Below are 64872 nucleotides of genomic sequence, written 5' to 3' on the forward strand. Positions count from 1 at the left end.
GAGCTCAGTCTGCAGGTAGAGATGGAGGCGGCAAAGAAGACTACATGGGGAGCAACAGCGCTGTTTTTGGTAAAACATGATTTTGACGACTTCATTAAGTTTTGTTTTATAGAACACTCTTTTTAAAAGATTTTCGTTTTTGTATAAATTGTATCTTAATTTTGATCAATGTTTTATCAATCAGTTGCCCATATTTAATAAATAAGAAGCAAATTTATAGCCTAGCAGATAATGTAATAAGGCGCAGGCACGATCACTTGCATTGCATGTGAACTAAACTCAGCGTGTGCCTCACAGATTTGAGAAATATAGGATATATATTACAGAAAGCTTGAAATGTCTTCTTTTAAATGAAAATATTCAAACCAAAATAAATGGGCTACTCTCTGATGATGTAATCCATATGAAATGTGCATTTCTCTCTGGCGTTCATGGCGAGTCTGCATCGTCAACTTCATCTTTGAAGCAACACAGAAAACAACAGTTTATTACTAAACAATTAAATGACTCCTTATATATTATTTTCAAACCAGCAGGCCATTCTGGGTTGAGCGAGACCCCAAGGAATGAGCGAGCGGATCGGGATATTCAAAAATGCGCTCTCCGCTTACGAGCTCGGATCAGAACAAACCCGAGCCTCAATGTCTGCTGACCTTGCAGAAACATAAAAATAGACATAGCCAGACTAGACTATTTTAGTACAAATGATGAGCTTACTGACGATTTTTTATAATTCTTGACAAAATTATAATATATTATGTTTTGTTTGTGTTTTTTTTCTTTTTTTTCTTTTGGCCTAGTTAGTTTTGCCTATGTTCCTATGGCCCAATGACGCTACGATTGAGCATTTACCGCTATTTAAAAATGCGGGTCGGGTACAATATTTTATTTTAAATTTTTTGCGGTCCGAGTTGCGGGCGGGTTAGTTGAAAACGTTGGTCGGGTGTGGGTTATTAATATATCGACCCGCGCATCACTGCTGCTGAGTACAGGCATGTTTCAGCTCAGTAACATGAAAACACATCGTTCCTCACAGCAAAAAAACAGACCGAATTCATTTCAGCTGGAGGGGGTTGAGTTTTTTGGTTGTAGTTATGCATGTCTTGTGGGGATTGAGATAAAGGTGTGACTCTCTTTCATATGGACAGTGTCTTATGAGGCTTTCACTTGCTGAACTAGTTTATAAAAGACTGTTGTTTTGGTTATAGACAAAAAAATGGTCTGCCCCCACATAAGATTTTTCTAGTTCTAGTCCTTCATTTGTTATATTCAACTAATCAGAGGTTTACCGTATTTTTCATACTATAAGTGGCCTAGTGGTTAGCGAATCGGACTCACAATCAAAGGGTTGTGAGTTTGAGTCCCGGGCCGGCAGGAATTGTGGGTGGGGGGAGTGCATGTACAGTTCTCTCTCCACCCTCAGTAACACAACTTAGGTGCCCTTGAGCAAGGCATCGAACCCCCAACTGCTCCCCGGGCGCCGCAGCATAAATGGCTGCCCACTGCTCCGGGTGTGTGCTCACAGTGTGTGTGTGTGTGTTCACTGCTCTGTGTGTGTGCACTTCGGATGGGTTAAATGCAGAGTACAAATTCTGAGTATGGGTCACCATACTTGGCTGAATGTCACGTCACTTTTAAGCACATGCATTAAGTTTGCCACAAAGCACACACAGGAGTAGCCTAATAATTGTGAAAAATTTGACATTTTAATTATTTATTAATAAACAAATGTTTTCTTGTCGGCTGCCAGATGAAATTCACAGTACTGGCTATCACCGACGAGAGAAATGCAACAGTCACAGATTGTTGAATGTTGAATATTAATGCGCTCTGTCATTAATGCGCATTAATCATTTTTGCACAAACACTTGAATGTAAATATTAAAGACAGGGTAGGTAAAAGGTAGGTACTTTTTTTCCAAATTTGTTTAAACTTTATTTATATATCAATACATAATTAAAATGTAAGTACTCTGAAAAAGAAAGTATAAAAATCGAGTGTCTGTAGACCCCTCACGACCTCACGATTTCCATTCACTCCACCCCCTCCTTTCTGGGCTCCTATAGATTATTTATCGTCTCTACTACGGCTCGCTAAGTAATGTTATGTTAGCTATATTACGCAGCTACGTGTGCTAATGACACATGCTTCATGAAAAAAATATGTATGATCAAAATACAAAAAGAAAGATTTACCTGTCCAGCAGAAATAAAGCCATCAAGGAGTCACTTTTCAGCCCCTTGAGTTCCCTCAGTTCTCGCCATCGCTGGAAAACCACGCCGATATTAACTCGCGTTTTATTTCTTTGTTTATCCAAAGACTTTTTGTTCATTGCCTTTTCTTGTACTGTTACTGTCTTCCTTTTTTTGCCTGGTTTGCCTTCACTAACTGCATAGGCTGGTACTGTGAATTTTGCTTGCTGTTTCTCTGCCATTGTTTTGGTATTCCTAGGATCCGTGCCTCACCCCAAGTAATCTAACATTTTTCTCCAAGTAAAACAATGACAAAATTTAATAAAATCAATGTGTGTGTTTTTATAAATACATCAAATAACTTTTATTATTGAAATAATTTAAATTACTATTTATTTGATTAAATGCACAATATTTTTGCCTTCTGCTCTCCATTGTGTGACAACAAAAATAGTTTGGGTCACTCTGTATTTCACATTAATAAAAATAAAAATTTCTCTCTCAAACAAAGCTCTCTCCTCAGCCGTGTTTCCTGTGAACTCAAAACACTTTTTTACATGAGCAGCAAGTCAATAACCTTTAAAAGGATTTTTTTCATAGATTCATAACAAAATTAACAAAACTGTGAATAAATAAAAGTGTTTGAAAAAAAAGTGTGGCCTTCTCTCTCAAAACAAACAGTTGAAAGGGATATATTAGCTACAAAGTTTGCACACACATTCACACAATCTCATTCGTGCTCAACTTATGTAAAACAGCTATTTTTGCTCAAAATAGATATACTTTTTTTCACAAAACACGTTAAGGAGGAACAGATCTTTTAACCAGAGTGTCAGGACAGCTCGCCTCTCCTCAGCCACACTTCTTCTTCTGCTTCTAGCTTTTTATTGCGGTTGGCAAACAAACAAAAAGGTGCATTCCCACCACCTCCTGAGCTGGAGAGTGATTCACTGGTGAAACAGGAAGAAAAACTAAGCTGAGAGAAAAAAAAACTTATGGAAAGCACCGCAAATAATAAACTGGCTTCCAATTCCTCTTAAACAGGTGAACCTTTCTTAAATATTTTATTAATACTTTATATACTCTATAACTTTCCAAGCCATTATTCAGCAGTTTTTTAAGCGTAATATTTCCTATCCCCATTTCTTTTAACACTTTCACCAGTATTATCCTTTCATTTTGATAAGCAATATACTAATAGATGTTCTACAGTTACTGCTAATCCACATGGACTGCAATTCCCAGACTCATGTTTGTTCATTTTACACAGGGAATAATTAAGAGCTGTATGCCCATGTCAAAGTCTGGTATTAATTGTGTCTTTTCTTCTAGTGCCACAACTTCCTCTTTCACCACTAATTTTATTTTGAATCTGAAGATGTCTTCCACTTTCCTCTTCATTCCATTGTACTTGCCATTTGCCTTTTATAGCTGTTCTAATTATAGCCTTAACTTCTTTATAAAGATTCTTCTCAAGAATGCATAACCATTAAATCCTTATTTATCACCCTATATTTTATCATTAATATTTTTTTTGCATGAAATAGACTCCTGTCTACTAATGGTAAAGAGATAAGCCATGGTGACATACCAAACTTTACAGCAGAAAAAACATGTTTACTATAGGTAAAATTTTGCCAATGCCTCCCTTGTTGTACATAAAGTACATCAACATTTCATAATACAACATTTGGTTCACTGATGAGGGCTTCATATTAATCCGTCTCTGCTCCAGTATGTGACCACAAATACTGAAAGCCCTCTCGGATGGTGCAATGGAAGCTGTAATGAAAAGTACATTGTCACAGTGTCTGGGTTGTGTTCCCTGGGTTTCCACTAGGTGTCCTCCTTTTCCACGGTGTCTGTCACCTTATCACTTCCTGTTCCCTTATTTGGTCACCTTCCTCCTTGTTGAGTTAATTGATTGTTCCCCACCTGTCTCTAGTTCCCTCATCATCCTTCTGTGTATTTATACCCGGTCTGTCTGAGTCTGTGTCACGGAGTCCTTGTCTAATGTTATCCGTAGTCTCGATCTTCCCTTGTGTTCTGTCTGTTTCTCGTTGTTTGGATACTCTGGTTTTGACCCTGCCTGGACTGTTTACCCCTTTGGATTTGCCCTTTAATAAAATCTCATACCTGCATTTGGATCTCTCCTCGTTTCCTGCATCACCGTACGTGACATACATGGCGTGTTACTTTGCTTAATCTCGGAAATTCTTGGCATCGTCTTTTCCACCACTGGAGGACATCTTGACCTTTAAATATCTTGCTATTTCGGAATCGAACGATTTTTATTTTATTTTATTATAAATAAAGATTTATTTGTTTCTAGTTATTTTATTGTGTGAGTGCTGCAAATAATTTTATTTTCCCGCAACCCGCACATAATATTATCTTGCTGCTCACATCCGCATTTACCCATCCAATATTTTCCTGCAAATATTGTCCCGTGGGAGTGCAGGGGCCAGATTCACAAAACATTCTTAAGAATCAAATTCTTCTTAACTGACAATTTCTTCTTATTTTCTAACTTAAGAAAAAATAATAATATTTTGTATTCCCCAAAAAAATCTTCTTAAGAATGTTCTTATCTTTTTTCTTAAGATTGTTCTTAAGACAAAACCTAAGAAGAATTTAAACTCTTGAAAAGAATCTTAAAAATCATCGTAAATAATTAATAAATTTGGGACAGCCCCAGACTTGTCTTAAATTCCAAACAATGATAATGATTTAATGAATTTATTGGTCTCTAGTTTAGCATAACATGCATCGGCACCATCTCACTCTCTGTCCGGTACTAGTGAAATAATAATGCTGAAGGTGAGGTACAATTCATATTTCTTTATTAAATAAATGATAAAGTAATTTTAAGCATTTTTCCCGCTATTTTCGTTTTCCGGGTTTAAAATCTATATGGTGGCGATGTCACAGATTGTGACGTGGCAATGGAATATAGTACATTGATGAAGTGTCGGTGTCTCATAATTATTTATGAGAATGAGTTTTCTTATCCTATGAAAATACACTGCTCTTAATTATTCACAACAGCTGTCAAACTGTGAGACAGTGCAGAAGTTAGGAGTTCATAGTACAGGTCGCAAGTGTTTGTTTCCATTCTGTTTAAGTTCATTGTTGATAGTGATAGAGAATAAATCTTAGTATAAGAGTCTTATGACTGTAGCCTGAGAGCTGGAACAGTTTGTTTCTGGATACAGCAGTGTCACAGCGAGGGCCAAATCCTGAGTGGAGGGTGAGCATCTGAAACCGGATCTGAATTGACAGGGAGGGTTTCCTGCCCACTCTCATTCACCTCACAATGACTGTTTCTCTGTTTGTTCCACTGCTGTCGGTAAAGATGGAGCTGCATCTGGCCATTCTTACCCTCGCTGTTTGTCTCTCAGCTGATGCTCAATGTAAGTATAGAAAAATACATCCACAGATTTTTTAAATGTGAAAAGCCTCTACAATGATGTATGATTTAATGAAGCACACTGATACTTTGAGTAAGCTTTTTATACACTGTGATACGTTTACTTCTGGTGATGTATTTTGATCACCTTGTCTTTCAAACAGTTTATGACTAGTCGACTACGAGTGGTCATTATAAGTGGTCAGTGGATGTTAAAATCAGCTGTATAGGACATCCTTGCATTTAAAAAGAACTGGTATGTAGTAAATAAATGACAAACTTAGCATTTGTGTCAAAAACAAGTGAGTTCTTGCTCAAAACAAGGGGGAAAAAATGCCAAGGGGGTGAAAACAATAAAATAAAAGAATAATTTAGTAAATGCTTCTTGATTTAAGAATTTTCAAGTGTTTGGAATAGAAACATGATAAAGATACTAAGTAAGAAAAGCATGATTTGCAGTTCATCCTTTATTTCTCTCGGCTTCTGGATGTTTCTAATTTATCTTTTGTCTGTTGATGTTTGTTGTATTTCAGTCATACACAGGGATTTCAAAATTAATGGATGTTCTGAGACAGAGAAAGATTCCATGTGTGGATCTAATGGAGATGAGATATGGCACGCTGACTTTATTCAAAAGATGGGAGTAAATACATTACCAAATTTTGCAGATCCTTTGCTCTTCCCAGGATTTTATGAATCAAGCGTTGCAGAACAAGAAACATGCCAGCAAAACTTAGCTGTATGCATTAAAGCTTACAAGAGCCCTCCAGAGGAAATGGGTATGATGTGAATTTGCAAAGTAGCATATTTCTCAATGTTCAGTTCTTTACATTCAGTTATTCCATATTATGCATTCAGTGTCATCAAGAGAAGAAGATTGGTTTTCTTGTGTATAGATGTTTTTGAATGAGCTCAGATTCACTTCTGCCAAATTCAACCCTGTTTCGTGTGTTCCCAGACCCCCCCGAGACGTCCATCTATACGAAGAATGATGTTCAGCTGGGTGTTGAGAACTCCCTCGTCTGTCACGTTACGGGCTTCTTTCCTCCGCCGGTCAACATCTCGTGGACCAAGAACAATGTCATTGTGAAGGATAGAGTTAGTACGAGTCAGTACCGACCGAGGGATGATGGCACCTTCCACATCTTCTCCTCTATGGATATTGTTCCCAAAGAGAAAGACATTTACAGCTGTACGGTGAACCACAGAGCCCTGCAGGGCCAAACGCAGACCAAAATATGGGGTAAATAAGTCGAAATCAAATCAAAAGATACTTAATCATCCTATTTCCAGTTGTTTTCCATATACATGATCATTCTGTGACGAATGACATCAGCATTACAGCACTGACTAGTGTAACATTCACACCTCTTACAATGATCAACAGGTGTCCCAGAGATGGCTGCGGTCCCGGACCGTCTGGGTCCGGCCGTGTTCTGTGGAGCAGGGTTCACCTTGGCTCTGCTGGGAGCAGCCACGGGAATCTTCTTCTTTATTAAAGGAGCTGCAACCGACAACACAGACACGGCAAAAAAAGAAAAACTTTTCATGCAGTGGACCTACCGATAAAGAGAGTTGTTGGAGGATTCTGAATGCAATGATGCAATGTTTTGTGTGCCATTTCTGTGATGCTGCAAATGTAACATAAATCGTTGTTTGATTTTGAGTGACTTAAATCAAATAAGAAGCTTTTGCTACTTTCATACTTCTTGTTGTTACTTTTGTCGTGGACTGAAATGGTTATTTTTGCCGCACTATGTAAGTTTTTTGCTCTAGTGGTTAGTAAAGAAATCTACACGAGTCTTCTCAAGTTTGTTATTAAAAATGTACTTATACTAATCATTTTTCATATTTTGTGCAAAATATTTTTTACATTGTGCATCTTTAAATCTCTTCCATTAATATTTCAGATATATCTATGTCTATATATAATCAATATCTAATATATATTTATAAATTAGTCCTGTCAAGCCATTAATCGCATACAAAAAAAGGTTTTTGTGTAGTATATGTGTGAGTACTGTGTATATTTATTATGTCTATATAAATACACACACATACAGTATTTTTTTTTTATATTTACATGTATTTATACATATATTAATATAATTTATATTATATAAAAATATATTTAATACATAAACATAACATATTTTTCCTCAAATATTGACATGCATGTGTTTGTATTTAAATATACACAATAAATAAATATATAGGGGTGCATAAAATTTATAATACTATCATTTATAATAGTTAGAATATTATTGCACTTTATTTATCTAGTTTTTATAAATAAAAAAATAAACTAAATAATAATGTGTGATAATATTATTAAAAATAAAAAGGTAGGCCTAGTTTTAAATACAAATACAATTATTTTTATAGAAAACTTAAAATAACGTTTTTTTTATTTATTACTACTTTCTTTTTTTTGCATCTTTAAGAAAAATCGCTTTATGTATTCCCCAATTATAAGTCACTTTGGATAAAAGCATCTAAAAACAAATAAATAAAAGCGTTTTCATCATTTTTAGCAGGCTTTTATTTAGGCAGGTTGCCGGCAAGTAAGTATACGCTCCTGGATTTAGCGCTGCTGCTGATTAAAGAGCGTCAGTGAATCAATGTTAGTTTTGCTTGTTGTGCTTTGAAAATGGATAGCCTAGATTTATGATCTCAGTTTGAAAACAAATCTTATATAGTACAGTTTGTCAATCTAAAATGGTAATTGTGTATTAACAGCTATCTAACTCTGTATCATGCTTGAAGAAAATTATGGTTTCTGTTTGTGCTTTGATTTGAGTATTGAGAGAGTAGCCTACTTGATTATGGTCACACTTAATACAACGAATAACTTTTTTTATTTTTTATTTCAATGATCAATTTGTGAAAAAAAAACTCATAACCTGCAAGTACAATTCTATAGGTCTGAAGAGACTCATGAAATCATACAAAAGAGAACGCAGTTAGCAAAATCTTTACAGTGCTTGAGTATTGTCAGATACTGCATATTATAATTCGTACTCAAAATGCATTAGTCTTGTTGACATGACATGGCATTTTTACTGTCACACAAGATGAAAGGAAAATAATAATAATAATTAATATTGTCATTTTAAATCTATTTGTCTTACATGGACCCATTGTTATAAAAACTGCTTTGTTATTAGATTTTATTATTATTATTATTTAGAATTTTTGAGCTAAATCTGTCCTATGGTGTGACTGTCTCAAGGTTGTTCATTAAACTTTAATGAATTAAAAAGAAAAGCATACAATTGGTAATAAATACCTCAGACATAATTTTACAAGTGTCTGTTTTAGTAATTGGCAAATCATTAATTCATCCATATATTTCTAAAAGCATATGAACTTGATACATTATGTCACTTAAAACTTTGTCCTCCGGTGTGACATCATATCCTGTTTTTAAACTCCACTGACAACTTTAATTGCTTGCAGCCAGGAGTAATTTTTTCACTGCATATTTATCAGCTACCCAAACATATTTTCCTATCTGTACCTTGAAGTATAAATATATTGAGTAAAACAAAATGGTAAAACTTTTCAGTTAGGTGTCAGTGTAGGATATGTACATTGGGATGGGATGCGAGTTATTCGGTGAAACTGTAGGTATGGGGGCCCCTTTTAAAAATCTGCTTAGGGCCCCCGAAACGTGTGAGACATATGCCAACAAAAACACAACAACACAGAGACTGAAGAGACATGGAGACAGGCTAATGTTGCTTGGGCACTTTTCAATTGAGAATGAGCAACAAATATCTTTCTGGATATTTTAGATCGGTCGAGGGCCCTGTGTCTCACCTGGTTGCTAGTTGACTGCAACATTTCCCAAAGTTTCCTGGAACCATTGCTCAAAAAGTTGCCCCGTGTATCATCAGCCATACAGAAGGATATTTTACAGTGATTCAAGATTCTTCTGAAATAGACATATTGAGAAGAAATTAATAAAAAGGTCCTGATAAAGACAAATGATGGCCATCATAACTGAGAGAAACTAAGGGCTTATAAATAGTGTAAGGTAAATAACTGGAACAGAAACGGGGATGTGATAAATCAGAAACTATCGAAACTAATGACCTGGAGCGTAGGAAAAAGGGGAACAGTGGAAACAAAACCAAGAAAATGAAACCACACAAACTCAACATCAGTTCCAGTTCTGTTCCCATCAAACTAAAAATGGGACTAGCTTCATTTCAACTAACAGAATTTACATAATGCTCACTGAAACCATCAGAATACTTTAAAATAAATATGATTTTTACCATTTAGCTATTTACCATACAGTTTTTCTTAGTGTTTATACAGTATAAAACACTTGTTATTGATGTAAATATAAAATAAAGCAAAATAAAGCTGGTCCGCTTGTGGTAGATTTGTCAGTTATTTTTGATAAATAATCAGGATGAATACAACACCGTTGGTTTTGGGTCTTGTTTGTACTATCATGTCTTCTATTTTATTTGTTTCCGTATGGACACTTATTAACTTATTAGTCTTGTGTTAAAATTGCCCTCATGTTTCCATTGTCTCTCATCTAGCGTTGATGTTTGGGGAGTCCATGTTTGTGTTCATGTTCAGGTCTAGTCTTTGTCATGGTTTTGTATTTGTTTAATAAAGCTGCTCATAGGTTCGTCAAGCTCGATTATTACATTGACTGAACAGTAAGGGAAAGGGTTAACTGTAGGTATGTTACATTACTGGAAGTTCAATAAATAATTGAGAACGCTGTTAATATTTTTTTTTCAGGAATGTAATTTGAAGGGTCATTGTGTTTAATGTGGTACTGCAATCTAACCTTTATTTGAGCTGTGGTTTTAAAAGCAAGCAGGATATTGTGTAGCAACAGTTGACAGATGTGGAAGGAGCGTCTGATTGGACAGCTGTTTTAGACTCTGACCTCACAAGCATGAACTGTATTTGCTGCTCTCAGTTGTGAGTGAGAGAGAGAGGGAAAATGACACTGTTAAAGCTCTTGAATTTGCAACACATTCTTATGCTGTCTGTATTCACTGCAACAGGTGAGAGAAAAAGGCTTTACTAAGAGATGCTCAAGAAAAGCTCATTTTAGTAGTAAGAGAAGTAGTAGACATGCTGTGTTTTTTAACATTAACATTTTCTTAAACACTGTTAGTTATGATGGTTCTCTGGTAGTGGAGCATCTAGCATAGTAAAGTTGGTACTGGCTATATAGATACTTTCACAAAATAAATACATGAGCTGGACCACAAAACCAGTCATAAGGGTCAATTTTTCAAATTGAGATTTATACATCATGTGAAAGCTGAATAAATAGGCTTTCCATTGATGTATGATTTGTTATGATAGGACATATTTGGCTGAGATACAACTATTTGGAAATCTGGAATCTGAGGGTGCAAAAAAAAAATCTAAATATTGCGAAAATTGCCTTTAAGTTTCCAAATGAAGTTCTTAGTAATGCATTTTACTAATACAAAATTAAGTTTAATATATTTATAGTAGGACATTTCCAAAATATCTTCATGGAACATGATCTTTCCTAATGATTTTTGGCTAAAAAAAAAAAATCAGTAATTTTGACCCATACAATGTATTGTTTTGTGATCCATGGTCACATACGAGGTGATGTAACAGCTGCGACTGACTGATGTGCTCAAGTGCTTGTGTTTTTTATTGTTGAAATAAGCTCACACAGATCTTATTTTGCAGCTAATGGATATTATTTCCACACATGGAAACAGTGCATCTACAGCTCTCCTGATCTCAGTGACATGGAGTTCATTGAAGGCTTTTACTTCAATAAATATCCAGTCATTAAGTTCAACAGCACTGTGGGGATGTTCGAGGGGTTTTCAGATTTTGGAATACAAACTGCAGAATTGTGGAACAACAATACAGTAGTCTTACAGCAATTCAAGGCTGCAGTTGATACATACTGCAAGCCTAATGCTAAACCCTATGAAGCAGCTATCTATAGCAAAAAAGGTATGTGACGAGACTCATAACTCTTCTTTGGTAAAGCAGATTTAGAAAGTCTGTCATGTGACGACAGTACATACAGTAGGAAGTGATTTGGGATGTGGCTGTTGTTGTTTCAGAGCGGCCGACGGTGAAGCTCAGTTCAGTGATGCCAGGTGACAGCACACATCCAGCTCTGGTGAAGTGCAGCGCGTATGACTTCTACCCTCAACCAATCAAAGTCTACTGGCTGAAGGATGGTGTACAGGTGACTTCTGATGTGACCTCCACTGAGGAGCTCCCCAACGGAGACTGGTACTACCAGATCCACACCATGCTGGAATACACTCCCAAATCTGCTGAGAAGATCTCCTGCGTGGTGGAGCACGCCAGCTTCACCAGACCCATGATCTACGACTGGAGTAAGAGACAACACATGTCATGTTTACACTAATATAGCATCAGTTACACTTTGGTCTGAATACTCCATGCTGATTGGCTGGAAGTAAGGTCCCGCTTTGCGTTGTTCCACACATCATTTTCACCGTGTCCCTGACCTCACGTATTGAGAAAATGTTCCACATTTTCATCAGTCTGTTGGTTTTTAATTTTCATATTAAAAAAAGTGTGCATGCATTCTTTTGTCTTTTAATGCACAAGTAGTTCTAAGTCTGTTAAACCACCGTTTTATATCAATGTGGTGTTTATCAAAGCACTTACACACACATCACTCACAAAAAGAGATCAGAGATCACGACGCACACACAGAAACATTAAGGAGCACAGAAACTTGAAACGCGGCCCTGACTTGAATACATTTATTTAAATTATATCATTTTATACTCTACTTTATCTAAAATTCTGATTTAAAGCAGGTAGAATGCTACATCTAATAAGCTGAAATTGACAAAAATTACCACTGTTATCCTTCCAGTCAAATATGTCACTGTAAACATCAGTAGCAGCTTTAAGCTGTCAGTGCTGGTAAATGCCCATGGTATAAGCAGGATAATCCAAGGCTAGTGGTCCATTGTGTTAATAGAGTGATGTCTGTCCCTCACAGCCCCAGCGGCCCCTGAGTTTGAGTGGGATATTCAACTATTATTCATTATTGAATCTGCTGCACTGCTGCTGGGAATCATCATAGCTGCTTCTGGATACATTTACTTCAAGATAAAAACATCAGAACTGTAGAGGTGAGAGCAAGCCACTTATATAAATCTAGTCCAGTCATAGAAATTTAAACTATATACTTCTTATAGTAAAACTGTACTATAATATAATTAAATTATAAATATCATAGCACTTTTTAATTAATCACTCTTTTTATTTTGATAGAGAAGTTCCTAGTACTACGACAGTGATGGTAAGTTTGACATTTTACTCATATATTTGGATAACACCTTAGGATTTCTGTGCAATCAAACATTACCCCTACTTCATCTCTGTTGAACCATCAGCCTCAGTAACATGAATATAAATCACTTAAATGGCAGGTCCTCATACTGACTGAAAGGAGCCTCATCATGGAGAAGCACAAACATGACTATTACACATAGTCCAACTCTTCAATATAGCATTGTATCTGAGCCAATTCTCTAGCTAATATTTCAGCATCTTCAGGCAATATTGGCAGTAAATAATGTGATTGATTGAGGGACTCACACTCTTGAGTCTCGGGTCATGTTGTCTTAACAGTTTCTGCTCTTGCTCTTTCGACTATCTCAGTTCCCTCCATCGACCCTCTCTTCCCACTCTCCTTCTACATCTTAAACTCTTTCTGTCCTCATTCTTTTCTTCTCTGTGTTAGATAAATAAATGTATAAGTTTATAAATAGTGTTGTGTGTTTCACAATTATTGTCAAGTGTTCAGAAAATGGACTGCCTTGGGGAAGAAATTGTTCTTGTGCCTGGCTGTTCTGATGCTTAGTGCTCTGTAGCGTCAACCAGACTGTAACAGTTCAAAGAGAGAGTGGGCTGGGTCTAAGGGGTCCTAAGTAGAGCCCGAGCAATATGGGTTTTTGGGGGGCGATACCGATATTAGGGAGTAAAAAACGCTGATATCGCTATAATGGGTAATATTCTTTGGGCCCTATTTTAACGATCTAAATGCAAAGTGTAAAGCACATGGCGCAGGTGCACTCAGGGCATGTCCAAATCCACTTTTGCTATTTTAACGATTGAGAAATGGTTGGCACGCCCGGGTGCATGGTCTAAACAGGTTGTCCCTATTCACTTAATGAGTAATGGGTGTTTTTTGGGCTTAACGTGCAATAAACCAATCAGAGTCTCATCTTCCATTCCCCTATTTACATGGCGGAATTTGGCAAGCGTAAAGACAGAACGGGTCTCCGAGATGAAACAGAGCTGCTCGTGTGCAAGCAGATAGATACCCTAATTCTGATACATGCGATGACTATCCATTATGACATGTTGGCATATATATATATATATATATATATATATATATATATATATATATATATATATATGTATGTATTTAATGAGCCTACGAAAAATCCTTTAATTTTTAAAACCCTATCAAGTCGATTAACGCGGATACGCGTTTTGAGTCATTTTCTCCTGATAACCCCGAAAAGAAGTTAAATTACACTTTCAGTTTTAATCGTACAGATAAGAGCAATACATCAATCGAATCTGTAAAGGGTCTACTTTTTTTTGGATACAGACATAATAACAACAAAACTTTGTGCACTTATAAAATAAAGATAACAAACAAGGTGCGATGTCTGCAGCCTTTGTCTGCGCTGATCTTCTTTTACAAACACGTCATTTAAATGAACTGTAACTCTGTGAATACTCAACGAAAATACATGAGAGATATATCTATAGAAAGCTTGACATGTCCATTTTTAAACTAAACAAGTGCCGCCGAAAACAGATATTCTGTGATAAAGTAATCCATATGAAAACAACGCGATGTCTGTTTTTCACGTCTCCCTTCATTATATCTAATGTGACCACGCCCCCTCGTTGAACGCGCTATTCAGATTCAAACTGAAGCGCGCGGCTTGAATACGCCCATAACAGAAGAAAAAGCAGCAAGACTGTTCAAGTTCTTTTATTTTACTGTTTGCTTCGCGATGAGAGGAATAAGACATAAATCAACCCAAAAAGATGTGATGTGGTTGAGGATTTGAGAAATGGATTTCCTCAGAAAAAAAGAATGAAGCACTTTATTCAGCAGAGATCATAAACATGAGTAAGTCTCTTTTTATTTATTTATATACTTGTACTAGTTTTCACATAACGTGTAAACGTTTTACTAGTTAAACTTTTTCCAAACTATAATTCCTGACTAAATGTATAATCAAGTGAAACATTATGAAGTTTCAATAACAATATACAATACTATACCCTTCGAAAGCTTGATGTAAATAATATAAATGTAACAAATAGATAACTGTAACAAATGTTAAATCAATGCTTTTCTTTCAATTTATTCCCCCTAAAAACCCAGAAAAATATTCTCAGCTCTTTTCAACATTAATAATAATGATGATAATAATAACAACAAATGTTTTTTTTTTTTTTTTGTAGAAAATAAGATTGTTAAAAGGATTTCTGAAGGATTGTGTGACTGGAGTAAGCATGCCAAAAAATTTGTTTGAAAGTCAGCTTTGATTGTTTCTAATAAACTGTTTAACTGCTCCCCCAAGTGGATATTAAATTATGTTGTGGGATAATTAAATATATTCTTAATAAACTACAAACATAAAATTATATAGATTTATTTTGTTCTCACATTCTCTCTTGTAACTCCTTCCTCTCAGTGGCACAGATCACTGAATGGCTCATTATGAAGCTCATTATGCAGCTCATTATGTGGCTCATTATGTGGCTCATTATGCAGCCCTTTGTCTTCTCAGGTGTAAATCACAATGATATTCATGGTAGTTGACGCCTACTCGCATATGACTTTTACCAACAAAACGTGTCTTAGAAAATTTAAATCAATATATTGTTCTCTGTGAGTGAGTAAACAAGATGATTTTCACATCATTTAGAAAGAAAAATTCTAGGCTACAAGCTCCAGTTCTCAAAAGTCCCGGGAACCATTGTTCTTTATGTGTTTTTTTGCCTTATTCAAGCGTTTTAACATTTTTAGTTTTTCACTAACCACGCATAATATTTTTTTTCTCAAAAACACAATCATGTACATACATGCATTTCACATATTATTACAGCCCAGTTTGTGCTGATTACAGTGAGATTAGTCTTTACCCATTTAGATATTTATAAGAAACTGAAAAAAGCACAAATGTCAGGGCATGACAAAACTTCTCCAGGCCCCAAAAATACCCTTAGACTCCAGAGGGTTAATATTTGGCTTGTTTGTGTGCTGCTGTGCGTCCCTGTGTTTAATAAGCAGCGTGTAGGCGCGTTGTGGACCCGCCTATACTAACAAGTTCTTTAAATAACAAAGTAAAAACATTGCGCCAGACTTTAGACTAGGTCTGAGTTGGTCTATGGCACAGTCATAAAATAGCAATGTGCCAGCAATGCACCTGAACACACCTCTTTTTTAGACCAGCATGCCCATGGGTGCGAAAATGAGCACAAATGCATTTGCTAATTAAATGACGTGGCGCTGGATGGGAAAATGCAAACGGCGCCGGACTGAAACTAGCAAACACACTTGCGCTGTGCCTTGCGTTACATTGCGCCGGGTGAATTATAGGGCCCTAAGTGTATATTATAGTACAGTACCCGTCAAAAGTTTGGACACTTTTCCATTCATGTACAATCTTTTGACTGGTACTATATATAGAATACAGTATATACATAAACAGAATGTATATATTTAAAAGGCAATGATTTAAAGCTTAGGCTACAATATGTAACGAATGAATGGAATAAGCACAGCGCACTCACCAATCAAACAGCCTCAGCTCACACAGCGCATCTCAGTCTCTCAAAAACCAACCAGTTCTCTTTCAAGGGTAGACTAATAATCAGCTTAGATATGGATACATTTTCTACTTGGCCTACAATGTTTGCATCTTTATCTTTTGCTGGTTTGTGCGGCATAGCACATTTGTTTAGTGAAGTTCACTAAAACATTATAGACTCACTTAAAAAGTTCTGCGTAATAAAAATGTGCGCATTGAATTGATTCAGGCATGTTCAAATGATCACTAAACGTTTGTCATGACATCTCTCTGCTTGCATGATAAATATTATTTTAGAAATTAATAATTTTTTTTTTAATTATAATTTTTTTTAATTATTATAGTTTAACACAACATACTTGTTCAGTGATAACTATGAAAACATAGTAACTGTCTTATCAAGTAACTGTACGATGTTGAATCCGAATGCAGATACGACATATGTTGTGATTGTTACAGATACAAATACTGGCTGTTACATGAAAATGTAAATATCTAATGTCATAACTATAAAGTTTTTAAAATGTAAATATGTAATTTGTTGATATTGATAATTATTGATAAAAAACAACTATTTTATGTGTTTTCATTTACAATAGCATGAACCACGAGTAATCAAGTAATTTGTGTTTTTTTTTCTTTTTTAATAAAAAACCGACTAGTAGAAATCAGTCTTGCAACCCCTATACTGTACAACATTAATTCGTTTTTCATTATTGTAAGTGGTAAGTTTAAGGCTATCTAGGTGTATATGTAAATAAAACACAATCTAATCGGTAAAAATTAAATTATTACAGAACGCAGCAAGTGCACAGCTGGTCATGCACATCCTTTCCCGGAACAAAATTGAAACCTAAGCCAAGATGGAGAAACAGCTGATCATGGCTGTACAAGACAAGATAGACATTTTTTTAAATGAATCTATTAGCAGAGCTACCGCAAGGGATGTTTAATGCTGGAAATCCATTTATTCTTTGCTAAAACATCTGCGTCTTCATGGAGAGCAGGCCATGGTTGCCTAGCAACAGCAGACGCCACTGGAGCATGAGCATATAGCGCAGGCTACAGAGTGCTTTGGAAAAAAGGAGAAAGTGGCGCGCCTAGCGTTTTCCACATGTTTTCAGTTGAGACATCATGCAAATGTGGTTTTGTATTGAAGGAAAATAGTTTTTTTTTGTTTTTTTGCTGGACTCGTTCGAGACCAACGAGAACATTTGGCGAGTCCAATGACAAGTCCGTGTGCAAATGCAACGAGTCTGAGACAAGTCCGAGATGATAGAAAAATTTCTCTAGTCCGGACTCAAGTACTACAATCCTACCTCTCGCATAAGTCTCCTATGCTGGACCTATAATGTTTTTGGCTGGTTCTATGCTCAGAGCAACCACCTTACTGATGGTCTGGACTAAAAAGAGGCACCCCTTGAGCGGGGCTCCAGCACAGGTGGGTGGGTGAGCATGTAACCCTTTCCATATGTACTTATGTGTATTAAATTGCTGGTGGTTATGTGTCTACTAATAAGCTCTGTGAGTTTCCTTTGCAGTGCTCAATTACAGTGTTTACTAAACACTCGTCAGCACCAGCCATCCGGCTTCATGTTCCGGTATTAGGTGGCTGAGATCACAGGTTTCTGACGGAGTCTCCTTGATCATCAGGCCTGGGACAGCACTGCAGGGACCCTGAGGGGTCTCCTGGCCGGTTAGTTGTGCTGTCGCATCGAGCGGGAAGTGGAGGTGGCAGTTACAGAAGTCTTCTTGTATATGCTGCCTCAGGTGATGCTCCTCTCGCCAGAGGTTTGTAAAATTTGAGCTTGCCTCTCCCGTGTGATTCAGCGCCTCTGCGATGCTTAGGAACCTTTAAGTACACACGCTAAGCTTTGTGTACTTTCTCAAAACCACATGTTGGTCAGTGTGCACGTGAACGATTTGTGCACTTTCTAAAATTCACGTAAGTGGTAAGTGTGCACGCAAGACTCATTGCATTTTCTGAAATCCTGTACGATAAGGGTTACGCGCTCCGCTTCATTCCCTTTCTTGAGATGATTAGACCTTGGTTCCTTGGGCTCCATTCAGCCAGTGTGTATTTATTTATACACTTCAAGCATCACTTACCTCAACATGAGGGGCTATTTGGGTGATTCTTGTGGTAGTTTAGTAGCACTCCCCTTTTCCAAGAAGGGTCGCCTATGAGTGCGCTACTAGTCTCTTAGCTCAGAGTTCTCCTCTCATATGAGACTGAGTTCTCTATTTTTTCCCCAGAGCGCTCCACCATTAGTTCCACAGATCGAGTTGATGACTCTCAAACATACTGTTTTGAGATGCACCATTCCATCTATGAGCTGCTCTATCAGAGTGCCAAGAGAGCCCCTCCTTAGAACAGTATTTGAAAATCCATGCTATGGTAAGTGTGCACTTGAAGTCTTTGCAGACTCTAAATCCACACTGTGGTTTGCATGCTAGTATTCTGCGTTCTTTCTAAAATCCTATATGGTGAAGGCTTTGCGCGGTTGCTTCTTGCCCATTCTTGAGTTGGTAAAATCCCCATTCATCTTGGGCACCACTCCACCTATGTATCCTCGGATACCTATCTTATCAGGGTGTTGCTACTAGGGATCTGATGAGACTTGCTAAAGCAAGCGGTAGCCCCTGTGTGACAGGCAAGACTTGGTATAAAATGCTAAGTTCTCTTTTCTCTTCCGTATCCCTTTAAAGCCTTCAGCTCTACCATGGGCTGAGGCTCTAACAATTAAGTTGGGTGTGTACCTTAGGCCTTTGGCCGTAAGGGATACTGTCACAGACAGCCATCTAAATGTACCAGGGTCAACTCCCATGGAAATGGTGGAATTGGTACTTAGTGCTCGCCATGATTCTGGCCTGCACTCCCCTCAGCATGGCGGCATGGGTATACTGTTCCCCATAGCGCCCCCTAGAGTGCCTAGGGTGCCTGTTTATAGTCCTGCCGGTAGTGACGTCAGAGGCTGTCGCCGGCCAACTCATTGGTGTTTTTTCACTGTATGCTTCAGACATAGGTGTTCCCCCATAGCGCTTCCTAGAGGACGCAGTGTCTCGTTCCCTACTCAAGGAACATCTCGGTTACGTATGGTAACCCTCGTTCCCTGAAGGAGGAAACGGAGACGCCAAGTCGGTGACCGACGCAAAATGGGATATCGCTTTGATAGACCAATCTACTTTGAGTGTAAACTAAACGAGCCAATGCACATTGGCATGCAATTATTGCATCCAGCTGCCGCTGATCACAGTGTGAGTATAAGAAGGCAGCAGGTGCAATGCATACCAGGTTTTCGCTGAGGAGCCGAGCTGGGCTGTACAGCAACCATGGCAACGGGACGTGGCGTCTCCGTTCCCTCCTTCAGGGAACGAGGGTTGCCATACGTAACCGAGACGTTCCCTTTCATTCGGTCACTCGACGCCACGTCAGTGACCGACGCCAAATTGGATCTACCAAAGTAGTTCCGCTCACCATTGTCAAAGCACTACCTCACTGGTTGAGATTGGATATCACACTGGGAAAACGTACCCATTCCACTTGGGACAGGGACACTGCGGAAGCCCCATCCTTCCCGAAGGAGGTCTTGGGAGCAAATACACATATAGCATCCGTTTAGATGTATATGAAGAAATTTGAGGTGATTAAAACTCTCTTGGGAAGGCAGAAGTCTGCCGGGGAAACACGGGTTCTAACGCTATACCGTGGACTATACACGTTTGAGTACCACTTAGGTTTCAGTACGGAACCCAGCCTTCCATGGTTCTCACGGATTCATCATGTGAAGGCCTGGCGCCGGACGTTCTGCTGCGTCCATTTGCCTAGGGTGATGGAGGATCTCAACAGGGTCTACAGTACGGACACTCTGGAGCAGTTTAAGCAAGCCGACACTAACCAGGGCCTCTCAGTGCCACTACCCGTTTGAGGTGAGAACACAGGAGGATACCGGCTCTACACAAAAGCTATAGAACCTAGTGAACGTGTTGGGGGTCGCCCAGCCCACAGCTCTACAGATATCTGTCAGCGAGGCGCCACAAGCCAGCGCCCAGGAGGATGCAACACTTCTAGTTGAGTGAGCTCGCAACCTGATCGGGCAGGGCACACCCTGAGCCTGATAAGCCAGGGCTATGGCAACCACAATCCAGTGGGCCATCCTCTGCTTAGAGACAGCACTCCTCTTCTGCCGGCCTCCGTAACAGACAAAGAGCTGGTCTGAGGTCCTGAAGCTTTGTGTCCGGTCTACGTAGCACCTCAATGCTCGGATGGGACAGAGCAAAGCCAGGGCTGGGTCTGCCTCCTCCAGGGGCAGCGCTTGCAGGTTCACCACTTGGTCTTTGAAGGGTGCAGTGGGAACCTTGGGCACGTATCCAGGCCGGGGCCTCAGGATTACCTGGGAGTTAGCCGGCCCAAACTCTAGGCACGAATCGTCGACCGAAAATGCATGCAGGTCCCCTACCCTCTTGATGGAGGCCAGTGCAAGCAGGAGCAGAGCTTTCAATGAAAGAAACTTTAGTTCAACTGAATGCAAAGGCTCGAATGGGCCCTGCTGTAGTGATTTAAGCACTAGAGTCAGGTCCCAAGAGGGTATAGAGGGGGGCCGGGAAGGATTTAACCTCCTAGCCCCTCTAAGAAACCTGATGATGAGGTCATGCTTACCCGAAGACTTCCCATTCACGGGGTCGTGGTACGCAGCAATAGCGGCAACCTGGACTTTAAAGGTGGAGGGAGACAGCCTTCGCTCCAACTCTTGCTGCAAAAAGGAAAGCATGACCGCAATCAGGCACCTTCGGGGGTCTTCTCTGTGAGAAGAACACCAGTCGACGAACAGGTTCCACTTCAAGGCGTAAGCGTGTCTCGTAGATGGTGCTCTTGCAGAAGTGATGGTGTTCACTACCTCTTGGGGTAGGTCACCTAGAACCTCCGCGTCCCGTCCAGGGACCAGAATTGGAGTTTCCAAAGGCCTGGACGCGGGTGCCAAATGGTGCCCCGTCTCTGAGTCAGTAGATCCTTCCTCAGAGGAATCGGCCACGGAGGGGCTGACGAGAGGAGCACTAGTTCGGGAAACCAGCTCGTCGGCTGTACAGTTGAGCAGGCCCGGAATGTGAACAGCACAAAGTGACCTCAGAACCTTCTGACTCCAAAGGAGGTGGTGATGGGCGAGTTGTGTCGGTTGATGTACTCAACGGTCACTGTGTTGTCCATTCAGATCAGCACATGCTTGCCTCATAAAAGACCTTTGAGACGGTTCAAGGTAAGGTGCACTGCTAACAACTCTAGGCAATTGATGTGCCACTGCAGTTGCGGGCCCGTCCAAACCCCTGAGACTGATTGCCCGTCGTACGTGGCCCCCCAGCCGGTGGTGTAGGCATCCCTGTAAACCACAGCATGCCTGGAGATCTGCTCTAGGGCCACCCCTGCCCGGAGAAACACAAGATCTGACCACAGGGTGAGGGTTTGGCGACAGGCCGGTGTAACTTGGACCCGGTGAGTGCCGCGCTTCCACGCCCACCTTGGGACTCGTCCATAAAGCCAGTGCTGGAGAGGTCTCATATGTAACAGGCCGAGTGGTGTAAGTGCCACCGCAGCCGCCATATGCCCCAGGACCCTATGAAAAAGTCTCAGTGGGACCGCTGTCCTGCCCTTGAACGTATTCAAGCAGGCTAGCACCGTACCTCTGTGAGGCGTGCTGTCTGTTCGACCGAGTCCAACTCCATACCAAGAAAAGAGATTCTCTGCCTCGGCAAGAGTTTGCTCTTTTCCCAGTTGACCCGAAGGCCCAACAGGCTCAGGTGCCAGAGCACCAAATCCCTGTGCTCGCACAACTGATCCCGAGATTGTGCTAGTATCAGCCAATCGTCAAGATAGTTGAGAATGTGAACACCCTGCTCTCTGAGGGAAACAAGAGCTGCCTCCGTGACTTTCGTGAAGACACGGGGAGACAGGGACAAGCTGAAGGGCAGGACCTTGTACTGATATGCCCGTCCTTAGAACGCAAACCTCAGAAAGGGTCTGTGGCGCGGAAGGATGGATACATGAAAGTACGCGTCCTTCAGGTCGATCGCTGCAAACCAATCTTGGGGACGGACTCAACCGAAAATGCGTTTCTGCGTCAATATCTTGAACGAGGGCCCGATTCAAAACTCGCAGATCCAAGACCGATCGTAACCCACAGCCTTTTTTTGGGTACAATGAAGTAAGGGCTTTAAAACCCTGTCCTCATATTGGCTGGAGGGACCGGCTCTATCGCGTCCTCTGCCAGTAGGACTGCGATCTCTTCACTGTAGTGAAGCGGATACTGTGGAATTTGGGGGGACGCCGGGCGAACTGAATCGCATAGCTGAGGCTGATGGTCCGCAGAAGCCAGCGAGACGGGCTGGGAAGCGCCGACCAGGCAGCTTCCCCGCAAACCGCATAGGCACTGCCGGTCAGACCATACAAGTGCCTACAGACCCGGGAAGGAAGTACCGGGTCTCCATGACAGGAGGAGGCGGACTTAGGAAACAACTGCATCGCTACCGCCCGAGGTGAGGGAGGAGGAGCCCACCGGCCGGTTTCTGGCAGTAAAAGGTGCCATCCATGACTTGGTGAGCTCATCATGCACCTTCGGTCGGGGGGAGGCCCACTGGGTACCGCTGGTATGCTCCTTGAAGAGGGCCCAGCGTATTCTGTGGGTTACTCCACTGGATCAGAGGTGCAGGAGGAGCGGTGGTCCCAAGAGGGTTGGTTCCCTGCGGGGTTTGCCACCACTGTGACCCTCAAACCACCCGCGCTACTGCCGGAAGTGAAACTCATCTGTTGGCCGCCAGAACAAGCCCCAGTTTGCGGCAATGGGACTCCGCCCCCCTGAAGGTATCGGAGCCTGGTTTGCAGCTCCGAGATGGTCATTTTCCCGCAATGAGAACATGACGCATCCACGAAAGTCACCTCAATGTGCTTAAAGCCTAGGCACGTGAGGCAGTGATCGTGACCAGCACCTGGTGCCAGGTAACGACCTGATCCAGAAACGCACGGGGTGAAATGGCATCCTTATAAGGACGATTCATTGTCTTTATAAAGACGCACCCGTGGAGCTCTTTTAAAAGAAATTTGCTCTTAGGAAATGCTCTTTTAGTGCTGAGGCGTACAGGGGAGATGGCCACTTGCAACACGACAGGGGGTAGTGCAGCCTGAAGTACGCAACCCACTCGACACTAGAACGGCCGCCGCTGAAACACCGTCTCGCCAACACAGCCGTCTACACCGTAGACCCAGTTGAGGTAAGCAGAACGATACTGTCGCTCGGCTTTGAAGCAAAAAGCTGGTATGCATTGCACCTGCTGCCTTCTTATACTCACGCTGTGATCAGCGGCAGCTGGATGCAATAATTGCATGCCAATGTGCATTGGCTCGTTTAGTTTACACATAAAGTAGAGTGGTCTATCGAAGCGATATCCCATTTTGCGTGGTATCGAGAGTGACCGACTGAAAGGGAACCATGGTTACATTCGTAACCTGAGACGTTTTTTTTTTTCAATGTTGTCTAGTTGAATCCCATATAACTTAAATTAAGTGAAACTGGTAAATTATGAGTTAAAGTAATGGATAAAACATGTTGACTGATCATATATTTTACAGTGTACCATGTGATATTTTATCGTCTATATTAAAACTTATTAAACTTGCTTGTTTGTAATAGCATAGCAAAGAAAAAGAAGAAAATGTAACAAAATAAATTAAAATAGCAAACTGCAGTAAAATAAAATGCTTGAAATAAAAGAATGTTACATTAAAATATAAAAAAATCTACAAATAATATTAATAAGTATTGCATAAAAAATATTTATATAAATAAATTTCACTTATATAACATTGCCCCCACATTGCCAAGTACTTGCACTTTATACAATACAAATGGCTTGAAAACAGCAATCAGGAATCAGTAGTTTCAATTTTCACATACAACTTTATTGTGATTAACATTGAGTAATGGAGAAAATTCCAGCATGTAAATAAAGAACATCAAAGCTGATCAGAAAAGAGTTTCGCTTCTCTCGTCATCATCATCATCACCTCTCTCTTCACGTCAGAAATCCCTCGTTCTGTCAGAGCACACTGAAGCTGAAATGAGCAGATATCTTAAAACTTGATTCAGATTTCTGAACGTTTCCCTCTCTCACCTGTGACAGGAGCTGGATATTCAGACAGACTCAAAATTAAGACTCATCTTCACAGGAGTCTTCTTGGGAAATGGGACCTAAAAGGGTCAACAAACCCAAAATGTATGTCACTTGAAGTTAAACAGATGCAGGGAGAGTTTGTGTAGAGATCCTCAAATATCATGAATTAAACTACACAAAGTAAAACCAACAAAAATACCTAGATGACATTAAATACAGGTTCACCTGCAATAGTCAAACACAAATGTGTTTTATGCAGTAAATTATTGAAAGCTGAGCGCATGCAACTGTTGAAGTTTCACATGTTCAAAAACCATAAATATCCAAATTTCAACTATTGTAAAGGCATTAATAGCTTCTCAAAACACTAAATCTGCTTGTTTGATCACACCTTCTCCATAGACCTCCACCTCACACAGAGTAAGCGTCCTTGAATCTTCAGGAATGAACAGATTCACGTATCGACCCTCCATATTGTTACATGTGTAAGTGGAGGAAACACCAGCTGGAATGCTAGAAATCACAGTGCATCTAGAGAGAGACGAAGGAAACCTCTTTTAGACTTCTAGTCTTTCTTCATATTTCAGGGTTTATTTAAGGATTTTGAGCTACTGAAAGAGGGTCTCACGTGGGATTGTTGTTGCCGTTGTTCTCTAAAGAGTTTCCGATGCGAATCTCCGCTCCGTTTATTCTGTCTGGACAGCAGTCTAGTCTGTTTGTGATGACAACTGTACTTACTCTATAAACATAACCCAGATCCACCCTCCACCATGGCTTATTCTGAGAAGTGGTTGAAGAACACTCTTTCCATGAATTTGTGAAACCAGGATTGAAATCAATGGCACGTTGAGCAAACCAGACGCCATAGGTTGACGACTGTATGGCAGTTCTTCCTGTTGCCAGATTATCTGTAAGAAATGGTTTGTCAGATTATTTTATTTACTTTTAATATTTTTGAGGAGGTTTTCTTAGGAATGCATTTCTATCAGATCTGTAAGAACGGGTTGAGTCATAACAAAGTCAATTTCAAGGAATATCTTTTAACTTTGGCGGTTGTATCTGTAGTGCCTCCGAGCAGATATTCCTCACCAGGGGTGTCATGCACTTATTATTTTTGAGGGGGGTCACGAGTGAAGGGGGAGGCCTTTTCATGTGACACACAACAGCACAGCGAAGCCTTTGTCCCGCACAGTTAAAATTGGAGGACCGATATTTCAGCTGGGCCTCCTATGGTCTAGTGCGTTAATCTGTCCCTAGTCTTCTGTTCAAATAGCCTTATAAATCTTTTATTTCAAGCCGGTCCAGTCAGATTAGCTTGGAAAGGGTTTAGACCTGTTTTTTAAGCAGCTCTGAATTACCTGTAAAATTCACATAGACTCCCACTTTACAGAAAGTAAGAGTCTTTAAAGACCCAGGAATATTCACAGTCACATAGCGTCCCTTCATCCCAGGACACGAGAAGCTATTGGTTGCTCCTGCTGGAATAGAGGAAACTGTAGCACATCTGGAGAAAAAAATGAAAGAGTGAGTTCCTTTTGTTGCTCATTATTAGTATGACTCTTCCCTTGTATTTTCTTCTCTCATCACTGAATGTATTTAATATGATTAACTCTTTCTTTTACAACACAATGTATATTTTATAATTGGATACTTCCTCCAAGTTATGTGATGTACGTTTTACACTATTTTTATTTATTGTTATTATCATTATTATCATTATCATTAAGCAGCTAAGCAAATGTGCAAGTATTTGACATGACAGTGAAATGTAAATTTTTAATACTAATATATATATATATATATATCACATTGTTTTGTCTGGCATCCGGGCATTGTCATACTGTGTTTTATCACAAAATCATGTAAAATATCTCCTGCAGTGCTGTAAAAGTAGTAACTATTACTAGTTATTATATTAGAGTTGGTTCTGCGGTAATGTGACCACTGGAGGTGAACTGTTTGTGTGACACGAGCTGCCATTTTAGAAAGATATAACATCAACTATCTAATCATTAGGTAGATAAACCAGTGTTTCCTCCACCGATCATTGCCATGCAAAAAAAAAAAAGAATTAAAAAAAAAAAGATATATATATATATAATAATTTACCTGGTCTTTATTGAATGAGATGGAAAAAGCTGTGTACTGTGAAATAATAGTGCTAAAGTCTTTGTGTTGCAATAAACATAGCCTACAACATGACCAACAAACAGATTACTTTTATGATCTGGTTCTTTTTAGTTAATAACACACAAGCCTAGTCTGATTCAGGAACAAATGACTTATATATAAAAAGATGAGAGTGACCAGTTGGAATCAGTAAGACAAATCCTTCACTGAATCGACATCCCGCTCAATTACTGTAACTTCAAATACAAATCTTAACATAGTCTAGACACCTGCAAATAGTCAGAACATGAAGAACACACACGTACACACACAAATGTATGCATGAAGATACCAACTGTCCAAAATCTATGTAAAAGTCAAAGTCAATGTCACCTTTATTTATATAGCGCCTTAAACAAAATACATTGCCTCAAAGCACCTGAACAACATTCATTGGGAAAACAGTGTCAATAATGCAAAAATGAGAGTTAAAGGCAGTTCATCATTGGATTCAGTTATGCCATCTCTGTTCAGTTAAATAGTGTCTGTGCATTTATTTGCAATCAAGTCAAGGAATTACTATGTAAGAATATATCAGAGAGACTCACACTGGGTTGTCTAAAACTGAAGAATCGTTTCCAATCCGAATCACTGCCCCGTTTATCCAGATTTCACAGTTTACTGTTGGACAGATTCTGTTAGTGATGGTCACTCTGTTCACAGTGTACGTCTTCTTCAGATCCAGCTTCCACCATGGGTCACTTTGTTCATTTGTACGAGAACAGTCGGAACTCGACCCATTCACAGAGTTTTGGGCATTCCAGTCATGATTGAAGCCGTCAAATGTTGTCGACTGATTCGCTATTCCCCAACTTGCTACATTAACTGGAATACGTTCAAGAGAAAACCGTACTAACTATTACAATTCTTCATTACAATCATGTATAGCCCTGCTTGGATACTCAAGTTTATTGGTTTTCAACATGTGTCTGAAAATATTTAACAGCAGCACAAACTCACTAAAAAATGATGTCGATGTGTTAAATTCATAAAATCTCACCTTCTGTTTCTGCTTTCATCTGAACTGAGAAAAAGCCTTGGAATGAGAAACACAGAATGATGCTCATTATTTAGCAACTTAAATGGATTGTTTTTATGAGCATTAAAATATATTTGTTGGATTTTTTTATATACATTTTCTATTTGGGTAAAATTGAGTATAATCACTAAAATCATGTATTAGTGTCTTATATATTTCAGCTTCTCAAGTAAAATTATTTTGTTTCAGGGTGTTTAGATAACATGAACTTATTCAATCATAATTTAGGTTCGTCCGTGTCTATTAAGTGTCTCTCTGTCTGAAAGATGAAGCTGAAAACAGACTGTAGGTCATTAAGATATGAGTCAGACATTAAGATATGAGATATGATTGTATGTTTTACTTACCCAGTAAAGACAACAGACTCTTGTAGAAAACTCTCATGTTCATTTCAGGACGATTAAAGATTATTTCTGCTTGTTTGAGGAGTTTTGAACAAATGTTGTTTCTGGGAAAAATATATTAACTCAAGTTACATCAGAGTCACATGATCTTAGTTCTCCTCCCACTTTTATTTCTTTCAAATTTGTTTACACACACACACACACACACACACACACACACAAATGCTAAATAAAATATGAATTATTATTTTCTTAAACATATTTTAGCAACAAAAGTTAACACCTTTTCACTGAAAATAATGATTATTTGTAACTTCAGTGATTTATGATATCAAAATATCAGTGCTATTAAAATGGTACATTATCTCTTTGGCGGACACTGTTATGTAAAGCAAGTCAAAGAATGAATTTCATGTTGACATGCTTACATTGAATATTGAGTGTTAACAACAATGGTCGCCGTGATTTTGCCAAGTAAAGCCGCGTTTCCACTGCAGGAACTTTACCCAGGACTAGGGACTTTGGGACGGCACTTGGTGTGTTTCCACCGCAGGAACTAAATAAAGTTCAGGGTAAAAAAATGCCCCTCAGAAAGTCCCTTCTGGCGAGGTGGTACTTTTTCAAAGTTCCGGAACTTTCGGGGGCGGGACTTGGTCGCTAAACATCCTGATTGGTTGAGTTCACGCAGCATTGTGACTTCAACCACAATTTATTCGGATCATTTTTAAAATATTACTGTTATTTTGTCATGAAACGTAATTTTAAAAGTATTTCAGGTGAGAATGTAGTTGTTTAAAACTCAAATCTGTGGTTTATTTATGAAGACAGCGCCTATTTAAAAATGTGTTTCGCTGATCTCAGAGACAGTGATCGCATGGAGCTCAGTCTTCATGTATCCGCCGAGAAGCAGCCTCACCTCGGCTAGACCTTCTGACATGTGCCGCTGGCTCTGATGTCTCTTTAGTGGTTAAAAACAAAATATAATTCGTTTTGGGTAAATCTAACAGGTAATCTTTGGTCTGTATTCAATTTATCTATATGTTAAAATGAAAATAAAAAAGGCAAATCTATATAATATTTTGTTTCATTGTAATGGCTGTATCACATATCCCTGAACTAAGTACATTTCTGCAGCTGTTATTATGTTTAAATGAAAACGAAAGGAGGCAGTGGTATTTGATATCCCATTTCGTTTTATTGTAAATATACAGAGAGGAAAATAGTAGCCATGGTCAGCTGACTGAAGTTATCAAGTACGCTGCTGTTTGCAGATTTACTGGACTTGCATCGTCGCGGACATCACACTCCCAAGACGAATGCACAAAGTCCGAACTACCGAGAATGCACGTCCGAAATCAGCGTACTTTGTATTGAGAAATGCGCGCAGATCTACGTCACCAGTCTATTTGCCTAATCTTCCTGGTACTTTACACCAGCGGTGGAAACACTAGGGGAAATAGTTCCTGGGGAAAAAAGTTCCTGGTACAAATGTTCCGGGTAATTTCGGTGGAAACACAGCATAAGACATGTTCCTGAATTGACATCTTTTCATGATCCTGGATCAACATTATTGTCCAAAAATATAAACCTAACCCTACCCATAATAAAATCAAGAGGGAAATTATGGCTGATTAACAAGGGTGTAGAAGCATCTAACCCTGATTTTAAGTCTAAAACAGATATTTATAGAAAATGTATATCTCAGTTCTTATTGGTTGATTGCAATTTTGTTTGTTGATCCAGGAACACGTTGTATTTGGTGAAATCATGCTCCAAACCTGGATTGGTTTGTCAGCTCTTCTGAAATAAAATTGAGGGACAATCTTCCTGAACTACATTAAAATTTGTATTCACTTTTGTATTCAAATTCAGTGGCAGATCATTTTACTCTGCAGAGGCCTATTGCATGTCCTTCTTGTGTGTTGCACCAGCCAATTTTAAATTGTTCTTTTCTTTTCCTTCTTGCATACTTCTCAATATCAACACACATTTGCATATTGTTGTTTTATGCATAGAGGCTGCCTGTCAGAGCTACCTGAAAGCACACAAACACCGTCCTGCATCTGGTCCGACATGAGGAGAAGATCTGTTTCTAGATGATGCAAACCTCTCTTTGAAATGTGAATATTAACGTTAGGAGTTCATTTAGAAATGCAGTAAATCTTTGCCACTATTTTCCATGTGCATCTGCATCTATTGCTGTTCACTTCTTAGAATGTCACTTGTTTTTCTTATTCACATCAAATTTTCATCAAGTCATTTGCTTAGGAAGCATGTTCGAAGAACCATGAATGTAAATGTGAATGTAAATGTGAATGATCCGAAAGTGTTTATTCAGCAGAGCACGAACATATGAGGAAGCACATTATGACTGCATCTGTACTGGCGTCTTGAGGTTTGAAAGCTGCCAGGACATCATCATGTCATAATGTACATTTTTCATGTTCAAACTTCACCTAAATTAAACTTCAGCTCATCAGCAAAGTTGTCTAATACCCAAAACCTGTTATTAACCAAATACCCAAAACTCTACTAACAGTCTTCTATCAGAAAAGAAGTTGACTTTGGAAAAAGCCAGTGAAGAGCAGAAGCAGGAGATGAAGTGATGATAAAAAGGAACAGAGTTTGAGTAGTTTTTATTCTGTATGTTTCAGCACAAATTCAACAAGTACTGTTATACCAAACTGATTCACAACATCCCAATAACCTCGAGTTTCCATAAACATCTCTTATTCATGAAGACAAACAGCTCTTGAAACCACACGGTAATAAGAACAACAATATAATATAAATGACTAATCAATAAATGAATCAATAAAATAGGTATGATGATGATGATGATTATTATTATAAATGATAAATTGAATAATAGTTTGGGTGATCAGGCCATACTCTCTTTTTCAAAAGAACATGTAGCTTCTATCACACACATTTCTCTTAGCTGATGCTGGTACGTGGTGTGTCTGACTGTAATCTGACAAGCTCATCAACACTCGTATGGCAATGTACAAGAGTAAGATGATAAACACTCTTGTAAATGATTTAAATGATTCCAAAGTGGCCCCATTACTGATCAAAAATTATGTGTCCCATTCAGATGTTTAAAGAACAGAATCCTTAATCAAGTTTAGATACTTGTTAATGCAGAACATTAGCTAAATTATACACTACATTTCCAGTGTTATCTGAGAGGTATTAACAATATTCAGTTCAATTCAATTGCAATCACGTGGCATGTTTCACTCTGTCAATAGGTAAAATTGGATTTTCAAATAAACACATTAAAAAAACTTATTCTTTACCATTTCATATTGCATGTGCTTTTACCTTTTCTAACACTTTTGACCATTTGTCATCTTTAGTATCTCTTGGCGTCTCAGCATCTCAGCCAGTACTGCCGCAAGGGCTGTGCCAAGTATAGTGTCGTCTGCCATGGATCAGAAGAATCAAACTTAGTCTCTGGGTTTTGTTTCCAGAGAGAAACAAAGCCGAGAGGTTCTCAGCGAGAAGATCTCCCGAATGCTAGGTGGCATCTCGATATATACAGTTTTCTTGTTTATACAGGGCATTTCCAAATAGTTCATATAGTTTTCCTTATGCTTACATTTCGATTCCTCCCTAGAGAGATGGGCCCCGTAGACTTGTTATGGTAAAGAAAAAGGCCCATTTGTACGTTTCCAGATGTTTCTCATCTTGGGTCTGTACATCCTTGCCACGTAAGCCTCTTTCTTCCTACACACAGATTATAATGGAATAATAACTGAATATATAGATGGCTAGATTCACATTGATTATACTTGATTAATAAAAATCTTCCAAAGATCTCACTAATAAAAATATTCCACATTGTTTCACATTATTCAGTTTCATACTAAATGTTGAGTGATTTATTTGTAAGAAGGAACAAAGTTCATCTACAATTGTTTTCAATTAAAAGTAGAAAAACCCCTGCAAAATTTCCAACTGCCAGGAACCTGTCACAAGTGGACTCAGAGACAGAAGGTTTGTGAACTCAGGTATGTTTATTGATACAGGAGCAATACAAATGAAGGGGAGATTAAAAGGTCAGCAGATCCGTAAAGGAAACAGTTACTTGAGACGGAGTAGAAGAGTGACGATGTTAATCCTCTTACAGGAGACGCAACAGGCTGACAGATAGAGGGATGGGGCACATACTTCAGTGGAGATGCTGGAGGAATACTTGGAAGAAGACCCGAGGGGATATTCGTAGGAGGAGTGGAGATATTTGCTGGAGAGGAGGGAAGTAGACGTGGTAAGTCGATGCTGGTAACTACTTCAGAAGTGGATTCCACTGTGTAGTCACAAGATCGAACAGGTGCGTGCTTATATGTGGTGGTTAATGGGTGAGCGGAATACCAACAGGTGTCAGTGATTAGAACTCAGGAGAAGGGGTGTGCTGTGATTGGCTGGGTGATGAGCCTGACAGATTTGTGACAGAACCTAGGCTTCTTGCTTAAGATATGAACCCCCAGGGTTACATTAGGCATTGTCTGATTATGCACTAATTTGTATTTTCTTTTTTTTTACAAATCTAAACACTGGATCAAATCAGGTTCAAAATACTTGTTTTGTTTTGCTGACATTAGAGTGAGAGGTTCTTACAGAGGGGATTTTAAATATCTGTTTGTATCACTTCATATATCAGAAAATATCGTCAACAATAATAATAATGATAAATGTTATTTCTAACGTGCTTTTCTTAGACTCAAAGCACTACAGTATACAAGAAAAACATCAATAAAAAAATTCAATAAAAAATAAATTACAATCACATTCAATTACAATAAACAGCTCTAAAAAGAAGTGTCTTTAAAGAATTCTTAAAACAATCTAATGTTGGAGAGTCTCTAATTTCCGGTGGTAGAGCATTCCATAGACGTGGTGCTGAAACCGAAAATGCTCGTCTGCCCATAGACTTTAATCTATATCGAAGCTGCTGGAGAATACATGACCTGGAAAAGCGCAAGGTGCGAGCTGGGACATTAGAAGTGACTAAACTGCAGAGATAGGCAGGAGCCTTTTTTGTAAATATTGTAATTTTTGATTGATTTATTTGGGAGATCAAGATAGAATGCATTGCAATAATCAAGCCTCAATGTAATAAAGCCATGTATAAGCCTTTCTGCATCTGGCAATGATGGAAATGGTCGCAGTCTAGCAATATTTCTAAGGTGGAAAAATGCAATCTTTGATTCCTTTTTAATATGTGCATCGAACATAAATTCAGAGTCGAAAATAATGCCAAGATGATGCACTTGAAGAGACGGAGTTACCAAGTGCTTGACAGTAGTCAAATCTGAAATATTAAGTTTGAGTAAAGATGTTGATGTAGCGACAAAAAGTTCAATTTTTTTCTTGGTTAAGCCTAAGAAAATTATCATGCATCCAGGCTTTTATCGCATTGAAGGATGTGCTAAGGGCTGTAACCGCAAGATTAGGATCAGGGTGCATGCTGATATAGATCTGCGTATCATCAGCATAACAATGAAAACCTAAACCAAACTTACGAATAATGTCACTCAGAGGGAACATATAGATGCTAAATAAGATGGGACCAAGCATAGACCCCTGTGGGACACCTTGCTGGACTAGAGTTGGTAAAGATTTATATCCCCCCAAGGACAAAAACTGGGAACGATTTGTAAGATAAGATGTAAACCATTTAAGAGCAGTACCAGAAACTCCTAGATATACAGAGAGTCTTTCAAGAAGGACAGCGTGTGATATAGTGTCAAAAGCAGCCGTGATGTCTAACAATAACAAAATACTACAGACACCCATATCAGCTGAAATGATAAGATCATCTACAACTCGGACGAGAACAATCTCAGTACTGTGGCCTGATCTAAATCTGGACTGAAATGGTTCTAGATGATTGTTGATAGACAGATATCGCTGTAATTGGCCAGCTACAACTCGTTTAATGACCTTAGCTAGAAAAGGTAGATGGGCGATAGGACTATAGTTAGACAGATTCTCCATATCAAAGCAGCCTTTTTTGGGACTGGTGTGATAGCAGCTAACTTAAGGGCTGAATCTTGGATTACCTGTACTTTCAGTTATTTTATGCAAGTAATATTCCACCCTGTTGAATTTTAGGGCAAGATGATATTTCATTTGCTGTTCCTCAAACATTAATTTGTGGACAGTAAGACCGGTTTTCCTATACATCCCTGCAAACTAGTCGCTTTTCGGCGAAAATCGCCGTTTTTAATGGGAAAATGTCATCCACGTGAATCGTGTAGATCCGAAGAGTTTTTTTGACGGGGGAGGGGGGTCTTCTTCGGTCTTCCCTACTGTGGTCTTCTTCACAAACATCTTTGGTGATACAGCATGCCAGTCATTTGGCCAATCACAGTCAAGATAACAGCAGCGTCTTCTTTGAAAAGCCCCTGGCTGCAGCTTTTCCCGCGGATGAATTCGCGCCTATTCATGCCTACTTCTAGAACCTACTGCACGCGAGTCATTTGGCCAATCACAGTCAAGATAGCGGCAGCTTTCCCGCGGATGAATTCACGCTTTGGACACTGACATTAGTTTTAAGGTAAGTGTTGTTATCTGCCAACAATATAATTGTTTTCTCTAACGTTGTTGTTAGTTAACATGTTTAACATTAACATTATAATGGAAGTGTCGCCTAGTCAGCTAGTAAGATCAGCAAATTGTGTTGTTAGCTTACAATGTTAGTTCAATGTCACTGTGAAGGATTTTGGCAAGGCTAAGTTATCTCCTCCACTGCATTACTGTTAATTTAGTTTACGAGTACTTTTCGTCATTATTTTCATCAACGACATTTTACACCTTTATAATGACAGCATTTTTATAACCATTTTGGTCACATTTGGTCGGGGAAAAAAATTATTTTGATTAATATGCACGAGGGAGAGAGAGCAAGATGGTGAATGTGAGTGCGCGGCCGGGGCTCTCTCTCTCTTTTGTAACTGGTCTTTTGAATTTTTTCTGTATGAAAAAATAACATCATATCATAAATGATAGGAAACCCAGCAACAACGATTATCAGTTTCTCCTCCATTTTATATATCAATCTTATTCTTATCCTTCTGAGTTTGCAGGTATGCCTATACAAGCGCTCAATCTTTCTTTGTTTGATCTTAAGTGCCTGAAATTCATCAGTGAACAGAGTAAAAGAGACAACTCGTTTCAATGGTGCTACAGTATGGAGAATAGATGATAGCGCCGAGATATAGCTGTCCAAAGAATCAGTCATAGGCAACTCAGCAATGGAGCTAAAAAGCAACTGAGGATCAATATTCTTGATATTCCTGAATGTTATGACATGCTCTTTAGCAACTTTTAAAGAGGCAGAGGAGGTAAATTCACATGTTAATAAATAGTGATCACTGAAATGTAGCTCATCATTTCTAAGTTGGTCCACATCTATACCAACTGTGCAAATCAAGTCCAATATATGTATAGATTTGTGAGTGGGGAAATCAACATGCTGATTAAGATTAAAGCAATCCAATATATGCTCGAAATTTGCTGTTTGAGAACAGTCAGGTTTGTCAACATGTATGTTTATGTCCCCTATCAGTTCAAGTTTATTTGTATAGCGCTTTTTACAATACAATTCGTTACAAAGCAACTTTACAGAAAATTACGTTTCTACAATATTTAGTAGTAGCTTATAAGTGGTGACTTTCAGTTTGTGCACGAATGACAGGATTTTTCAGAAAAATTAATACAAGACATAGTCAGCCAAACGATGAACATTATTAATAATTAATAGTTATTATATGATGCAGTCACACTTGTAGCAATATTTGTTAGTTCTGTTGTGGATTCAGGGTTAGCATCATCTGAGGTCTTCTGATGGGTCAGCATCATCTCTTCTCAGGTATTCTGGTTCCAGACTGGAGCTTGTGTAAATCCTAGTGTGGCAAAACAGATCAAAAAAGGAAGAGACAGTTCTGATTTATATAAAATTGCAAGACCACCACCTTTACCGGTAAGTTTAGGTTTGTCAATGTATGTATATCCAGGTGGCGAGGACTTGTAACAGTCATTTGGGTGATTTCCATGTCTCGCTAAGACAAAGAAAGTCCAGTTTTCTATTCAGAATTATATCATAAAGCGATGCTGCTTTCTTATTTATAGAATGCACATTTAATTGCGCAAGTCTAATCTTAGAAATCACATTCTTGCTACTCTTATTGTCTGAAGACATGCATGGATAAAATAGGTTGGACATACAAATGCCACAGGACTTTCGATGACCAGATCTCCATGAGTAAGAGCCTAAAACATTAATACAAGCCTAAACAGGCTTATAAGCCCATGCGAGAGCCCCGATGTGAATATTTGGCCAGCGCAACAATCTAGATGCTCTCACGGCATTTTGAGCACACTCACTGGGAGGCAATTGAAGATCCATTGATAGAAGTTCAGAGAATGAGTACCTTTTAATAGTGGCGACCCACAGCTTAAATTCCTGTGTTTCGGTGGATCTGATTGCGTAGACCAGGGTAATCAGTAATTCAAGTGAGAACAGCATACCGTAATCCAATCTTGCAGAAATCCTGACACACATCCCGATTTGCAGGTACAATGCGTGATTCACAATAGAGAAACAGCAGCACCAGACCAGCCAAAGAATCCACATTAACTATCTCACTCACTCAGCTTCAGGTGGGGTGCAGACAAGCATAGACAGCAGATGTCAGACCAGTCACAGCAAGGCAGTATAGTCAGAAACAATGAGGACACCGGAAGAGGTTACAAACAACCAGCAGCCTATTTTTTAACAACTTCGACTTAACATACCGTATTTTCCACACTATAAGGCGCACCGGATTATAAGGCGCACCTTCAACGAATGGCCTATTTTAGAACTGTTTTCATATATAGGGCGCACCGGAATATAAGGCGCATAGAAGATACTGCAGTCAAACGTTTGACTGGGTTTGTATTACACTAGATCGAGCTGTGCTAAAGGGAATGTCAACATTTTGACAGAGCGCCTTGACCCATATATAAAGCGCTCCGGATTATAAGGCGCACTGACGTTTTTTGAGAAAATTAAAGGCTTTTAAGTGCGCTTTATAGTGCGGAAAGTACGGTAGTATAACCATACTATGGTTATACATACAACAAGAAAGAAAAAAATCACCATGTTTTTAGGAATTAAATCTGTTTAATTGTCATATGAACAAACTCCTCTGTAAACCCCTTCAGAAAACAGATGAAAATAAAGCTGTAAAGTTTAGTGAATGTAAGTGCTTCTGAAGTAGAGAAACAAAGTCACAGTCTTTCGAGTAGGGCTGCCAAAATAGCTGAAAAACTAAATTAGAATTTTGTACTTAACTATAATCAAAATTCGAATTATATTCAAATTTAAAATCCATAATTTCAGTTAGGGTGAAGAAAAGCGTTTGGTTTCTCTCTGGAGGCCACAAGAGGGCATATTGAGCAAAATATTACTAATGCACGTTTATTCAAACATAAGAGAACATGACTGTGGGAAAAAATAGATAATATTTAAAATAATGTTTATAAACCAATTATAATTAATTAAATTGCATAAACAATTATAAACGAAACAGCGTCATGTATACATGCATAGTTAAATACAAAGGGCGGAAAGCCAGTCAAACAGAATACATTTTTTTTATTTAAAAACATGAGATGCAGTGGGATGGGACACAAAAACCCACCATAAAGTATCAAGATATGTTTTTAAAATATTGAACTTAAATTCATTTTACATGTCTTTCTAAACATGCGGCTCTCTTGTGCAAGACGCGAGTCCAACGGTGTCCCTCTAGAAAATGTGCGAAATATGCGTTATGTGTGAATGGCTTGGTTTCAGTTTGCAATTTCAACTGGATAGGATAAACATAAACCTTATAATGCAATGACACTTAGATCGTCAACGCATCTCGTGCGCCACTGATAAAGGTCAAGTATACTTCGGCTATTCTGAGCGTACGTGAGGTGAAAGATGAGGTACTGCGTGTCGAGCTCGTCTGCCTTTGAAAGTTGTGCGGATGTGGCTGTGCGCGAGACGGAACAGGATGTGAAGTATACCCAGGGCTCATAAGGCAGCCTCCTTAATGCACACCTAAAATTCGAATGTGGATTTTTATTTTAAATTAGACGAATATTCGAAATTCCATTTTTTTTGACAGCCCTACTTTCGAGATATGTATGAATGGAAATCTACAGACACAAATAAAGTGCAATAAAATAAAAAAGTTAAATGCACTGTAAAAATAAAAAATAAATAAATTTATAATAATAATCTGTAAAATGTACAGTAAAAAATGTCAGCTGTGGTTGCCAGAATTTTACCAAAAAAAAATGATAGCAACATTTTAGGCTTTACAGATTTAACTTTAATTTACATAAATACAAAAACATTTCATTAAATGATATAATGTTTAAATACCAATCTCCTGAAGTTCTGAAATCTGTTCTGAACCTTTGTACTAGACTGATAATAACCAAGAACAGGTGGTGATAAGAAAGTGACATGAACCAAAACTCATCACAAGCAGCTTTTTCACAAGCTGAGAAAGAGAATATTAGCATATAAAGTGCACAATGTCATTCACACAAACACCATTATAAAAACACATGAAACTAAAATAATGCAATAAACTTGCACTTAACAACATTATATGCAACTAGTTGTCGACCGATATATATAAATAAGTTTTTTTCTGTTTGGCCGATGCGTTCGAAGCAGGATTTAATTTTGACAGCGCTAAGAGGCGCTAATCTAATAGAACTGTTAAACAAAGGAATTAAAATGTATACAAAAAGTATTATAACGATTGCTTTTTTATTATTAGAAATAAAAAGGCAACAGTTATAATACTTTCTCGTTTGCCAGCAGCATTCAGCAAGTATGAATTTACATCACTTAAACAAAACTACATGGAGTATGTTCACTGTAAAAGCATGAAATAATAATTATTACAACTATGGATTCTTGATGCCTTCATGACTGTTTCTACTTAATTTTCAATGCTTTTACATGTATAACAGACTAATAAAAATTGAATATCACAAACCTGCAAACTTAGTCGAATCCAGCTGTGAGATCTTGTAAAGTGTGCATGTGACCAGCATGATTGTGTGTTCAGTGTGTGATGGTCGTTCCATGTGAATTGAATGCTTTAAACATTAAATTCGTGATTTCAAATTATGCTGCGGTTTATGCAATTGTCCACTGTCATATTCACTCTGTGCTGTTTCTAAAATGAATGTTACATTTGCTTTAAGTGAACAAATATGATTCCCAATGCACACAAACCTCCCAGAATACTGAGTGCCCTGTTGGTTACAGTTTACTTACTTTTTAATTATATTTCCATTATATATTAATTTATTTGTAAAAAATATTTTGCCATCTTAAGTATTTGTATTTTACAAATGTATTATTTAATCCATTTTTAAATGATTTCAAATTTCCCTTAATATTATTTAAAATACAATAAAATAAAAATCCAAGATATACAAATCGACATCAGCTATCAAAAAAAACAATATTGGTCAATCACTATTGGCAATATACAACCCTGATGAACATTACTGTGTCTGCTTAATTTTTCTTATCAATTATTTTAATGAAAAATCATTAAATGTGAAACGTAACAGGGAATTCTGTGAATGTCAATTCGCTTTTTTTTTTTTACTGTAAATTATGTTTTTTTTTACTTCCAAAAGTAAAACCGTAAAATGACATTAAACGTCCATTACAGTTTTTAATCGTATATAGTAAGGGAGCTTACCATAACCAACTGATTGGTTTTTACCATAGCATTTTGAGTTATTTTTACCATTAAAATAATTATGATATTTTACATTGTGTGTATTTTAGATGTTTTCTTTCCATTAGTATGAAAACAAAACTTCATGAAAAACCAGTTTTTGCCTGTAGTGTCTTGCCTTAAGGTACAATATACAATGCTGTACAATAGTAACTCGTTTGGACACTTATGCTGTTTAATTTGTTTGTTTGACTCTTACTAGGAATTTAAGATCTGGGATTGTAAGACTGACAACGACCCAGACAAAGCTGCAAACTGTTCAACCACCCAAACAAGAATGCACGCAGATAATTTTAATTGTTAAAACTCTTGTGTATTTATTTTCCAATGTTGTCTTGTTGAATTTAATATTACTTCAAATTTAGTGAAACTAGTAAATTATGAGTTAAAGTAATGGATAAAAAATGTTGACTGATCATAAATTTTACAGTGTACCATGTGATATTTTATCATCAATATTAAAACTTATTAAACTTGCTTGTTTGTCATAGCATCAGTAAACATGCTGCTGCTGACATCTAGTGTTTAGAAATATTATCATCATATGTGAATGGATAGCTAAACATTTCAGCACTTGGTAACCCATACTCTGAATTGGTAACTAAAATGTAACAAAATAAATTAATTATTGCATAAAATATTAATAAAAGTTTATACATTTCACTTTACCCCCACATTGTCAGGTACATGCATTTTATACAATACAAATGGCTTGAAAACAGCAATCAGGAATCAGTAGTTTCAATTTTCACATACAACTTTATTGTGATTAACATTGAGTAATGGAGAAAATTACAGCTTGTAAATAAATATCAAAGCTGATCGGAAGAGAGTTTCGCTTCCCTCGTCATCATCATCATCACCTCTCTCTTCACGTCAGAAATCCCTCGTTCTGTCAGAGCACACTGAAGCTGAAATGAGCAGATATCTTAAAACTGCTATCAATGTGATTGAGTTCAGATTTCTGTACGTTTCCCTCTCTCACCTGTGACAGGAGATGGATGTTCATAAAGACTCAAACTTAAGTTTCATCTTCACAGGAGTCTTCTTGGGAAACAGGATCTAAAAGTGCACATGAGCGTGAACATACAGAGAAAAGCAAATGCTAAATGCAAATAATAAAAACATAAAATCAATCAAGTCTGCAATATCTGCAGCAGTTTGTTGCAAATGTATGTCACTTAAGATTAAACAGATGCAGTGAGAGTTTTTGTAAAGATCCTCAAATATCATGAACAAAACTACACAAAGTAGAAACCAACAAAAATACCTAGATGACATTAAATACAGGTTCACCTGCAATAGTCAAACACAAATGTGACCCTGCACCACAAAACCAGCAGAGGTGGAAAGTAACGAATTACATTTACTCGCGTTACTGTAATTGAGTAGCTTTTTTGTGTACTAATACTTTTTAAAGTAATTTTTTAAATCTGTAATTTTACTTTTACTCAAGTATATTTTGTTTAAAGTATTGTACTTCGCTACATTTTAAAACACATTAATTACTGAGTAAAAAAAATAAAAATCGCTCCCTGGAAACTACGTCAGTTGAATGAATATATACATATATATAACAGTAAACAGTATATATCAGTAAACAAGTTAATTAAGAGACTTGCGTTTTAGACACCATATTGCCTTTTTTAGCTCTATTTCTACAACAGAAAATAATTTCAAACACAGCCACCAAAGCACAGTTTTGCATCTCTGAGCAACGTGACAGTGTTTCGTTCCTGAATGAATCAACCGTTTAAATGATTCGGTTCAGTCGCAATGACTCACTTATTAACAGTGACTTGCTGACACATACTGGCCATTTTAATTTCACATTTAAAGTATCTTTTGATTTTTTTAAATAATTAATTTCTTATAATTTCAAATGAGTATTCAACATTTTATGTCTTGTATATCAAAACATTATTCATGCATTTGTAACTGCAGGTTAAATGCATTCTTGTCCTGCACTAAACAGTGTAATACATCTAAATGCCACTTCCAATGAAACTTCTGCATTTCCTCTGCATTAAAAGATGAGTTTGTTGATACTGATTTGCCTGGTAACAGCCCAAATGTTTTATTATTCTAAATAACTGATTCCTTTAATTAAAAACAACTAGTTTGAGATTAATAGACCTATCCCAGGGGTGTCAAACTCAGTTCCTGGAGGGTCGTAGCCCTAACCCTGCTCCAGCACACATATAATGTAGTTTTCAAATAAACCTAAATGATTAGATTAGCTGGATCAGGTGTGTTTAATTAGGGTTAAATCTAAACTGTGCAGGAATGTGGCCCTCCAGGAACTGAGTTTGACACCCTTGGCCTGTCCCATTTTGACTCCCTCCCACTGTTAAAATGTAACTAAGTAATTTTTACTCTGAGTAAATTTTAAATGAGCTACTTTTTACTTTTACTTGAGTAGATTTTTAGACTGGTACTTTTACTTGTACTTAAGTAAAATTTCATTAATGTAATGGTACTTTTACTTGAGTAGAATATTTTTGTACTCTTTCCACCTCTGAAAACCAGTCATAAGGGTCGATTTTTGGAAATTGAAATGTATACATCATGTGAAAGCTGAATAAATAATCTTTCCATTGATGTATGGTTTGTTATGATCAGACAATATTTGTCTGAGATACAACTATTTGGATATCTGGAATCTTAGGGTGCAAAAAATCAAAATATTGAGAAATTCACCTTAAAATTTGTCCAAATTAAGTTCTTAGCAAGGCATTTTACTAATCAAAAATGAAGTTTTGATATATTTACAGTAGAATATTTACAAAATATCTTCATGGAACATGATCTTTGCTTAACATCCTAATGATTTTTGGCAAAAATTAAATACTTTTGACCCATACAATCTATCTTTGGCTACTTGGTGGCTGTATCTGTAGCGCCTCTGAACAGATATTACCCACCAGGGGTGTCGTGCACTTATTGTTTTTGAGGGGGGCAGGGGCACCGCCAGCAATTTTGGGCTCTATGAAAGCGTATGAAGTTAGTCCCCCTACGGCACCCATTCTGCACCAAACATACAAGCTAAGCTAGTTAAGCTAACAGAAATCTTTGTCTGCTATTGTGTACTATATTACTATTGCTTTTGACCACTAGACATCAGTATTTAGTCAGAGAACTACCACGGCTGTAGCTGACAGATGATTTATTAACCTGTTAACCTGCACCAGAATGCCCGCGTCCTCTACTCACACGTGTCAGTGTTTATGAATAGATTAAATGAAATGGGAAAAATTTGATCTTGACAAACTATGTATCATTATAAAGATCTAAGCCTCAAGCATCGACGACAGATCGCTGTTTTCAATGGAAAGCTTATAAAGACTGTATTTGCTACATTTGTGTAAGCAGTACACATACAAACATGAGCAATGAAAACGCTGTATATACCAGATCCGTCGTAATAACGAGTCATAAACACATCCACAGCTGTAAATCCCGGTTTAGTTAGAAAGGTAAGGGTCCACTGAACGACATCTAATGAAGCACATTCAGTCCAACGAAGCAATAACGTTGTAATATGGATCATAATTCCTTTGTTTACATTTCATTTCTTCAGCGAGAGAATTGTTTGTGTTCGTTATGGAGTAACTCACGGTCGGAAACTGCGTCTTAGTTGTAAAAACCGGCATGGTTCTGCAGCGTACAGTGTCACAAACAGAATGAGATGATCCACCGGAAAAAGTGAATGAAAGATAGGCGAAAGATAGTATATTTGAATTTTTGCGCTTTCTCGTGACGGCTCGTGATGTGATCTGACGCACCTGTCAGCTGATGGAGTCGGAACTTATAGCGATCGCCTTTTAATTTTTTATTTTTCAACAGTTTTTATATATGTGTGAGCATGTTTTATAACACCAAGTGCACAGTCGCAGCAGGGACCCTCTGCAAGAGAGCTTTATTTCTCTCAGTTTCAGACTGTCTCAGTTACAAACTCTCTCTGCATCTGAATGTCGATGCCACTTGCTGATCTTTGAGAACACTGCAGGTTTTTCCATTTTAAATAGCAGTCCCTGTGAACCCTATTAAAAATGTTATGCGTGGTTAGTGAAAAACTAAAAATGTTAAAACACTTGAATAAGGCAATAAAACACATAGAGAACATTGGTTCCCAGGACTTTTGAGAACTGGAGCTTGTAGCCTAGAATTTTTCTTTCTAAATTATGTGAAAATCATCTTGTTTACTCACTCACAGAAAACAATATATTGATCTAAATTTTCTAAGACACTTTTTTATTATTTATTGTTATTATTATTATTATTATTATTAATGTTGAAAAGAGCTGAGAATATTTTGGGATGAATTGAAAGAACAGCATTTTTTTTTTTTACATTAGATATATTTACATTTATTTGTTACATTTATATTATTTACATCAAGCTTTTGAATGGTATAGTATTGTATATTGTTATTGAAACTTCATAATGTTTCACTTGATTATAAATTTTTAGTCAGGAATTATAGTTTGGAAAAAGTCTAACTAGTAAAATGTTTACACGTTATGTGAAAACTAGTACAAGTATATAAATAAATAATAAGAGACTTACTCATGTTTATGATCTCTGCTGAATAAAGGGCTTCATTCTTTTTTTTCTGAGGAAATCCATTTCTCAAATCCTCAACCACATCACATCTTTTTGGGATGAATTATGTTTTATTCCTCTCATCGCAAAGCAAACAGTAGAATAAAAAGACTTGAACAGTCTCACTGCGTTATCTTCTGTTGTATGGGCGTATTCAAGCTGCGCGCTTCAGTGAAACATTATAATCTGAATAGAGCGTTCAGCGCATGGGCATGGTCGCATTAGAAGATAATGAATGGGACACCCCTTTGTTTTCATATGGATTACTTGATCACAGAATATTTGTTTTTGGCAGCACTTGTTTAGTTTAAAAGTAGACATGTCAAGCTTTCTATAGATTTTAATGATGCGTGTCTAAATGAAGATCAGCACAGACAAAGGCTGCAGACAGCACACCTTGTTTGTTATCTTTATTTTATAAATGGACAAAGTTTGGTTGTTATTATATCTTTATACAAAAAAGTAGACCCTTTACAAATTCGATTGATGTATTGCTCTTATCTGTACGATTAAAACTGAAAGTGTAATTTAACTTCTTTTCGGGGTTATCAGGAGAAAATGACTCATAACGCGTATATGTGTTAATCGACTCCAGAATGTTAACATCACACATCTTTTACCCCTGTTCACTATTCAGAGAACTATGAGAATCTCTTTTCTGCCCATGAGAGAAAAGAACATGACACACAAAACAGTGCAAGGTTGTGTCAGAGATTGAAATCATAGTGAAATAAATGCTTGAAATCAAACTGCGATGTTCTTTATCTCATAATGCTTTAGTCTGGTTTTCACAGGCAAAATCTCAGTGACATACTGATTACCTTCTTCATCTGGGAGAAGATCTGTGGGAACCTCCTGGGGAAGAGTGGGTAAAGGCAAGGCTGCATCTGTGTATGAGCAGGACATAGACATCATTACTGAACTAACTAGTTATTCGTTAGCTAGAATGCACTGTGGTAGTTAACTAAAGTCTGTTAACATAGTAAGCCAATAGGAGAATAATGACAATTGGTTAGAAATTGAAGATCTACATATCTGGATCAAAATTACATTCTTTTCATTTTCAGTGGTGAAAAACGTAACCTATTGAATAGTCATGTGACACTCAAAATCACAGCGAAGCCTCTGTCCCGCACAGTTAAAATCATGTTCCAGGAGGACCGATATTTCATCTGGGCCTCCTCTGGTCTAGTGCGTTAATCTCTCCCTAGCCTTCTGTTCAAATAGCATTACAAAAGCTTTTGTTTCAGGCCGGTCCAGTCTAATTCACCTGGAAAGGGTTTAGACCAGGTTGTTATGCAGCTCTGAATTACCTGGATAATTCACATAGACTCCCACTTCACAGAAAGTAACAGTCTTTAAGGTCCCAGGAATATTCACAGTCACATAGCGTCCCTTCATCCCAGGACACGAGAAGCTATTGGTTGCTCCTCCTGGAATAGAGGAAACTGTAGCACATCTGGAGAAAAAATTAAAGAGTGAGTTCCTTTTGTTGCTCATTATTAGTATGACTCTTCACTTGTATTTTCTTCTCTCATCACTGAATGTATTTAATATGATTAACTTTTCCTTTTACAACACAATGTGAATTTCATAATTGGATACTTCCTCCAACATATGTAATATACGTTTTACACGATTTTTATTATTAGGGGCCAAGCACCGAAGGTTGTAATCGTTGGCATTGTTCTTCTTCTTCTTCCGCAGCAAGACTATGGCAGTGCCACCACTTGTCCAAATTTTCAATATTTTTATGTTAATAACTTTTTAACTGTAAGCCAGAAAATAAAAATTCCTTTTCCCTCTGAATCCTTGGCTCATGCCAAGTCGAATCAACCCCCAAATTTTCAATTTTTCGAAAAACCTACTTTTTAGAAATCGTCCTAGATGGTTAGTCCGGCAAATGCTGGCAAAAAGTTAAGGAATTCAAGTTGATTCGTCCAACCGTTCTCGAATGACACGTGAACAAATTTGATGAAAAGCACTCTCGGCATCGGTTAGGCATATAGAGACCAGACTTGGTGTGTGTTATAATAACCATGACCTGAACTATCTGCAGTGTTTCGACGCAGCACCACCTAGTGGTCAGGAGATATGAAAAATGCATAAGCATTTTGTTTATAACTTCTTAATGGTTTGGCCAAAATTCACACAACTGGTCTCTTTAGATTCAGTGAGTCATGTCGAGTCGAATGATATACTTTTTTATTTAAATTTTCCTGTGGCAGCCATTTTAGGCATCGGCCACTTTGAATTATGTTTTAAAATGCTGTATTCTTTGAAAGCATTATCATATCGTTAAGAAAGTAATTACAAAAATATTCGGCTCCATGCCCTGAAGGTACTCAAAATCTTTGGTGGCAGCACCACATTGTGGTCAAAAGTTATAATGAAATATAAAAAAATGGTAATAACTTTTGAATAAATTAGACTATAGAAATGAAAATGGTCTCCCTGTATTCTTTGGGTCAGTTAGCTTGTCATTAGCGTTTCCATTCGTGCCTATCGCTGTTTTCTTTCTCCTCTCCCCTCTCTCGCTACTCCAGTTTATCTATCTCTGTCGATGATGAGGGATTCACATATGATAAATGCAGGAAAATAGTTAGGCTGACAGAGAAGATTTCAGAATAAGAGACACACATCCAAACTTTAATTGAGGACAGTAAGAATATAAGAATCTAGATATGGCTTTGGATGCGTCTAGCTCAGGGAGTCCTGTACATTGTTCGGTTCCGGTAACAGCGCCTCTGCAGCAGGGCAAATGGGTGACAGTGAGGCTCCATAGTTGTGGGACAAAACACCACTCTTCTGTTCCAATCAAAACATTAATCAGGTTCTCCCCACTCAGTGATGCACCCACTGAGAAACCTGATGAAAGTGCTTTAGTTATTGGTGATTCTATTGTACGGAACATGAATATAGAGACAACAGCAACCAAATGTTTGCTGGGAGCCAGAGCGCCAGACATCTTGGTAAATGTTAAAGTGCTGGCTAATGCTAAACGTAAATACAGTAAGATTGTTATTCATGCCGGCGCTAAAGATGTTCGACTTCGCCAGTCGGAGATCACTAAAAATAACATTAAAGAGGTGTGTGACCCTGCAAGCCCAATGCGAGACACTATAATATGCTCTGGTCCTCTCCCTGCGTACCGTGGTGATGAGATGCATAGCAGATTGTCATGACTCAATGGCTGGATGTCAAAGTTCTTCTTTTGGCTCTAAACGAAGGCGGTCACATTTTCTCTCTCTCTCCTCTCCCTAACCTTCCCTGCTCTGCTCCTCTTGTCTACTGTCTTATACTTTGAGAGACTCTCTCTGCACTGCTCTCCAAACTAAAAAATCATGGATTTGATCAATTGGTTTCTCGACGCAATTGACACCATCTTATCGACGAGAAGCTTGGGTTTGGGGGTACCTGACTGCCCTGCCAGAACGTTCGCAGCTGGCTACACGATGGACGCATGGGGAGAGGTGGCGGGTTGTGTGTCTGCCGGCTCTTTATGTGGAGGACATTGAAGATATCTACCTATTCGGAACCATGATAACAGGTCTTTTGCTGAATTCAGAAAATGGTGACAGCTGTCCAAAGCCTCACAAAGCCTGTCCAAAGGCTTTTTCCACAGATACCTGCTGATTGCTGACTATCTCTGGGACCTGATCAACGGTGTCTCCATGGCAACTTGCTGTGTGTCGCTATGACAATCTGTGGACTGAGGCACCTAGATTTGATGCCAGACGTGGCAACTCTCCAGACCTACAAATACACGAACTCTTACATACATACACACACATATACAGATATGCATTCACCTTCCCATCACTCGTTTACGCCACTTTGTTCCGTCAGTCTGACAAGCGGCTCTGTGACCAGTGCCGAGAATTGCTGCAGGACCGGATGGCTGCTTGCCTGTGCTGGGTTACCTCCACCCCCCACTCCCCTCCCCTGTAGCAAGTCGTGTGTTTTTTGTAAAGTGTACTGATTCTGTGCTTATGTTTCTGAGGTGTTTCTCCTGTTCCCACACTGTACTCCCCACAGGAGCATAGTCTGGGGGTTGTTTATTTATCTTCGCCTCTCCTCATGTTATGCTGTATTTCTTCCTCAATCCCCTGTCTTTCTGTCCTGTCTACCCCCTTGTCATATTGTATGTATGTTGTGTATATGTATGTACAGGTTGATGCCTAACTTCGCTGGTACTTATGACTAGTGACAGCAAAGGGATACTACTGCTAAGTGGTGCTCGCAGAATAACATAGGTTTCATAGACAATTGGATGTTTTTTTGGGGGGCAGACCTGACCTGTTGAAAAGAGATGGTCTTCATCCCTCCTGGGGTGGTGCCGCTCTTCTCTCTAGAAATATGGCACATAGTCTTAGAGTTTGTACTTGACTAACTGGGGCCCAGGTCAGGAAGCAGACAGACTGCCTAAACCGACCGTCTGCTAGCTGCCTCTCGTCACAGAAAACAGTTAATTCTCAGCACATAGAGACTCTTTCACCTAGATATCTCACAGTATAGAGATTATGTCTGTTCCCCAAACTAGAAAATACATACGTCCAAACCAATTTAAGAGTAACAATGTAATTGAGGTTCAACAAATAAAAAACAGATGCAATATGGATAAACAAATGATAAAGCTTGGCTTATTAAGTATCAGGTCCCTTTCATAGCACTTTTTGTAAATATCTCATTTCTAAATCGCTTTGGATAAAAGCATCTGTTAAATAAATAAATGTAAATGTAATGTAAATAATATGATTACTGATCATTATCTAGATGTGCTTTGTTTGACAGAAACCTGGCTAAAACCTGATGATTACATTATTTTAAATGAGTCCACTCCCCAAGATTACTGTTATGATCATGAGCCACGTCCAAAAGGTAAAGGGGGAGGTGTTGCTTCAATTTATAACAATGATTTCAGGTTTTCTCAAAGGGCAGGCTTTAAGTATAACTCGTTTGAAGTAATGGTGATTCATATAACATTATCCAGAGAAACAAATGTTAATGATAAATCCCCTGTGATGTTTGTACTGGCTACTGTATACAGGCCACCAGGGCACTATACACACTTTATTAAAGAGTTTGCTGATTTTACATCCGAGTTACTGCTGGCTGCAGATAAAGTTTTAATAGTTTGTGATTTTAACGTCCATGTCAAAAATGAAAAAGATGCATTGGGATTAGCATTTATAGACATTCTGAACTCTATTGGGGTTAGACAACACGTCTCAGGACCTACTCATTGTCACAAAAGACTGCTTTGTAAGTAATCTTCCTGATGTATCCGAATTCGATAGCTGTCAAAACCTCAGAACAACTTGATGATATAACAGAAACTATGGTCTCTCTCTTTTCTAGCATTTTAAATACAGTTGCTCCTTTAAGCTTAAGGAAGGTAAAGAAAAACCCTAAAGAGAGCAGCCCCGAAAATGGAGTGCAGCTGGAGGAAAACAAAACTAGAGGTATTTTGAATTGCTTGGCAGGAAAGTAACCTATCCTACAGAAAAGCATTAGAAACTGTTAGATCAGATTACTTTTCATCTCTTTTAGAAGAAAACAAACATAAACCCAGGTATTAATTCAATACAGTGGCTAAATTAGCGAAAAATAAAGCCTCAACGAGTGTTGACATTTCCCAACATCACAGCAGTAATGACTTTATGAACTACTTTACTTCTAAAATTGATACTACCCGAGACATTAGTGGTCTCCACATTCACATGGGAGGTCGAATCAAAGGTCAAGACTGCCTTAGAAGGGGTAAAGCCTCCGCCCGGGTGCCCACCAAATCAGTTATTTGGTGGACTGGTTCTCCAAAGCGGCCCATTTTATTCCCTTGCCCAAATTACCCTCAGCCAAGGAGACAGCGTCGACCATCGTAGATCACGTCTTTCGCTTACATGGACTCCCGACAGACATGGTTTCCGACAGGGGACCCCAGTTTGTATCCAAATTTTGACGAGAATTTTGTAGATTGTTTGGAGCGACTGTAAATCTGTCCTCAGGGTTTCATCCCCAGAGCAATGGTCAAACCGAGAGAGCCAACCAAGATTTGCTCCTGGAGCCAACAATTGTCTATGGCGGAGGACGCCCACAATACGTTACCTGTATCAGCTACGGGCCTATCTCCGTTCGAGTGTAGTTTACGATACCAGCCACCAATTTTTCCCAGTCTAAAACCAAAGTCGTGGTACCCTGTTATTGCACTTGGACTAGAGCCCGTGAGACTATACTCCAAGTGGGGACGCGCACCAAGGCTAAAGCCGACCACCAGCGGTCTAAGACTCCCGTATACGTCGTGGGTCAGAAAGTGTGGCTTTCTACTAAGAACATTCCTCTCCATTCCGTCTCTAATAAATTTGACCCCAAATTTATTGGCCCGTTTATTGTCACCAAGATCATTAGTACTGTGGCAGTCTGCCTTAAACTTCCTCCAGCATACAGGAGAATTCACCCCGCCTTTCATGTATCAAAGATAAAGCCTGTTTCATTCTTCGATTAATCAGCCTGCCCCGCCCTGTTTACTTGCAATTGCTTCCTGTCCTTTGTACCCCATGAAATGATAGGTAAAAATTGATAGCCTGAATGCATTGTAAGTTGCTTAGGATAAAAGCATCTGCTAAATGCATAATTTTTTTTCTTTGTTTTTGTTTTTTAAACAAACTCCAGGTAGTCCACAATGCTGCAGCTAGAATTCTTACTAGAACCAGGAAGTATGACCATATTAGCCCTGTTCTGTCCACATTGCACTGGCTCCCTATTAAACATCGTATAGATTTTAAAATCTAGCTTATTACTCATAAAGCCCTGAATGGTTTAAGCACCTCAGTATTTGAATGAGCTCCTGTTTCATTATAATTTTCCATGTCCGCTGCATTCTCAATACTCAGGCAATTTGATAATACCTAGAATATCAAAATTGACTGCGGGCGGTAGATCCTTTACTTATTTGGCGCCTTAACTCTCGAATAACCTACCTAACATTGTTCGGGAGGCAGACACACTCTTGCAGTTTAAATCTAGATTAAATAGCCATCTCTTTAACCTGGCTTACACATAACACACTAATGTGCTTCTAATATTCAAATCCATTAAACGATTTTTAGGCTGCATTAATTAGGTAAACCGGAACCGGGAACACTTCCCATACCACCCGATGTACTTGCTTCATCATTAGAAGAATGGCATCTACGCTATTATTAGTCTGTTTCTCTCTTATTCCGAGGTCACCATAGCTACCAGATCCAGTCTGTATCCAGATCAGAGGGTCACTGCAGTCACCCGGATCCAGTACATATCCAGACCAGATGGTGGATCAGCACCTAGAAAGGACCTCTACAGCCCTGAAAGACAGCGGAGACCAGGACAACTAGAGCCCCAGATACAGATCCCCTGTAAAGACCCTGTCTCAGACGACAACCAGGACAAGACCACAGGAAACGGATGATTCTTCTGCACAATCTGACTTTGCTGGAACCTGGAATTGAACTCCTAGTTTCATCTGGTCAGAGGAGAACTGGCCCCCCAAATGAGCCTGGTTTCTCCAAAGGTTTTTTTCTCCATTCTGTCACCGATGGAGTTTTGGTTCCTTACTGCTGTCACCTCTGGCTGGCTTAGTTGGGGTCACTTCATCTACAGCGATATCATTGACTTGATTGCAAATGACTGGACAGATACTATTTAACCTGTTAGCCAGCACCCTGACGCGGGTGTCCTCAATGCCCCTCACTTGCACGTGTCAATGTTTATGAATAGATTAAATAAAACGGGAAAAATGTAATCTTGCCAAAATTTTTATCATTATAAAGATCTTAGTGTTACGGTTGGTAAACTGTGATCTCGGGTTTTTCACTATGTGGGTGAAGTTTGTGTGTTACGCGTCAACGTGATTGTTCTTGTGGGCGTCTCCGCTAATTGTTATCAGCAGCAGCTGTCACTCATTACTCATCCCTATATATTGGCCTGTCTAGCGTCTTGTGTTTGTGAGAGCGTTGTTTCATGTACGTAGTCTGATGTTTGCTTTCTTGTGTGTTTCTGTGTTGGATTTCCGTGTCTCCCCGGAACCCCGTCCACTCTTCGCACATCACCAACAAGCATCATCACTTACCTTCAGCTCGCTTCGCCGCAGTTCCTGTGTCACCCTCTCCTGCTGCCAACTCATCTCCACCATCCGGATCCTTCACCCACTTGCATCATCCTGAATTGTGTATTCCGTTCAGTGTCATCCTTGTCTTTTCTTTATGTACTATATCATTGATTATTAAATATTGTTTACTCGCACTTGCTTCCTGCCACTCCTTTCACCCAGTCATTACAGAACGCTCTCACCAACATGGAAGCAGCGAGCACCACTTCACTCTCAGAATTCATCCACCACAGCGTCAACTGCATGGATCAGCAACAGGAGAGCATTGTGAACATCGGAGGCGCAATCCAAGCGCACCGCCTGCACCGCCCATCCCCCGGGAGGTTTCCCAGGACCACTTCCAGCCAGAGCCGCGACTTCCGGCGCCAGAGAGTTACTCTGGTGAGCCTAACTTTTGCAAGACTTTCCTTAACAAATGTTCCATGCACAAATGTTCCATGCACTTTGCATTGCAGCCCCGCACCTTCGCCACAGGAAGAGTCCAAGGTCGCGTTTGCTCTCACTTTACTCTCTGGCAGGGCCGCCTTATGGGCGATGGCGGTGTGGGAGAATCGTCATCCGTGTTGCACATCATTCCACGCCCTCTCCGAAGAGATCAAAAGAGTATTTGATCGAGCCGCGGCCGGCAGGGAGGCCGCTCACCAACTGTCGGAGCTCCGACAAGGGAAATCGTCGGTGGCGAATTACTCCATCCAATTCTGCACACTGGCGGCCGTGTGCCAGTGGAACGAGGAGGCGCAGTGGGATCGATTCCTGCATGGGCTGGCCGACCGTGTTCATCAATCCAATCACGCCTTCACGTCTCTCAGGAACGGGGCCACTCGAGTCGAGAGAACATGGTCGGTCCCATCTACGATCATGAGCCCATGCAGGTGGGTAGAGCTCGACTATCCCGGAAGGAGAGAGAGAGGCGGAGGTCCCAGGGACTGTGTTTGTATAGCGGTGGCTCGGGTCATTCCCTTCATTCATGCCCTGTAAAAGTGCCAGCCCCGGTAGTAAGTTTGAGGCTACTATCGGGTGGGATCTCCGCTGGGAAGTCCTCAACTACATCTTCGACTCTCCTTCCGGTGAAACTGCGGAGGGAGAACCATACTCATGACTGTCACACCCTTCTGGACTCTGGAGCCGAAGGTAATTTCATTGACACTGTCCTTGCACGTCACCTGAACCTTCCTGTCCTTCCCGTGTCTCGTCCTATCCATGTCACCGCAATCAATGGCCAGGAACAGCCCCACGTCACTCACAACATGGAACCTATAACTCTGCTCACCTCTGGAAACCACACCGAAACCATATCCTTTTTCCTCATGGACTCCCCTGTCGCTCCCATTGTTTTAGGTCACCCCTGGTTGGTCAAACACAATCCACGAGTGGATTGGGGTTCCAACACAGTCACTTTGTGGAGTGAAAGTTGTCATGGGTCTTGTCTGGTTTCTGCGTGTCCTGTTGTGCCTGTTTCTGTCTTCCAGGAGGAGACCATGGTGTTATTAAACGTGCCCACAGAGTACTTGGACCTGAAGGAGGTGTTCAGTAAGTCCCGTGCTGCTTCTCTTCCTCCGCATCGTCCCTATGACTGTGCTATAGACTTAGTTCCAGGTAAGTCTCCGCCTAAGGGCAAACTCTACTCTCTTTATATTCCGGAGAGGGAGGCCATGAAGAAATAAATTTCTGATTCCTTGGCATCGAGGTTCATCCGCCCTTTCTCTTCTCCAGCGGGGGCGGGATTCTTTTTTGTGGATAAGAAGGATGGTTCTCTGCGACCTTGTATTGACTACCGAGAGCTGAACAACATCACAATAAAGAATACCTATCCTTTGTCGTTGATGTCTTCAGCTTTCGAGAGGTTACAGGGAGCATCCATATTCACAAAATTGAATTTACATAGTGCTTATTATTTGGTCCGCATCAGGAAGGGGGATGAATGGAAAACCGCCTTTAACACTCCTAGAGGGCACTTTGAATATTTGGTGATGCCGTTCGGGCTCTCCAACTCGCCAGGGGTTTTCCAAGCACTCGTCAATGACGTGTTGAGAGACATGGTAGATCAGTTTATATATGTTTACCTGGATGACATACTGATTTTTTCTTCATCTCTCCAGGAACATGTGCAACACGTCAGACAAGTGCTCCAGAGATTACTAGAGAATGGTCTTTTTGTCAAGGCGGAGAAATGCGTATTCCATGCACAGTCTGTTCCCTTCCTAGGGTATATCGTCTCGTCCGAGGGAATACGTATGGATCCTGACAAAGTTAAGGCTGTGGTAGATTGGCCAAGTCCAGATTCCCGTAAGGCCCTACAGCGGTTTCTGGGGTTCGCCAATTTTTATCGACGTTTCATTCGTAATTTCAGCCAACTAGTCTCACCTCTGACCGCCTTGACCTCCCCCAGTACTCCGTTCAGGTGGTCTAGTGCAGCCGAAACCACATTTACCAACCTCAAGAGTCGCTTCATTTCGGCTCCCATCCTAGTAGCCCCTGATCCCACACGGCAGTTCGTGGTGGAGGTCGACACATCAGAGGTGGGAGTAGGTGCAGTTCTTTCCCAATGTGCTGCCTCAGACGATAAGTTGCATCCCTGCGCGTTTTTCTCACATCATTTATCTCCTGCTGAACACAATTATGACATTGGTAACAGAGAATTGTTGGCTGTCAAATTAGCTTTAAAGGAGTGGCGTCACTGGTTGGAAGGGTCAGGGGTACCTTTCATTGTTTGGACCGATCATAAGAATTTAGAGTACATTAGAACTGCCAAAAGACTCAATTCCAGGCAGGCTCGGTGGGCACTTTTTCCGGCCGCTTTGATTTTGCTCTGTCGTACCGCCCGGGTTCCAAAAATGTTAAACCCGATTCTTTGTCACGTCTTTTTGATCCTTCCGAACGCCCGGTGACTCCCAAATGTATTTTACCTGAGAAAATAGTCACCTCAGCACTCATATGGGGGGTCGAATCGAAGATCAAGACGGCCTTAAAAGGGGTAACGCCTCCGCCCACCGAATCATTTATTTGTGCCGAAAGAGTTACGGTCCAAGGTTATTCAGTGGGGTCACTGCTCTAATGTTGCTTGTCATCCAGGGATAAGCCCAACCAAGGGTTTAGTTAAGCAATGATTCTGGTGGCCACTTATGGCTCGCAACGTCCACGATTTTGTTTTGGCTTGATCAGTTTGCGCCAGTGGTAAGTCATCTAACCGACCTCCAGATGGGCTTCTGTCATCCGCTGTCTGTCCCTTTGAGACCCTAGTCACATATCGCTCTAGATTTTGTTACCGCCATCCCACCCTCTAATGGCATGACGGTCGTTTTGACCATAGTGGACCGGTTCTCGAAGACGGCACATTTCATTTCCTTGCCCAAATTACCTACAGCCAAGGAGACAGCGATCACTGTCATTGATCATGTCTTTCGGTTACATGGCCTCCCGGTAGACGTGGTTTCTGACAGGGGATCCCAGTTTATATCCAGATTTTTGATAGAGTTTTGCAAATTGTAAGGAGTGACGGTTAGTCTGTCTTCGGGTTATCATCCCCAGAGTAACGGGCAGTTTGAGCGAGCCAACCAAGATTTAGAGAGAACGTTGCGATGTTTAGTCTCCAAGAATCCTTCTTCCTGGAGCCAACAACTCTATGGTGGAGTACGCTCACAACTCATTACCAGTGTCAGCCACCGGCTTCTCTCCGTTTCAGTGTACCTTAGGTTACCAGCCACCGGTTTTCCTAGTCTGGAGTCTGAAGTCGCGGTCCCCTCTGCTCACGTGTTTGTCCAGAGGTGCCACCGCACCTGGACCAGAGCCTGCGAGACTCTGCTCCAGATGAGGGAACGCACTAAGGTCGAAGCCTCCCGTATACGTCCTGGGTCAAAAAGTGTGGCTTTCTACAAACAACATTCTGCTTCGCTTTGTTTCTAATAAATTAACTCCAAAATTTATTGGCCCATTTCCTGTCACCAAGATCATTAGTCCGGTGACCGTCCGCCTCAAACTAACTCCAGCGTACAGGAGGATTCATCCCGCCTTCCATGTGTCCAAAATTAAACCCATGTTTTATTCACGTATTAATCCGCCTACCCCAGTTCCCCCACCGTCGCGTCTCGTAGATGGGGAGCCAACTTATTAGGTAAATCGGGTTCTGGACTCGAGACGGAGGGGACGAGGATTCCAGTACTTGGTGGACTGGGAAGGTTACGTTCCGGAGGAGAGGAGTTGGGTACCTGCTAGGGACATACTGGATCACTCCCTTATTGATGATTACAATCAGCAGGTAGGCCCTTCTGGGAACACCGTGATCTCAGGGTTTTTCACTATGTGGGTGAAGTCTGTGTGTTATGCGTCAGCACTGATTGTTCTTGTGGGCATTTCCGCTAATTGTTATCAGCAACAGCTGTCACTCATTACTCATCCCTATATATTGGCCTGTCTAGCGTCTTGTGTTTGTGAGAGCGTTGTTTCATGTACGTATTCTGATGTTTGATTTCTTGTGTGTTTCTGCGTTGGATTTCCGTGTCTCCCCGGAACCCCGTCCACTCTTCGCACATCACCAACAAGCATCATCACTTACCTTCGGCTCACTTCCCCGCAGTTCCTGTGTCACCCTCTCCTGCTGCCAACTCATCTACCCCATCCGGATCCTTCACCCACTTGCATCATCCTGAATTGTCTATTCCCTTCAGTGTCATCCTTGTCTTTTCTTTAAGTACTATATCATTGATTATAAAATATTGTTAACTCGCACTTGCTTCCTGCCACTCCTTTCCCACGTCATTAAACTAAGCCTAAAGCAACGACGACAGATCGCTGTTTTTCAATGGAAAGCTTATATATGCTACATTTGTGTAAGCAGTACACATAAAAACATGAACAATGGAAACACTGTACATACCAGATTCATCGTAATAACAAGACATAAACACATCCACAGCTGTAAATCCCGGTTTAGTTAGACAGGCAAGGGTCCACTGAACGACATCTCATGGAGCACGTTTGTTCCAATGAAGCAATAACGTTGTAATATGGATCCTAATTCTTCACCGACAGAACTGTTTGTGTCCGTTATGGAATAACTCACGCTCTGAAACTGCGACTTGTTAGTAAAAAAATGGCATGGTTTTGCAGCGTACAGTGTCACAAACAGAATGAGACAATCCAGCGGAAAAAAAAAAAATGAACAAATGATAGGCGAAAGATAGTATATTTGAATTTTGGCGCTCCCTCGTGACGCGCTCTGACGCACCTGTCAGCTGATAGAGGCGGAATTTATAGCGATCGCCTTTTTCTTTGTTTCTTTTATTTTTCAACAGTTTTTATATATGTGAGAGTGTGTTTTATGTTGAATGTGAATGTATCTGCACGATTACAATCTGTTTGAATGCAAATCAGCCCAAATCAGCTTGCTATTACTGAATGATCACGGCTATCAAAGTGAACGCGTCTATATGAATAGAGAGAGTGGATTATTTACTTTATGGTGCATTTTGTGTTATTACCATCTGTATAAGTGACCATCAGCACATCAGCACTTTTTTGCATCGTAATTCATTGTAAATGCTGCATTTCTAGCAATCTCAGGATTTTCTGCAATTGGCATGCAAAGTTAAATCTTTTTTTATTTTTCTTATTCTTATTTTTCTTAAATTATTCTTATTGTATTTTTCTAGTGCTCAAATAAATTACTTATATGATGAAATTTCTGTCTAGTGTTTTATAATTGAAAAAAAACTATGCAGTGGTATGTTTACTGAAATAGTTTGTAGAAGCCTTCAATACTGTTGGTAAATATTTTTTATATATATATTTGGGGGGTGGGGGGTGTAGACATAGTCTCATAAAAATATTTGCAGGAGTCTCATGTCATGAGTCTCAATATTTGCAATGTTGTTCAGTTGCTTTGACGCAATAATTTTTGTTTAAAGTGCTATATAAATAAAGGTGATATGATATATATCATATATGTCACACACTGATCGGTCTGTGCAGCGCCACTTCAAAGCCAACGTGACTATGGCCAATGGTTCAATGTGCCAAATGGTTCACCCAGTTCGTTAAAAACGTGGATTAAGAAATGAAATGCCGCTGTTGCTTGCTCGGGAATGATCAGTTATGATTTGTCTTTATCTTCTGGTTGGCAAAATTGAGCAAAACAGACAACATTGTGTCTAAAATAGCACAATATTAATTTCTTAATGAACTGTTATATATATGTTCAAATTATATTTAGCCTAGAAAATGCACAGATTGCCCTTGCTTTAAAAAGGCCAATGTCAATCAATGAATCTCTTATTTACATTGCATTACAGTGAGAGGTTTCGCACGTGTGCAGGAGAAAAAAAATCTGGCATTTAGAGGTAAGTGAATGCAATGGCTAATCACAGGTGTTTAGGAAATCAACAGATGTCTGTGATTGGCTACGAAAACACATTGTAAATAAAAGCTCTCTGCAACTTCCAAGCGCAAACACAAATGTACGGAGACGGACATGGTAGTAGAAAAAAAGTGGGATGGAAGGAAAACATATTTTTCACATGTTTTGCGTTCTCTCACAAAACTTTTGTGTTCCCTCAAGAAACTTTGTGTTCTTTCGCAAAGATATTTGCATTCCCTAGAAATATCAGTTGAGTTGGCTTGAGAGGGTGAGAAAAGTATAAATTGCGTGAGACTTGCTGGCTCTGCGACAATGTGATCACAGGAGGCGTATTGCTAAGTGAATTGCCTGTGTGACGTGAGAAAGAAATAAAAATACAATAATAATTGACCTGATCTGCTTCTTTTAAATAAAAAAACGCACAAGCCTAGTCTGATTCAGGAACAAATTATAACAAATTATAAAAAAACGAGTGTGACCAGTTAGAATCAGTAAGAAAAATCCTTCACTGAATCGACATCCCACTCAATTACTGAATTTCAAATAGCAATCTTAACATAGTCTAAACACCTGCAAATAGTCCATTAATGAAGCACACACACATATACATATGTATGCATGAAGATACCAACTGTCCAAAATCTGCATGTAAGAATATATCAGAGAGACTCACACTGGGTTGCCTAAAACCGAAGAATCGTTTCCAATCCGAATCTCTGCCCCGTTTATCCAGTTTACACAGCACATTAATCTGTTAGTGATGGTCACTCTGTTCACAGTGTACATGTTCTTCAGATCCAGCTTCCACCATGGGTCAGTTTGTTCATTTGTACGAGAACAGAAATAGCCCGACCCATCCACAGCCCTTTGGGCATACCAGCCATAAAATGTTGTTGACTGAACAGCTGTTCCCCATCTTGCTACGTTCACTGGAATACATTCAAGAGAAAAACTTACTAACAATTACAATTCTTTAGCCAAGCAGGGCTATACATGATTGTAATATTTAAGTTAATTGGTTTTCAACATGACTGAAAATATTTCACAGCAGCACAAACTCACTAAAAAAAGATGCAGTAGTGTTTAATTTCACAAATCTCACCTTCTGTATCTGCTTTCATCTGAACTGAGAAAAAACCTTAGAATGAGAAACACAGGATGATGCTTATTATTTAGCAACTTAAATTGATTGATCTTATGAGTGTAAACATATATTTTGTGGGTTTTTTTTTATTATTGGGTAAAAATTAGTATAATCACTAAAACATGTATTAGTATCTTGTATAATTTAGCTTCTCAAACAAAATGATTTTGTTTCAGGGTGTTTAGATAACATGAACAACACATTCAAGTATAATTTAGGGTCTGTGTCTATTAAGTGTTTTCTATGAAAGATGAAGCTGAAAACAGACTGTAGGTCATTAAGATATGAGATATGATTGTATGTTTTACTTACCCAGTAAAGACAACAGACTCTTGTAGAAAACTCTCATGTTCATTTCAGGACGATTAAAGATTATTTCTGCTTGTTTGAGGAGCTTTGAACAAATGTTGTTCCTGGGAGAAATATATTAGTTCAAGTTACATCAGAGTCACATGATCTTAGTTCTCCTCCCACTTTTATTTCTTTCAAACTTGTTTACACACTCACACAAATACATAAATAAAAAAAACACTTATTATTTTCTTAAACATATTTTAACAACAAAAAAAGTGAACTCCTTTTCACTGAAAATAATGATCATTTGTAACTTCAGTGATTTATGATATCAAAATGTCAATGCTATTAAAATGGTACATTCTCTGACAAAGCAATTTAAAGAATGAATTTCATGTTGACATGCTTACACTGAATATTAAGTGTTAACAACAATAGCAAAGTCCACCAAACTGGATTGGTTTGTCAGCTCTCCTGAAAGAAAATTGAGGTACAATCTTCCTTAACTACATTAAGATTTGTATTCACGTTTGAATTCAAATTAGGTGGCAGCTAATTTTACTTGGCGTAGGCCTACTGCATGTTATTTCCATCTTGTGTTGCACCAACCATTTTTAAATTTGTCTTTTCTTTCCCTTCTTGCATACTTCTCAATATCAACACACATTTGCATATTGTTGTTGTATTGCCTGTCAGAGCTATCTGAAAGCACACAAACACCGTCCTGCATCTGGTCCGACATGAGGAGATGATCTGTTTCTAGATTATGCTAATTTTTTTTTGAAATGTGAATATTCACATTAGGAGTGCATATAGCAATGCAGTAAATCTTTGCCACTCTTTGCCATTTGCATCTGCATCTACTGCTGTTCACTTCTTAGATTGGCACTTGTTTTTCTTATTCACATCAAGTTTTCATCGAGTCATTTGCTTAGGAAGCATGTTCGAAGAACCATGAATATAAATGTAAATGTAAATTTAAATGTTCCGAAAGTGTTTATTCAGAAGAGCACAAACATAAGAGGAAGCACACTATGACTGCATCTGTACTGGCGTCTTGAGGTAAAGCAGCCAGGACATCATTATGTAATAATGTACATTTTTCATGTTCAAACTGCACCTACATTAATCTGCCAAAAATCTTACTTGCTTACAAATGTCTGCTTAGCGTGTTAGATCATGCCTCCACACCAGATATTTAAGATCCAGCTCCGGACGCCAGATCCCATCAGAAAATATCAGTTTTGTCTGGTAACAGAACAACTCATCAGCAAAGTTGTTAATAGCCAAACCTGTTATTAACCAAATACCCAAAACTCTACTAACAGTCTTCTATCAGAAAAGAAGTTGACTTTGGAAAAAGCCAGTGAAGAGCAGAAGCAGGAGATGAAGTGATGATAAAAAGGAACAGAGTTTGAGTAGTTTTTATTCTGTATGTTTCAGCACAAATTCAACAAGTACTGTTATACCAAACTGATTCACAACATCCCAATAACCTAGAGTTTCTTATTCATGAAGACAAACAGCTCTTGAAACCACACGGTAATAAGAACAACAATATAATATAAATGACTAATCAATAAATGAATCAATAAAATAGGTATGATGATGATGATGATTATTATTATAAATGATAAATTGAATAATAGTTTGGGTGATCAGGCCATACTCTCTTTTTCAAAAGAACATGTAGCTTCTATCACACACATTTCTCTTAGCTGATGCTGGTACGTGGTGTGTCTGACTGTAATCTGACAAGCTCATCAACACTCGTATGGCAATGTACAAGAGTAAGATGATAAACACTCTTGTAACTTAAGCTTTTAAATGATTCCAAAGTGGCACCAACACTGATCAAAGTGATGTTTCCCATTCAGATGTTAAAAGAACATAATCCTCAATCAAGTTTAGATACTTGTTCACGTAGAACTAGAACTAAATTATACACTGCAGTGTATTTCCAGTATTATCTGAAAGGTATGAACTAGAGCTCTGCACGAGACTGTTTTCTTAAACACGTACCCGCCCGCTTTTTTAACTGCTGATATGGTGGTGATGCCACCATATTAACTGCTGAAGTCTATTTAGGGTGTTGCATCAGTATACAGTTGGATGCAGCCGGGATGAGAGATGTTGATGTTATGTAATGAAATGTTGTTCCATTTGTTGTCGGAGGCACATTTGCATTGCATGTTTATTTAACGTGACTCTGTCGAAGGGGAAGGGAGGGTTTCTGCTTTTGACAGAATGTCTGACGCGAAGGATTTCCCTTGAGGTTTTATCTGGATGGCATTTTTAAGGTGGCCTAGAAGTTTTTTTGGCTGACGCATAGTACATCTGTCTAGCTCAGATGAAGTGTGATGCTTTGAGGTTTCTACTCTGATAATGGAAGGCAGAGTTCAGTGAAAATGTAGATTGGTGTGGATATCCTCATTATGGTGGTGCAGATGAAGGTGCAACTATCTGAAGTCTTCGAGGAGGTGAAGAACATAAGAAGTCTGTGGTTGTCAGTGAGAATCCATTGTAGGTTCGAACGTGGCTCATGGTGAATTAATGGCACCTTCCCAGAAGCTTCACCAGATTCTTGATGCAAGACTTGGCATTAGTGGTATTGGCTTTGGCTAGCTAAGCTCTGTGGCTTGCTAAGTGAATGAGTATTCTGGGGTTATGATGATATAGTTAATGGTTGGAATGCAAATGTCGTGGAGAGAAGATAAGTTGATTTAATTTAGCCTCTTCTGCTAGTGGCCTGTTAACTATATCAGGTTCTTGATAGGAGGTGCTTTGCAAGTCAGTCTGCTGGTGTTGTAGGGTTATGAGAGCGGGAGTTTCTTGCATGGGCTCCATCACAGAACACGCAGGTGTGAAGGCGACTGCAGTTAGAAGAGAGGCAGCCCTGAAAATGGGTGAGCCAATCAGTAAGTCAGCGCATCGCTGCAGCTGCCATTAGAAGCGTCCTGGTTGCTATAGCTGTGGGCTTGTCCACCTGAGGCGCTGCCGTGGTGGTGCTGTTGTTAGCTGCGGGCTTGTCCACCTGAGGCGATGCCGTGGTGGTGCTGTTGTTAGCTGCGGGCTCGTCCACCTGAGGCGATGCCGTGGTGGTGCTGTTGTTAGCTGCGGGCTCGTCCACCTGAGGCGCTGCTGTGGTGGTGCTGTTGGTAGCTGTCTAGCTGCCGATAGAGGGAGCTGCTGTCTGATGCTTTGGAGGAGAATTCTTGTGACGTCACGTGTGACTGAGAGTGACTCCCTAGGAGTTGCCAGAAATGCTGAGGGCTCAAAGTTTGTCATGACAGAAGTTTTATTGATACTGAATATAGTTGAAAAAAACAGTTTGTTATCTGTTTGTAATCTGCCTGATTAAATTGGATACCTTGGATTTAAATGCGTGTTGAAGGCGACCTGTGGTTCAGTTGTCCTCAGCTCTGGATTCTAAAAGACGTGCAATGGGAGCATTGAGAAAGCATCAGAGAAGCGGCTCGCGGATCCCACTGACGTAGAGGGTGGAGACCGGGAACAGCTCAGAGTCCTCTCGAGATGAGCCTGGGAGTAGACACTCATGGCCTGGAATGTGCGTAACCGAACGCGACCGCTCAGAAAGAGACTGTGATCAGGACGATGAGAAGTGATCCTCAAGTGTCACCAGTAAAATTGGAGGTTTTAAGAAGTCAAGTGATTGTTTGGGGTTTGCTCCTGCTCCTGTAAATATACGTTCAAGTTAACATCCAGAATAACAGATTTTAAACATGATTGCATTTAAATAATATGAAGTAACCGATGCTAAACAAAAGCACCTCAAATGACAAAAAAATTTGGTATTTTTTTATTAGTGTTATAAAACATTAACCGTTAAAACAAAACCACAACTAGCGGCACCTCCGTTTTTAAATAATAATAATTCATTACATGTATATAGCGCTTTTCTAGGAACTCGAAGCGCTTTACATAGTCTGGGGGTATCTCCACATCCACCACCAGTGTGCAGCATCCACCTGGATGATGCGACGGCAGCCATAGTGCACCAGAACGCCCGCCAGACACCAGCTTACTGGTGGAGAGGAGACAGAGTGATGAAGCCAATCAGCAGATATGGGGATTGTTAGGAGGCCATGATGGTCAGAGGCCAATTGGCGAATTTAGCCAGGATGCCGAGGTCGCACCTCTACTCTTTTCGAAAGACTTCCTGGGATTTTTAATAACCACAGAGAGTCAGGACCTCGGTTTAACGTCTCATCTGAAGGACGGTGCTTGTTGACAGTATAATGTCCCCATCACTACACTGGGGCGCTAGGACCCACACAAACCCCCTGCTGGCCTCACTAGCACCTCT

At 39.3% G+C, this 64872-nt stretch overlaps 3 protein-coding genes across 7 annotated transcripts; 2 read left to right on the plus strand and 1 right to left on the minus strand.

Annotated features, from left to right (window-relative positions):
• The first annotated feature begins 5488 nt into the window (after positions 1-5488).
• Positions 5489-7230, plus strand: LOC132139571 (H-2 class II histocompatibility antigen, A-U alpha chain-like). Its single transcript, XM_059548031.1, has 4 exons — positions 5489-5606; positions 6136-6381; positions 6561-6845; positions 6990-7230. Exons 1-4 carry the CDS (start codon positions 5510-5512, stop codon positions 7169-7171), a joined length of 810 nt encoding a protein of 269 aa, XP_059404014.1. The 5' UTR covers positions 5489-5509; the 3' UTR covers positions 7172-7230.
• A 3305-nt stretch (positions 7231-10535) lies between these two features.
• On the plus strand, positions 10536-13132 carry LOC132139575 (H-2 class II histocompatibility antigen, E-S beta chain-like). The gene is made up of 6 exons (XM_059548043.1): positions 10536-10641; positions 11312-11587; positions 11701-11982; positions 12624-12756; positions 12899-12926; positions 13057-13132. The coding sequence occupies exons 1-4, from the start codon at positions 10578-10580 to the stop codon at positions 12752-12754; spliced, it is 753 nt and encodes a 250-aa protein (XP_059404026.1). The 5' UTR covers positions 10536-10577; the 3' UTR covers positions 12755-12756; positions 12899-12926; positions 13057-13132.
• Positions 13133-24415: 11283 nt separating this feature from the next.
• Positions 24416-60728, minus strand: LOC132139731 (fucolectin-like). 5 transcript variants are annotated; one of them, XM_059548337.1, is made up of 8 exons: positions 28189-28255; positions 27803-27838; positions 27351-27627; positions 25992-26137; positions 25262-25541; positions 25025-25164; positions 24634-24710; positions 24426-24574 (listed from the first exon to the last, which is right to left on the minus strand). In XM_059548337.1, exons 1-7 carry the CDS (start codon positions 28229-28231, stop codon positions 24670-24672), a joined length of 963 nt encoding a protein of 320 aa, XP_059404320.1. In that variant the 5' UTR covers positions 28232-28255; the 3' UTR covers positions 24426-24574; positions 24634-24669. The 5 variants fall into 5 exon arrangements, with proteins under 5 accessions (XP_059404328.1, XP_059404303.1, XP_059404320.1 ...); XM_059548328.1 differs by having other exon boundaries at positions 24489-24555; XM_059548345.1 differs by lacking the exon at positions 28189-28255 and adding an exon at positions 60564-60707 and having other exon boundaries at positions 24416-24710.
• Positions 60729-64872: the final 4144 nt, after the last annotated feature.

The sequence above is a fragment of the Carassius carassius genome, chromosome 1 (assembly GCF_963082965.1).
Source record: "Carassius carassius chromosome 1, fCarCar2.1, whole genome shotgun sequence".
NCBI classification, from domain to species: Eukaryota; Metazoa; Chordata; class Actinopteri; order Cypriniformes; family Cyprinidae; genus Carassius; species Carassius carassius.

Excerpts from the sequence above, each read along its gene's own strand:
- LOC132139571 (XM_059548031.1), top strand. The coding sequence starts at position 5,510 with ATGACTGTTTCTCTGTTTGTTCCACTGCTGTCGGTAAAGATGGAGCTG. Across the intron at positions 5,607-6,135 it reads TCTCTCAGCTGATGCTCAAT|TCATACACAGGGATTTCAAA; the intron begins GTAAGTATAGAA and ends GTTGTATTTCAG. Across the intron at positions 6,846-6,989 it reads AACGCAGACCAAAATATGGG|GTGTCCCAGAGATGGCTGCG; the intron begins GTAAATAAGTCG and ends AATGATCAACAG.
- LOC132139575 (XM_059548043.1), top strand. The coding sequence starts at position 10,578 with ATGACACTGTTAAAGCTCTTGAATTTGCAACACATTCTTATGCTGTCT. Across the intron at positions 11,588-11,700 it reads AGCTATCTATAGCAAAAAAG|AGCGGCCGACGGTGAAGCTC; the intron begins GTATGTGACGAG and ends TTGTTGTTTCAG. Across the intron at positions 11,983-12,623 it reads ACCCATGATCTACGACTGGA|CCCCAGCGGCCCCTGAGTTT; the intron begins GTAAGAGACAAC and ends TGTCCCTCACAG.
- LOC132139731 (XM_059548345.1), bottom strand. The coding sequence starts at position 60,606 with ATGAACATGAGAGTTTTCTACAAGAGTCTGTTGTCTTTACTGG. Across the intron at positions 27,628-27,802 it reads GATGAAAGCAGAAACAGAAG|TTAATGTAGCAAGTTGGGGA; the intron begins GTGAGATTTTAT and ends AACGTATTCCAG. Across the intron at positions 26,138-27,350 it reads TCAGTTTTAGACAACCCAGT|ATGTGCTACAGTTTCCTCTA; the intron begins GTGAGTCTCTCT and ends TTTTTTCTCCAG.